At 37.0% G+C, this 72089-nt stretch overlaps 2 protein-coding genes, 1 long non-coding RNA gene and 1 pseudogene across 20 annotated transcripts; 3 read left to right on the forward strand and 1 right to left on the reverse strand.

Moving 5' to 3' along the window:
• The first annotated feature begins 25301 nt into the window (after positions 1–25301).
• Positions 25302–37895, forward strand: EMB175 (Pentatricopeptide repeat (PPR) superfamily protein). Of its 18 annotated transcripts, XR_015907468.1 has the most exons (10): positions 25302–25730; positions 27273–27387; positions 27582–27676; positions 29575–32354; positions 33232–33626; positions 35086–35419; positions 35524–35639; positions 35732–35782; positions 35855–35891; positions 36457–37031. XR_015907468.1 is itself a non-coding variant. In XM_088509307.1 (4 exons), the coding sequence occupies exon 4, from the start codon at positions 29654–29656 to the stop codon at positions 32318–32320; it is 2667 nt and encodes an 888-aa protein (XP_088365433.1). In that variant the 5' UTR covers positions 25302–25730; positions 27273–27387; positions 27582–27676; positions 29572–29653; the 3' UTR covers positions 32321–32504. The 18 variants fall into 18 exon arrangements, 4 of the variants coding, with proteins under 4 accessions (XP_088365433.1, XP_088365432.1, XP_088365431.1 ...); XR_015907463.1 differs by having other exon boundaries at positions 27582–32354; positions 33232–34576; XR_015907462.1 differs by having other exon boundaries at positions 27582–32354.
• A 12741-nt stretch (positions 37896–50636) lies between these two features.
• LOC107634285 (mitogen-activated protein kinase kinase kinase 18 pseudogene) lies at positions 50637–51959 on the forward strand (annotated as a pseudogene).
• A 1578-nt stretch (positions 51960–53537) lies between these two features.
• On the forward strand, positions 53538–55200 carry LOC148569932 (uncharacterized). The gene is made up of 4 exons (XR_015907132.1): positions 53538–53655; positions 54328–54374; positions 54700–54874; positions 54951–55200. It is a non-coding gene; the product is annotated as an uncharacterized LOC148569932 (long non-coding RNA).
• A 1137-nt stretch (positions 55201–56337) lies between these two features.
• Positions 56338–57039, reverse strand: LOC110269584 (uncharacterized). The gene has a single exon (XM_021117533.2). It carries the CDS (start codon positions 57037–57039, stop codon positions 56338–56340), a length of 702 nt encoding a protein of 233 aa, XP_020973192.2.
• Between the last annotated feature and the right edge of the window lie 15050 nt (positions 57040–72089).

The raw sequence follows: 72089 nt of genomic DNA on the forward strand, positions 1-72089 counted from the left end.
ACAGTTATCCACCCTAAAAGATGAAACTATTCCAACGGTGGTTATTAGATCGCCACTATAAATACACTGACACCCCTCAGGTATCTCTAAGTTTCAATACTCTCTAAATCTGCTTAGCCCCTTACTGACTTAGGCATCGGAATGCTTTTGCAGATACCACCCCACATTCTTTCATACATACAACTCGAACAGCGACTCCCAGACGTGACCAAGTTGGAGACCACCATCCAGCAGTACTTGGGCCAATCCTTCAAGCCTAAACTACCAATTTCAAGTTACCCACGTAACAACTATCTATTTCTAATTTTTATTATTTTTACTACTATTATTATTCTTATCATCATTACCATTATTATTACATAAAAAAATACAGACTCAGTCAACCAGTCAACTTTTTTTTATACATTTAACTTGACTAAAAGTTACTTTTTCAAGAAATTAATAATTGTCACAAGATATTTTAGTTCTCGAAAAAGCTTATTTTGTATTCAATAATTAATATGAAATACGAATATTTTTTAACACAGATTTCATTATAGCCTCTTTAATTTCTTAAGCTTAACATTCCTAATTTAAAATAAAATATGTTGTTACCAATTTATTTCAAATATTTATATTCATTCTTAAAATTTTATTAGAAAAAAAACACATTATCCAAATACATGCCTAATACAACATTAATTTTTTCAAAAACTTTGAATCAATTATTTTCTTCTATAAACATGCACAAGAAAATAATAGTAATCATTAATGTTGCTTTCGGCTATATCAAAAACTCTACACATAGATAACAGTATAAATTTCTTTTTTTTTTTGGTCGATACACTATAAATTTCAATCTTACCAACTTTATTCCACTTCTCCCTTAACCCACTATCAAGTTCTATAAGCACAATCCATATACAGAGTTGTATAAAGGAGCGCACTCCCAATGACAAAAAAATAAAATAAAAAACCGAGCCCACTTTACGGGATTTGCACGGTAGCTCTTTCTCCCCCAAGCCGTGGCTCCATCAAGCAAGCCCGACAAGCTGTAGAGACTCTGACAAGCCTGTCCCCCAGTAAGAAGCACCGTGCCACTTGTCACTTAGTTCTTGAATCTGTACCTATGTCCACCAGGCTACTTTGTCTTTTACTAATATGGATACAAATTAAAATATATATTAATACCTTTCGGTAAATAATTTACTTTTATTTAATTTATTTTAATTTTAATTATAAGCTCACTCATTTTTAAATTAATTATATTTTATTTAACAGTAATTATAAACTCACTTATTATTTTTTTCATAATTATATAATATCTATTAATATTATTTTTTAATAAATACTTGTAGTATATAATAGTATAATAGATATAAACTAATTAATAAATTATTAAAATTCAAAAATAATACTTATTTTAATATAAAAATAAAATAAAAATATTTATGATAGAGTAAAATTAACAAAATACTTATTGTTTCTGTTCCATATTGTTTAGAATAGCTAGATATTTTTAAAATATTAGTAAAAATATGTATTTTAAATTTTTAATTCTAATTTTTGTACTATATTTTGTTTTTTATTTATATAGGACCGGATTAACCGGTTCAACCAGTAACTCACCGGTTGAACTAATAATCCAGTGACCCAGTAATCTGACCAGTTCGATCACCGATTCAGTTCTAACAACTATGCCTCTAAGAACTAGCTTTCACTTTTTTCACAATAGACCGTTCCATTATCATTATTCATTGGTTAAAGTGATAAACAAAAACATGACATATATGGCATTGATTCCCTCATGTTCATTCCCACCGCTGGCCATTAAATGAAACAGGAATCATATTAATATTATTTATTTAATTACCATTGTTCTCTCGGCCTAGGATTTGATATTCACCAATTTTTGCACAAGAGTTTTTAATTTGAATATGGAACTAGAGGAAGTGTTGAACTCGCGTATGGAGAAAAGAGGTGCTTCACCTTGTTGTGGGATCAGAGGAAGTAGAATTCGGATCCTGCGAGTTGTGTTCCTCAGAATGTAAAAAAAAAATTACCCAGAACAAATAAAACGGAGGTCCGAATTCCATGTTTCAGATTTTAAATTCCAACCGCTGTAAATCGGACCATGCGATTTGTGAAGCAAAATTTCATGACCTAAGAACTCGCATGGTCCAAGTTGTGTACTCTGAGTTTTTTTAATTTTTTAACACGAGTTCGATTTGTGTACTCCCACAATTTTAAAAAACACAAAAAATTATTATGTTAAAATATATCACTTATTTTACTTTCATATCAAAATTTTTTTGCCTTTGCACAAGGTCGCATAGAATTTAATCAATTATATTTATTCCTCACGAACTTGCCTACTGTTCAAGTGTTTCATGGCTACAACAGGCGACAATGGATGATATAATATTAGTAAGATAAATATATCTGAGTTCTGCTAAGTAGATAATAAAAAATTTTAACAATATAAATAATAGGATAAAAATTTGGTTCAATAAAAGTTAAAAAAAAAAAACACTATTCAAATTATCTAAACTAAAAATTCTATTAAGTTATTTTAAAATTTTAACCATCTTCTATACTTTAATTTACTAAATCAACTTCTTTAAAATTTTTGTCGCTACTCATTTATCAACCATCTCTCTTCATTGGCGTCAGGGACGGACTTAGAGGTGGCGGAGTAATGGCCTCGGCCCCACCCCCAAAATTTTAGAAACTATATTTATACATGAGAAATGTATTTTAAAAAATAAAAAATATTATATAATTTAGTATTTTTTATATGAATTATTTTTCATTATATGATAGATCTATGTTTTAATTGTTTAATTCACTAATATTTTTCACTTAACTAATTTAATATCATACCCTCAAGTCTTTGTAACTTTTAAATTAGTTTTTTATATAATAACCTCTATATTTATTTTAAAAAAATTATTTATTTATTTTATATTAATATATTTAAAATTTATATTATTATATTTATAATAACTTACGTAGTTATATTTTGGTAATCACATTATGTATTTTAGATATTCTTTTCTTATAAAAAATACTTATTTTTATTCTAAATTTACGTTGTTAAAAGAAAAGCTTTTATAAAAATATCTTATATCTTGTATTCTATAAAGGTATTGTGTCTTTCAAATAATTAATAATTTATCATTTATTTTCAAATTTTTAAAAATTTTTGAAAGAATTAATTTTAATTAATAAGATATGTGATAATTTTTAACTAAACACACTATAAATTATTGGTACTTTATAATTTTATAATGTACTATTGATATTGTTATATTTCTTTTATATAATTATCATATTAAAAATAAAATTATGAAAAAAATTTATAATTATATATATATTGATAAATATTTTGAAAAACTAACTCTAATAATTATATATTAATTATTTTTATGAAATAAAAAAATTTATCTAAAATTCGGCCATCCATATTAAACTTTCTGGATCCGTCCATGATTGGCGTCATTCTCTTTCTCACCGGACATCATCGTTGCCTCTTGAATTCATCAAGCCGTCGCTGCTTCATCAACCACCCTATTCCCTCACTGGAAATAATCATCTGACTACCTAGTGAAATGACCATCCAACATTTGTTAATTGTATATACTTAAACTGAATCGAACAAAATAACCATCTACTTAAAAATAAAAATAATCATTCGTATATCTAGTGAATTGAACATCTAGCATATTTTAATTATATATAACTAAACTCAATCCAATCAAAATAACTATCCATATAAAAATTAAAATAATCATCCATATACCTACTAAAATGACCATCCTAAACAGGTCATTGAATTAATATTATGCTGTCCGAGAATGGCATGGGGAAGTCTAGCCTTAATAGCTTTCTGAAACTCCATTTTATTTTTGTCCTTCAATCCTTCATCAATTTGATCCAAAGAGAAGAGAGAGAAAAATTTGCTCGGAATGGTCAGGGGTGGGTGCGGCGGTATCGGCATGGTCTCCGGGACCTAGAGGACAGCGGCGAGTTTTGGAGTGAAATGAAGGTTGAAAGATTATAGTGAAATTGGAAGTAACCGTATATTTAAATGCTAATTCTAAATTTTTAAATTTAAAATTTTAAAATTAAATAATTAATTAAAAATCTAATTTTTTAATTTTTAATTTTTCTTCCTTTTTAAATTTATATTATTCACATTGCTCATCATATCATGGGCAAGAATCTCTTTCATTTCACCATAGATTTCTTCAATAGATTAAGGACTCGTTTGGAAACTCTAAAAGTAATTTTTTTTTATTTTTAACTTATGAAAATTAGTAGTATTAATGTTTGATGCAATTTTTAAAATCAAATTGCAACTTTTTAAAAAGCTATTTAGAAGCTTATAGAGAAGTTAAAAAAAATGACTTCTCTTATAATACTTCTACTTTTCATCACATTTCTATAAAATAAGCATTTTTAGAGTTAAAAATTCAAACATAAAATAACTTATTTATAAATTACTTTTAACAGAATCATTTATTATTTAAGTTATTTTATTAAAAGGAGTTTAATTAAGTTGGTTACCAAACTGCGCCTAAATAGAATGCCGCAAAGTTGCATTGACATTCTAATATATGTACAGTGTAATTGGTTTCCAATAAACAACACCGTGTACTTTATTTTTAAATGTTCTTACTATTTCTTTTAATTAGCTTATTTTTATTGTCTCCTGAATAGTGATTTAGCTCACACTGCATCAAACAATAGGAAAAGTTATTTCCACGAACTAGTATAAATAAAAGATATTCTAATAAAGATACTGTTCATACCCTGACCCAACGAATAAGGTTCAGGATCCAAATAAAAAGGCCCAACCCAAAGGGTTGGCCTCACCTTTCACTAGATTAGCCGTTACGAAGTCGGAACTAGTCACGACTTACTCTAAAGAAGTCGGAAACGAGGATTAACTGGCAGATAAGCACTCATTTGAATGAGTAACTGCCCCTAGAATCTCTCTAACCACTTCACGAGCCATATCTTAACTTCCCTAAGATAAAGGGACGGTTAACACCCTAGAAAAGTGGCACGACTCCAACGGTGGTTATTGGCTTACCACTATAAATACACTAACACCCCTCAGGTATCTCTAAGTCCCAATACTCTCTAGACCTGCTAACCCCTTTGCTGACTTAGGCATCGGAGTGTCTTTGCAGGTACCACCCCCCATTCACTCACACTCGCAAGTCGGACGGAGGCCCCCAAGGCGCAGACCCTGACACAGGCTTCCTCCCTCAGACGATTGGGCCAACCAGTGCCATCCAGCCCATTAATCTCCGGTTATCCACCGTAACATTGGCGCCGTTGCCGGGGACCCGAGAGATCAACCAGTGATGGCGGACAGATCCCCTGAGGAGGGTCATGTGGAAACAGATTCTGAACAAGAGAATCTGGACACCAGAAATAGTGACGCGGACCTAACCCTCCATGAGGAAACCAACGATCAACACAAAGAAGGAACCTCCGGAGTCAAAACCCCGAAGGTGAATTCCTTAGAAGGCCGTGAGTCAGAGAAGGACGGACAGTTCCATTCAACTGAGCTTATGGGATTAGTCCATATCCACCAAAGTCGTTTGGAACAACTAGAACAGGAACGGGAGCGACAAAGGGAGATAGAAAAGCACCTAAGAGAGGAGACGGATAGACGAAAAGAGTTAGAGGAAAAACTCTTAAAGCTAGAATCCTCCCTCAAAGGTCGGAACTCCCGTGATAGTAGAGAAGAGTCCCCCCTAGGAGGGGAAGATCCTTTTAGCGAGGACATAATGAGGGCAAAAGTTCCGAGAAACTTTAGAAGTCCCGATATGGACCTCTACGACGGAACCACTGATCCAAAGCATCATCTGAGCAACTTTAAAAGTCAGATGTATCTGGCTGACGCTTCTGATGCTACGCGATGCAAAGCTTTTCCGACAACCTTGTCAAAAGCAGCGATGAAGTGGTTCGACAGCCTCCCCCCGAGGTCGGTTACCAGCTTTGAAGACCTCTCAAGGAAATTCTTGATGAGGTTCTCTATCCAGAAAGACAAAGTCAAACATGCACCAAGCCTCCTGGGAATAAAACAGGAGGTCGGAGAATCCTTACGAGCCTATATGAAAAGGTTCAACAAAGCATGTTTAGAGATTCAAGACCTGCCCACCGAGGCAGTCATAATGGGATTAGTCAATGGGCTCAGAGAAGGTCCCTTCTCACAGTCCATATCCAAAAGACATCCCATCTCTCTAAGTAATGTACAGGAAAGAGTCGAAAAGTACATCAACATGGAGGAAAATGCTAAGTTAAGAGACCTGAGTTGGCGACCTGGGCACCCTCCCTCAACAAAAGAGAGGGAGAGGGAAACCAAGAAGAAGGAAGAACTCGGTCTCGATAGACCAAGAAAATATCACTCTTATACTCCTCTGAAAGTTTCTATAGTGGATGTATACAGAGAGATTTGTAACACCGAAAGGCTGCCACCCCCCAGACCCATTAAAAATAAAAAAGGGGGGAGCCGCAGCGACTACTGTGAGTACCATAAAATATATGGTCACTTCACAAATGACTGTTACGACCTCAAAAATGTGATAGAAAAGCTGGCTAGAGAAGGTCGGCTTGACAGATATCTCATAGAAAGGTCGGACAGTCACGGCAAGAGAAAGCGAGACGATATGGATAGAAGAGACCCACCACCGCAGACTCCGGAGAGACATGTCCATATGATATCAGGGGAATTCGCGGGAGGGGGACTCACCAAATCTTCTCACAAAAGGCATCTCAAGAGAGTATACCAGGTCGGAGGAGAGTCATCCGATCTCCCTACTATTTCATTCACAAAAGAAGATGGGCAAGGAATAATCCCTGGACACGATGATCCAGTGGTAATAACTATGATCCTAGCAAATGCCCATCTCCACAGAACCCTAGTAGACCAAGGAAGCTCAGCGGACATCCTTTTTAAGCCCGCTTTTGATAAACTAGGGTTGAATGAGAAAGAGTTGAGAGCTTACCTCGACACCTTATACAGACTAGGCGACACGCCAATAAAGCCACTGGGATTTTTGCCCCTCCACACCACTTTTGGAAAAGGGAAAAAATCAAAAACTCTAAGTATAGACTTCATAGTCATCGATGTAGGGTCAGCGTATAATGCTTTAATTGGCAGAACTACCCTTAATCGACTCGGAGCGGTGGTATCCACTACTCACCTTTGTATGAAATTCCCGACTTCAGCGGGGATAGCAACGGTAAAGGGTGATAAAAAATTGGCAAGAAAATGCTACAATGAAAGCTTAAACCTGAGAGGAAAAAGCCGAGAAGTCTACACAGTAGAGCTCGGAGGCGCAAGGGCTAGAGAGGAGCTGCGTCCACAACCGGGAGGAAAAACCGAGGAGATACAGGTCGGCGAAGAGGAGGGAAAAAATACTCACATAGGGGCCAACCTAGGGGAAACCCTAAAACAAGGGTTGACTAAGCTCCTAAGAGATAACTCCGATCTCTTCGCCTGGAAGGCCTCCGACATGCCTGGGATAGACCCCGAGCTCATGTCCCATAAGCTCTCGGTTTACCCGGGGTCACGACCTGTCCAACAAAGAAGACGCAAGCTCGGCCCAGAGCGAGCCCTAATAGTAGAGGAGCAAGTACAAGCGCTCCTAGAAGCCGGTTTCATTAGAGAAGTCAAGTACCCAACATGGCTAGCCAATGTAGTGCTAGTCAAAAAACAAAATGGCAAATGGAGAATGTGTGTCGACTACACCGACCTAAATAAGGCATGTCCCAAGGACCCTTATCCACTGCCAAGTATTGACACCCTAGTGGACTCCAGCTCGGGATATCAATACTTGTCGTTCATGGACGCCTACTCGGGGTATAACCAAATCCCGATGTATGAGCCAGACCAGGAAAAAACATCATTCATCACGCCCAGAGCTAATTTTCGCTACGTGGTCATGCCATTCGGATTGAAAAATGCAGGGGCCACATATCAGAGGTTGATGAATAAGGTGTTTGCCTCTCACCTAGGGAGCTTAATGGAAGTATACGTCGACGATATGCTGGTAAAGACCAAGAAAGAATTCGACCTCTTGTCTGACCTTTCGCAAGTCTTTGCCACCATAAGGTTGCACGGGATGAGACTAAATCCTGCAAAGTGCGCCTTCGCAGTGGAGGCAGGAAAATTTCTAGGATTCATGCTAACACAAAGAGGGATCGAAGCCAATCCCGACAAGTGTAGAGCTATCTTGGAGATGAAAAGCCCGACTTGTTTGAGAGAGGTCCAACAACTGAATGGCCGGCTAGCAGCTCTCTCCAGATTTTTGGCAGGATCAGCACTAAGATCCCTTCCACTGTTCTCCCTACTGAGAAAGGGACACCAGTTTGAATGGACTCCTGAATGTGAGGAGGCGTTCCAGGAGTTCAAAAAGTTTTTGAGCCAACCTCCTATTTTGACCCGACCTATAGCCGGAGAAGACCTCGTCCTATACTTATCTGTAGCAGACAAGGCCATCTCATCGGCCCTGATAAGAGAAGACGAGGCCGGTCAGCACCCAGTATACTTCATCAGTAAAGTTCTACAAGGCCCTGAGCCAAGGTACCACAAACTAGAGAAGTTTGCCTACTCCTTAGTAGTAGCCTCACGAAGGCTACGGCCTTACTTTTAAGCTCACACAATAAGAGTCCGCACGAACCAACCCATGAAGCAAATCCTCCAAAAGACGGATGTTGCAGGAAGAATGGTTCAATGGGCAATAGAGCTCTCCGAGTTCGACTTGAAGTATGAAACTCGGACGGCGATTAAAGCCCAGTGCCTCACCGACTTCATTGCAGAATACGCAGGAGATCAAGAGGATAAACCAACTACATGGGAACTCTATGTAGATGGATCCTCCAACAAAACAGGAAGCGGTGCAGGCATAATATTGGTAGATGGAAGGGGAACCCAGATAGAGGTTTCCCTCAAATTCGAATTCTCAGCTTCAAATAATCAGGCAGAGTATGAAGCCTTGATTGCAGGATTGAAGCTGGCAGAAGAAGTCGGTGCTACGAAGGTGATGATATACAGCGACTCTCAAGTGGTGACCTCCCAAATAAGTGGAGAATATCAGGCAAAAGACCCAAACATGAAGAGGTACTTGGAAAAAACTCTGGAACACCTTGGTCGTTTTGCAGAAACCGAAGTCAAACACATAATTCGTGATCTAAATAGCAGGGCAGACGCCCTATCCAAGTTAGCCAGTACCAAGCCAGGAAGGAATAACAGAAGCTTGATCCAAGAAACTCTCCAGGAACCTTCATTGTTAAAAACAGAAGACAAACAAGAAGTCTTCGAAGTGGTCGGACTAAACCTCGGATGGATGAACCCCTTAGTCGAATTTCTGAAATTCGACATCCTCCCCAAGGAGGAGAAAGAGGCAAAGAAAATCCGAAGGGAAGCCCAACACTATACCTTGGTGAAAAATACTCTCTATAGAAGGGGGATTTCAACACCATTGTTAAAGTGCGTACCGACCTCAAGAACCACTGAGGTATTAGAGGAAGTGCATAGTGGGATCTGTGGAAACCATCTCGGAGCCAGGTCATTAGCCAGGAAAGTGCTCCGAGCTGGATTCTACTGGCCAGCCTTGCAGAAAGATGCCACAGAATTTGTGAAAAAGTGCCAACCATGTCAGATGCATGCAAATTTCCACGTAGCTTCCCCAGAGGAGCTCATTAGTATCACTTCTCCATGGCCCTTTGCAAAATGGGGGATGGATTTGTTATGTCCTTTTCCTCAGGCACCAGGACAAGTCAGGTACCTAATCATGGGAATAGATTATTTCACAAAATGGATAGAAGCAGAACCGCTGGCCACCATCACTGCACAAAGAAGTCGAAGGTTCCTCTACAAAAATATCATCACAAGGTATGGGATACCCTATTCCATCACTACAGATAATGAGACCCAGTTCACTGACTCTACCTTTAGAAGCCTGGTAGCCAGTATGAAAATCAAACACCAGTTCACCTCGGTAGAACACCCGCAAGCCAATGGGCAAGCCGAGGCAGCCAACAAAGTCATACTGGCAGGGCTGAAGAAAAGATTACAAGACGCAAAGGGAGCTTGGGCTGAAGAGCTCCCACAAGTGCTATGGGCTTACAGAACAACCCCCCAATCTGCCACCGGAGAAACACCCTTCCGACTAGTTTACGGCGTAGAATCCATGATCCCAATAGAGGTCAATGAGCAAAGCCCAAGAGTGACTCTCCACGACAAGATTGGAAACATACAGGGGCACAAGGAAGAGCTCGACCTGCTCTCCGAAGTCCGAGAAGAAGCCCAGATAAGAGAAGCAGCGTTGAAGCAAAGGATGACTACAAGATACAACAAAAAAGTCATTCGAAGGAGTTTCACCCCGGACGACTTGATCTTAATTAGAAACGACATTGGAGTCAACAAATCAGGAGAAGGAAAGCTCGCTGCAAACTGGAAAGGACCATACAAAATCAATGAGGTCTTAGGAAAAGGCTATTATAAAGTGACCGACTTGGAGGGCACCGAGTTACCAAGGTCGTGGCATGCTTGTAACATGAAAAGGTACTATAGCTGAAAGCGAACTCTACTCCCTGATGTACTCTTTTCCCAACTTCATGATTTTTTCCCAAAACCAAAGGGTTTTTTCTGGAGAAGGGTTTTTAACGAGGCATCATAGTAGAAACTAAGGGAAATAGATTGTCAAAAACCCTTAGTAGCAATAAGGTACCTCCCCAATTAATAAAAGATATTTTTCATATATATCTCTTGCAAATTCCCTTTTCGTTTTTTCTTTCGACGAAACGCACCGACTTAAGCTCGACAAAACGTGAAAATCCCATGAACCGACCTAGATGGTCGTCAGGATAAAACGACGAGGTACAAATCGGTGTAAAGAGGTTATAGAAGTTGATCATGATAAACTCAGAAACATCCCGACCCATAAGTCGGAATGGGAAACCGAGTAAACAAAAATGAATCACGAAAGTAGCCTAAGTCACAAAAACTCAGTGAAACAAAATTGAGTACTAGGAATAACCAAAGAGAGATAGGAAAAAACCTAAGAAAAGATTAAAAGGCTGTCCTAAAGGTCCTTAAAATAAAAAGGTTCAGAAAGGCAGACAAAGCCAAAGAAAAGGTTTTCCCAGAAAAATCAAAGGGAAACTCGCAATCAGGAAAGCATGCACGCATAAGGTAACTTAAACCCTTATCCAAAAAAGGGGTACTTATTTCTTAACTTAAAACCCTTATTAAAAAAGGGCACTATAAAGTGTTTTGTTTACGGCCTTAAAAGGCCAAAAAATTGTTCAAACACTACCAAAAATAAATAAAGAGTTTAAAAAAGAGGGGACCCACAGGCCGGGCCCCCATATAGCCAACAAAATTATTTTTCAGGAAGGAGAGTAGACGGATCACCATCACCAGAGCCAGGAGGAACACCACCAGGACCGGGGAGAGAGGCATCCATAGGAGACGTAGAGGAAGTCGGAGGAACTGTGGAGGAACTCGGGGCATCCTTAGGGCGAGGAGGAGACTCTATAATCCTTTGCCCCCGAGTCTTCAAATCTGACTCGGAAATAATCTCAGGGACAGGGGATCCACAATGGCACCATCGATGAAAACCTTATCAGGATCTAAAGGAGAGAGGTCCAAGTCAGGAGCAATGACTCCAACCTGCTCCTTAAAGATCCTCCAAGCCTCCTCAGCGCCATCAGCAATAGAATCCTCCAACTCGGCGTATGCCTTCCGAGAATTCAGCAGATCATTTTTCACAGACACAAGATCATTAAACAAACTTTGATAGCTATTCTGTGCTGTCTTCCTCAAACCGACCTCCATGTTGCATTGGACTTGCAACTTCCTCTCCCTCTCCCGGAGGTTATCTCTCTCCTCCCTCAGCTTGGCGACTTCCTCCTTCAACTTCCCCTCATGCTCCTGATATATGAGAAGCCTTCCTTCCAGCTCTTCGACCCTCGAGGTCATCCCTAAAGAGCTGAGAGGAGCCTTCTCAAAAATATCTAAGAGTTTGCCACAAACTCCCGCCGCCTTGAGGCTCTCCTCAACCAAAGTGGTAAGGTGGCGCCGAACAGAAGCATCGTCCATGCTTATACGAGCATGGGGATAGATGTTCTTTCGGACGAATGCAAGAGCATCCACCTTCACCTCACCAGAAGAGCCAGACTCTAAAGTCTTGCGCTTCTTAATCTCTGGCTCAGGAGAAGGTCGAGCAGGGGGGGCGGCTGAGAGAAAATTGAAGAAGAAATCACAATGGGCTGAGAAGGAGTCCCAACGTTCCGAGGAAGAGGAGGAGGAGAGATAACCGCCCTGGCGCCACCAGTCCTGGCGCGAGACCTTGCTTTAGCCTCCTGGACCCTTTGGTAAGACTCTTGAGCGTTTGCCTTGGCCATCTCTGAAAGGACAATAACAGATAGATCAGACAAGTCGGAAAAGTCAGTCAGACAAGTCGGAAATCTAATAAACAAATAAAAGCTACCTAGCTGTGCCTGGACAAAGGTCGTAGACCCCTGGAGAAACTTTTTCGTGTCCAAGTATGGGGCCCTCCCCCATACTTCTCGGAGGAACCCCACAATGGCAGCTTCTATCTCATCCAGGTCATCCAGACCATATTTCTCGCAGGGGGAGGCCTCCAGCCAGTATAAAGGAAATCGGGGAGAAGAATTATCATCCAGAAAAAAGGGATGATGACCCTCTACGGCTTGAACTTTGAAAAAATAATTTTTAAAGTCATGGAAGGAATCGTCAAAAAGGGTAAAAACTCTCCGACCCTGTATGGCTCGGAAAGACACCCATTGTTGTTTATTGTTTAGCCCACTGAAGGGTTTGGTCATATGGAAGAGATAGAAAAAAATCTTCAAAGAAGTCGGAAACTCCAAAGCCTGGCTAATAAATTGATAAATTTTCAAAAAACCCCAAGAGTTGGGGTGAAGTTGGGTAGGGGCAACTCAGCAGTGATGCAAAACAGATATCTCAAAGTTTGAAAAAGGAAGGAAAACACCCAAACGGGTGATCATGCACTCATACATAAAGAAAAAAATGAGGGGCCGCCTCATTGACTCTCCCAAAGCAAACCCGGTCTTCAGGACCCGGGACTACCAATTCATACTTCGGCTCGTCATCCTCAGAAGTACAAATTCTGTGGTGAGTGCGAAGGTTGGTGATAAACTCAGTATCGACCGAGGGTTCCTCCCCTAGGACCGTGACATCAACCCATTAAGAAAGGATATCTACGGAAGCCATTTCTTTTTCTTAAAAAGGTAGCAAAAAACCTACAAGGGAAAAAGAAAAGGAAAATAAAAAACACGGTCTCTAAAGGAGGAAGTATGGAACTGAAGTTTACAAACCAACCTATCTACAAAATAAAGGCATGCAAATAGAAAAGCACGTTACAAAAAGAACCAACCTTTATCCGAAAATGAGGGTTGAAGGAAACGAAAAGCCTTCGAAGATGCAACAATGCAGCACGAACGAATGAAGGGGAAATTTGAAAAATCGCAGAAACGAAACAATGAAAGAGAGGGAAAGTATTTATAAGTACGTTAGGGGCAAGATGGTAAAAACGGGGCAGTCATTAATGAAAATGCACCGTTACCAAGACCATCAATCCCTACGCACATCCCTAACGGACACGACGCTTGATTAGACGTAACTGTCAGAACCAAAAGGTCACAAAAAGTCACGTCGGTTTCGGAACATCACGTCAGTTCCCCAACAAGTCGACTACAACCCCGAGTAGTATACTCGAACCCAAATCTTAAAGAGAAATTGGGCTCGAGTAGGGACACTGTTCATACCCTGACCCAACGAATAAGGCCCAGGATCCAAATAAAAAGGCCCAACCCAAAGGGTTGGCCTCACCTTTCACTAGATTAGCCGCTACGAAGTCGGAACTAGTCACGACTTACTCTAAAGAAGTCGGAAACGAGGATTAACTGGCAGATAAGCACTCATTTGAATGAGTAATTGCCCCTAGAATCTCTCTAACCACTTCACGAGCCATATCTTAACTTCCCTAAGATAAAGGGACGGTTAACACCCTAGAAAAGTGGCACGACTCCAACGGTGGTTATTGGCTTACCACTATAAATACACTAACACCCCTCAGGTATCTCTAAGTCCCAATACTCTCTAGACCTGCTAACCCCTTTGCTGACTTAGGCATCAGAGTGTCTTTGCAGGTACCATCCCTCATTCACTCACACTCGCAAGTCGGACGGAGGCCCCCAAGGCGCAGACCCTGACACAGGCTTCCTCCCTCAGACGATTGGGCCAACCAGCGCCATCCAGCCCATTAATCTCCGGTTACCCACCGTAACAGATACTATGATCTTCTTCTTCTTTTTGCATAACTATCATCAAGTAAGGTTGCTTTGTAACACCACCAAATTCTCCTTGGCCTAATTTATTTTGGAATGATTTTGTCATTTTTCTAATTTCTGAAAACCTATAACGTTATAGTGCCAAAGGACCATATCCTTTCAAGAAATCCTCCTCATCATTGTGATTGAAAAAGGTTCTTATTTTCTTGAAGACCTTTTTCCATTATTACAAATCCAATACTTGTCGTCACTGCTAATGCCCCTGCACAAATGCAAATAACGTAACATATATGATGAAGTTAGGGTTAGTACAGTCAAATTATTCTTATCAAAATACCTGCTATCTAAGGAATTGGTGATATTGAGCTTCAGTCTTGTTGGAAACATAGGAACCTCTCTAGATAAGTTGTTAGGTATTGAATCCTTCAAATTATTTCCACTTAAATTTGCAAGAATATTCGCTTGTTGGCACACAATGAAAGTCCAATCTTGGCATCTCCATCACATGTATGGAGCCTGAGAAGCCTGATTTCTGGTTGTCAATATGGGGAAGGAAGTGAATATATCCGGTTGAAGTTGTTGTGGAGGCTGAGGTAGCGCAAGCTGTATAGACCTTGAAGGGCAGTATTCCGGTGAGTGACTGTCCACTGAGTCGGATAGCGGTGACGCCGCCGTTGCCGGTGTAAGTGATGATGAACAAGACAAGGACGACAAGTTTAGAAGCCATTCATTAATGGCATCAAGGAATCTAATTATATAAGTTGGCATCAAGGAATATACAATGTAATTGGTATCCAATAAACAATAACATAACATCGCTTTGAAACTGCGACATTCTGTATACACGAATAAGTTATCCATGGTAAGCACCTCTACCAATAAATCAGATTCTATGAACGTCTCATTTTCTTCTATCCTATCATGTATTCATTTCTATGGAGTATGGAATCTTTCTATCAAAAACATTCATTATGTGTTTTAGATAGTAAAAGAATAATTAGCAGTATCACTTCATACAAGTGTTATATTGTGGAGTATAGAGGTATAACATTAACTTGCGTGGAAACTCATTGATAGTTGAGAGTCGTTAAATAATTTAACAGATTTAACTAAATTGTTATCTAACGGTTTTTAACTATCAACTTCATATGAAGTTAATAGCATCCGAATTTTTACCATGATTAAAAACAAATCCGTGGAAAAAGGGAATAATGAAAAAAAATCAATAACATAAGGCCAAGATTCGATTATTATTATCTCACTTTTTTTTTCTTTTTAAAGAGCAAGGCCTACCGTACCATGCCTATAAATAAGAACCTATAGCTAATTATAATTCACAAGCTAAGCAATCTTCTCACATTAGAGAGATTGACAATATGAAAGAACCCTTCATGTCTCCTCAAAGGCTTCAAGTATTCGGTAGTATTCTTTTATAATTACTTGAATGCTGGCGGCCTTTCAAAGAGACTTGAAGATTATCTTCTTGTTATAATAAGTTCAATTTCAAAGACGTTCATTCACTTTGTTTAAGTGATGATCTTTTTTTGGATTAGTGTTGTGCTTTGAGTGAGGAACCCTATTAAGTAATGATGCAATCATTCATTCACACATTATTTCTCATCACTAAATAAATCAAACCCCTAAATTCAAACTCGAGTTGAGTTTTAGAACTAATATGGTATCAGAGCTTGTGCTATGCTACCATGGCTTCCTTACATTATTCACAAACTACATAAAGCATAAGACACACTCAAATTAATTAAGTTGAGTCAACAATTGAAAGTCATGATTTGCTGAATCATATCATAAGAAAAAAAGAATTTAAAAAAATTTATGTCACCAAGAAGAAGACTCAATCCTGAATTTCGAATTGCAATTGCTTGGTGCTTGCTACAATGCCTTTGCAACAAGAATGGTTCGATGTGAGTTTGCACATCAGATCTGGAGAAAGGTTAGAAACTTATCTTCCTTTGAAGGCTAAGCTTTTTTTAAAAAAATGGTTCATTAGTGGTTATATATTTGTTTTACTTACTAAAAATATTTCCAATTTTCTACACCTTTTATGGAAATGATTATATCCTTTCAATTACAAAGTAGTGTTGGAAAATCCTCTATCTCTTTCAATTATGTTTAGTTGAAGAGCCAAATTGTACGATAAAAAAAAAGTAGAATAATAATACTAAGAGCTTCTAAAGTACCAATAAAGACAACAGACACCTTGAAATACTTCAACTGTATTTCCAATAAGTAAGTACAAATGAGAGTCAATAAATAATAGATTAATGAAAAAGATATACAAAGCTATGGTTAAAGAAGCAACCTGAAATATTCAGGTTGCAAAGAATGAATCACATGCATGGGGAAATATCCACAGATAAATTCAGTAGACCAATCTTGGTTACATATTTCTCAACCTGCAAAACAAAATTTCCACATCGGATGGATTAACAGCTTTTTATGCTTTATTTCGTTCATGTTCAAAAAAACAAGTTATTACAACTGGGATTTTTAGTGTAGTTGAAGAAGATGAAAATTTAATTAATTTTCATCAGATTTTTACTAGTTTAACTTTTTTGAAAAAGGCTAAAATCGATTTTCATCAGATTAAAGATTGCGTTTGGTTCAAATATTAGTTTTCATTTTCAAAAATATTATTTTTAGGAATACAATATTCCTGATTACTTATATATAGTATTTCTATGTTTGGTTTATAAAAGCTAATACTTAAAAATTTTGTGTAATATTTTTAGAAATGAATAATTTTTTGTTTGGTTGGATCTAAGTTTTTTGGTCATATTATATAATATGTCGAAATTATCTTTACTTATTTAAATTAAAAAGTTAATGACTAAACTTAATAAATACATAAAAAAAATTACATATATATATATATTTTAAGATAAATTCAATATAATTATTTTTAGATAAAAATATTTATTTTTATTTCTAAAAATACCTCCAATATTAAATTTTTTTAATTTTCTTAAAAAATTAAATATAAAACTAATCGAATATTATTATTTTTTTACATTAAAATTTATCTTAAATTTAGAAAAAAGTACCTCTAATAATAAATTTATTATAATATTCCTAATAACAAATATATTTAATTAAAATTATTATTGAATTTAATTTTTTTAAATTTACTAAAATACTTTTAATATCAAATATCTTTAATTCAAATTAACATTATCACAATTAAAATTAAACCTAATTATGTAATATATCAAAATCTCTTTAATCATTCAAATTAAAAATTAATAATTACACTTAATAAACACGTAAAAAAATTTACATATGAATATATTTTTACTTAAAAAGTTAATATTATTATTTTTGCACAAAAAAAATATTTTTATTTTTAAAATATTCTTAATATAAAATATTTTCAACCAAAATTATTATTGATTCTAATTTTTTAAAAAATTAAATACAAATCTAATCAAATATTATTACTTTTTCACATTTTGAATAAAAGATTCTTAATAACAAATATGTTTAATTAAAATTATTATTGATTTTAATTCTTTTAAATTTATTAAAATACCTCTCATATTAAATATCTAAATTAACATTATCATAATTAAAGTTAGTATAAAATACTTATCTAAAATTTAAAAAATTTCATGATTCATAATTGGTCTCATAATCCATAGTTGAACTCATATAAAACAAATCTTAACAATTGTAACCACATGCATTAAAAAGCTTTATTATTATCCAAATCAAAATTACAAAGAAATCTCAAAAGTCAAAAATTACTAGCACTAATAACAAACATACATACACAACTCTTGTACAAGAACGCATACAAACACATCAATAAAATGAAATCAATATTACGATAGATAACCTCACATATAGAAAAATAAACACAATTATCGAACGTGATCACTTCTCTTCTATTGGTTCCACATTTTTTGTACAAGTTGATCCCTCCATCTACCCTAAGTATCGCTCGTTTCAATATGGTGGATCGTCCCACAATCTACTCCAAATATATTTTTGAAGGATTACCATGTGTTCATAACACGCAGCGGAAGAAAAGAAAGTAATCCTTAAAGATCTATTTTGTGCTTAAACTTTATTCCAATAATATATAGATCAAATTTAAATACCTTTAGACGCTTTAGTAAAAACTTTATTCTTCGATTGTACGAAGACTCTATGCGTATTCACACCGAGACCAATCTTTGTTGTCAACTCCTTGACCAATAGACATCTGATCTAAATTAAGAAACCTCTTGCAACTCTTTGCACACCATAAAATTCTTCTCCAAGAATTAGGCTCACATACATTTATGTGTGTAGAGGTAAAGGAATAAAACTATTGTTATTCTCTTCTGTGTCACATTCTTCTGCTCTTGGCATACATATATATGGTATGAGATTTGTTACTAATTTTAAATTTGAATCTAAATTCAAATTTAAATCATATCTCGAAATTCCAAATTTGAATCCTTCAAATTTTATGAATCATATGATAACAATTTAAAACATAATCGATTTGGATCTCATCCAAATTTATAATTCAAATTCAGAAATAGAATAACTAATTATTCTCAAATCTCATTTAATATTCTCAATTATCATACTATTATTATATTCTTGGTGCTAGCAAAGAATATAATAATATTCCATTTGAATTAATATAATTATTTATTTGATCAAATCAAAATAATAATTAAATAATTCTATAGCAAAGGTTAGAACACTCGTTAGTGTGTGACCCCATAGGTTCAATACTAAGCGGGTAGTAAATTAGTCATACTAAATTTACTAATCAAGGTTGGTGTCTAGCAACACTCCTCAACGACCTGATAGTATGAAATAATATATTTTTACTAAGAACCTCAGAAGAACAAAGTATAATTCATTCCATCTTTCCAGCTATTGGTTAACCTTTTGAGTATAGTTTAATTGTTAAACTCTAACTTGTTACCATTATTAGAATGAACTGTGAATGACTTAAAAAACTCATTTCTTCATTTATTCAATCCCCTTGGCTAAGATTTTATTCATCTCAGTCATTATAATCATAGAGCTCAAACTCTTTACCGAGAGTTGACGGATTCTTTATTGACTAATCATTAATTCTACAATTATTTAAATCATACCAAATATCTATTCAACTAGAACCCTAGGGTATTAGGTGTCCGGAATCAAAGTATAATAAATATATTGTTAATTACTATGACAGTCGCAGGTCAAAGGAAACTCTATTACTATGTTCATCTTGAGAATATCCTATTGACAAATATACGGAAATTATAACCATTAGGAATTCTCAAAGTGAGTCAGTTCAATGGTCATATCTCTATATGCACCATCTATATATATAATTTAATAAATGAGATCTATTAATCTTCATCCAATGAAGACCATTATATATATTGATCTTTTCGGATTATTAATGTCCTTTTTAATAATCCTATGACCAAGAACAATTTAGATTAAATTATAAAAGATTTATCTCTCAATATTATGGTCACTATCACAATTAGGGGTGTGCATGGGCCGGGTGAAACCGGGTTTGATGTGACCGAGACCCGGCCCGAAATATATACCGGGCCTATTTGTTAGACCCGAACCCGACCCTAGACCCGATGAAACCTATACACTTTCGGGCCACGATTATACCGGGTAAAAACCGGGTGAAAACCGGGCCGTTAACATTATATTACCTTGATACCTTCTTGTAAGTTAGCATGTAAAAACATCCAAATTTCCAAGACTCCAACCATTATTTAACATGGTAAAATTTACTTAGAAAAATATAATAAGAAGTAACTCTTCTCTAAAATTAAAGTATAACCATAATCAATAATAATATTGCCTAATAACACCAAATATTTAAATCGATACAAATAACATAAAATTATGCATTAGTCTAAAGTCTTATGCATTTTAAACATAAAACATTAACTTATAGTCTTATATATAATGACTAATAACACAAAATATTAAAGTTTACAATACTTAAATTTCACATAATAATAGCCATCATCCATCACTAATAACACAAAATATTAATTGTGTATGATGACCGGGCCACCGGGCCGATTTCGGGTGACCCGAGCTATGGCCCGGACCCGACCCGAAACAATGACCGGGTCTACTTTTGAGACCCATACCCGGCCCTAGACCCGATGAAATCACATCAAATTAGCCCCTAAAGTGCTCGGGACCGGGCCGGGTCTTCGGGCCGGACCGGGCCATGCACACCCCTAATCACAATGATAAATCTCTAAATTTAATCAAGGACCTTATTATATTAACATTTTAATATAATAATAACAAATTATTTGACACATGATTGATTGGATTGTGGTCATACTTCCTTATTCCCAACAATTTTGATTTAGGGTTAAGTACTTTTTTCGTCCCTAACGTCTTGGGTCAAAATCAAAATCGTCTCCAACTTTTTTTTTTCTTATTAAAATCATCCTCAACGTTACAAAACGTTATAAAATCATCATTTTGTCCATAAACAATATTTTTTAGACAATTTTGTCCTTAAACAAAAATAAAAAAATCCTTCCTACCCTCACCACTAATCTCTGCATCATCATCACTATTACTACGCATCTCTTTCTCCCTTTCTTTATCGCCATCACCACTGCCACCATAACCATCACCATTTCCACCATAATCAGCACATCTTTCTCTTTATTACTAGTTCATCATTCTAAATCACTACCACCCGCCCACTACCCCCAACCCTTTTCTTTCCACCTGAACCCTTTTCTTTGTGCAACAATTTATCAACAGCAATAATTACAAAATAAATTCACAGAAATTTTAAATTAAACAACAATTCAATAATTATCAACTGCAATTTCATATCCAAAATCAGCCACAAAAAAAAAAGATGATGCTTATGTTCTTCACAAATTAAAAAAAAATAATAAAAAAAGAAAGAACGAAAATAGAAACAGAGAACTTGAAAAAAAGGTGGTTTTACTGCTGTCCGTTACCGTCGCGGTGGAGGGAAAGAGGAGGGGAAAGAGCAGCTACTACCGCTGGTGCTGGCGCATTTATGGCTAAGGATAGGAACAGATCGAGAGAGGGAGAAGAGCATATCCCCTCACCACCAGAAGCTCGATGACGGTGATGGAGCTCGACGCCAACAGAGCAGCTCCCACCTCAGTCACGACGTAATGGTGGCGGCCGCACTATTTCCCCACCGTCATCTCCTTCTTCTTTATTTCCTTTCCTTTCTTCTCCTTTTTTGTTTCTCTCTTCTCTCGTTCTCTCTCTCATCTCCTCGTCTTGTCTCTCTCTATAGTTACAATGCGACGGTGGCAGCCGCCCTCTTTCTCGTGCATCACCTCCCTCTTCTTCTTTTTCTTTTCTTTTTTCTCTCTCTTTTGTTTCTTTTTTTCGATTTGATTTTTTTGTTTTAGGTGCAGTGGAAAGGGATGGGAATAATGGGTGGGTAGAAAATGGGATAATCAGTGATAATAGGAAAATAGTATTTATGTCATTTAAAAAATTATTATGTTCAAAAAGATGATTTTAAAACGTTCAGTAACGTTAATGATTATTTTAATAAAAAAAAAGTTCGAGAACAATTTTGATTTTGACCCAAGATGTTAGGGACGAAAAAAGTACTTAACCCTTTGACTATATCTCATCAATAAGATCACAAACATCACACTATTTCTTTATTTCAGTAGATGTATCACTAATAACTACACTCTACGCTAGAAGAATATAATTCAATACAAATTATTTGCAAAAGAAGAAGACAGGAAGTCAAGAAAAGCAAGATGTTCACAATGAATCAAAAATTTGAAGTCAATAGATGTTCACAATCTGTATTTCATGCAGGATGATGAGCATTATCAAGAGAAATACTACCTAATAGCTTGTGGCTTCCGGTTCATTATGCTGGCCGTTACCAGGATATAAGATAGAATTCAAACAATTTTTGTTCAAATAAAGCTGTTCCAAACTGAAAATTTAGAATAATAAGAGACTTAAAGTCTACTCAGAAGTAGAGGTAGTGATTAGTGAAAAGAATACAGAAATCACAAAGAAGGTAAATACTTGTTGCCAGTAACACAGATACCACCTATGGCTTTAACAACATTTCACTTTAATCATACGATTTCACTCTGGTGCTAAGCACCTACAATAAGTAGTTAACTGAAATATTAAGTGGTTAGATAAATAAATGGTTACTAAAGTCAAATGTGGCTAAAATGGTATCAGTCCCCCCTAGAGTTAAGAATGTATTATAGAATTGAAAACATTTTGCCATAACCAACCATCTTGGCACACATCATCACGTCTCTGTACGACTGTACCCTAATCAATTCATACATAAGAGTTTCTTTAATTTATCTATGTATCTATCTATTTTTTTTTATTTTACCAAAAATAGGAGACTCGAACCTGCAACTTCTTAATTGAGTACGAAGAGACTATGCCATTTGAGTTATAATTCATTGGCTATGTATCTATCTATTTTATCTATATAAAAATTGATATGTATATTTTTTTTTGGTGGGTACTCCCATGAAGATATTATAATTATCTTCATGTGATGATTTTTCTTTTTGTCCCTTAGATGATAGATTGTAGGGTTAGATTTTGATATGTTATAAAAGTGTTGTTTTTATTTAAAGTGTGGCCAAATCAATAAATCACACTTTTATACAAAGCATTTTCATAAAAAGATGTTTTTTGCATCTTCATTTGAGTAACTCCCTTTTTTTTATAATAAAAAAATAACATCTCATTTAATATTGTATTCCCACATTAACTTTTTCTTCAGCTTGTAATTTTTATAGATTTTTTAATTTTATTTCTATTATCTCTTTCTATCTAATAACTTTCATTAACATTATCTCTTAATTAATATATATAAAAACTCATACATATATTTTCTTATAATTAGAAAATGACATCTCATGTTAATATTCTATTGCCACATTTTGCTCATCGCGAAGTCCCACCGGTCACCGTCAGCCCCCCAGCCGTCGCCAATCTTCTCCTCCTCACCGTCTTTGTGCTCGTCGCAAAGCCCCACCAGCCACTGTCAGCGCCCCAGCCGTTGCCATTCTTTTCCTCCTCACCGTCACTGTGCTCGTCGCGAAGCCCCACCAGCCACCGTTAGCGCCCCAGCCGCCGCCACTCTTCTCTTCTTCACCGTCTCTGTGCTCGTCGTGAAGCCTGCCTCTGTCTTCGTCGTCAAAAACGCCTATGTCCTAGCCATCTCTCTCTGTCTCTCCATGTGTCGAGCACACCCCTGCCGCCGTGGCCTCATTGCCGTCTTTCTCTGCCGCCGTGAGTTATTCAATCTTCAGTAATTCAGTTAATTTTTTTTATTTTGTTATAATGATTCTAAATTGCTGTATTTTACTATTTTGGATTCTGAATTTTGGCTGTTGAACAGAAAAGATTCTAGATTTCTGGTTGATATAATTGTAAAAAACACAATAGATTCTGGATTTCTGGATTTTATTTTGCTGTATGTAATTTGTATTGTTGTTGGATTACCATGGCTAGGTTTTATTCTGAATTTTGGATTCTGGTTTATTTTTGCTGTATGTAATTTGGATTCTGGTTTATTTCAAGGTTCTGAAAACTAGTTCAAACCAGTTGAACCGCTACAAAAAAGGATCAGACAAATGCTAAAACCACCAATTTCAAAAATCATAAGCGAATTGTCGAACCGGTCGGTCGAACCAAACCGTGACCCGACCGATTTTTTGAGTAAGGAACCAAACGTCGTCGTTTCATTGTGCTGCACACTAAGGGTGTGTTTGGATTTGCGTTGGAGAAGAGAGAAGCTCGTTTGAGTTTCTTGAAAGCTTCATCTTTATGTTTGGCAATATTTTTATGCTATAAATGCAGAAGTGATTTTTGCCTTCAACCCAGGGTTACCAAAAGCTAAAAATTCTAGCTTTTGCGTTCACCTTTTCACGTTGGATTGAACTTTAGGTTCTATGTACCAATTATGTCCTTCACTATTCATATGTTTATTTTTTTTTATAGTACTTTTTCTAATACTCTCTTATGTATATTATTATTTTTTATAAAACTTCTGTTTTTTTATATGAGTTCTTTTATTGTTATTGTTATTTTTTTCTGTATGGAATATTTTTTTTACTTTGTATTATAATTCTATTAATCCTATTAGAGTACTAAAAAATATTGAGAGTACTAAAAAAAATATTAAAATTTATTTAAATATTTAAAATAAAATTATAAGATAACATAAAATAATTATTTAAATTCATGTCCTTTTTTGTAATTTTTTATCTAAAAGTGATTTTGAATAATGTAATCCAAACAATATTTAGTTTACTATAATCCATTTTGAATAAAAATTACCAAACATAAACCACGATTAATACTAACTCACTTTTGATCAAAATCAATTCTACAAAATCAATTTTATACAAACCTCAGTTTGCAAACCGTAATCCAAACACACACTAAATAGCCCAAACCAAACTCCATTGTCCAGATCGCGCCTCTGCCTCAATGCCTCTCTCACACGGGTTCCTCTCATCGAGCTTCTGGTCATCCGTCCAGCCACCGCCTGCTATCGCCGCCGTCGGAACTTCGAACAACCACCGCCTGCTCTTTCACTTTCCCTCCATCGCGTAGCAGCCATTGCAACCTTCCTTCCCTTCCATCGCGCAGCCACACTTTCGCTGGCGCTAGTTTTGTTCTACCGCAGCCACTGTCCTGTTCAAAGCCCGTTCGAAGGTGCGCCTTGTCTTTGTGTCTCCCTCTTGCGTGCTCCAATGTTCTAAAAACCGGACAGATTCAAACATGAATCGATGGAAAAACGGTTTGATCCTCCTCTTAAAACCGCTATCCTCCAAACCGTTAATAAACCGCTAAACCAAACAATAACCGACCGGTTGGACCAGATCGAAAATCGACCGATTCTTAAGAAACGCCGTCGTTTTCATTGTTTCCCACCCCAACTCCCCCACGCAAGTCCATCACCCGGATAACATCGCCCCCCTCCCACCCCCAAAACACCAAACACTCAAGCCCTAAGGTTCCAAACCTAAAACCCAGCTTCGTCAACGGAACCACCGCCGCCGTCCGTGGTTGTCGGCGTCTTCGCAGCCTCCTCCTTCCCCTGTCCCAAATCCATACGGCCAGACCTTCTCTTTGTCTGCTCAGACGCGCTTCCGCCGCCGTTTGTTTGCCGTTCACGTTCGCCTCTAAGTTCAGCCGTCGTCTTCCTTCGCGTTCTTCGCCGTTCACGTTCGCTCGGCGTTCACCGTTCGCGTTCACTCGCCGTTCACCGTTCGAGTTAGCATTCGCGTTCGTCTGGAAGCCACGTTGCTCTGCTTCAAACTCTGCGACCAACCCGCGCGCTCCACGTAGCCGTCGAACTGCTCTCTTTTGTCGCCGCCGTGAGTTCCCTAAACCCGCCACCAATACTCTACTTCAAACTCTGCAACTTCTGATTTCTATTACAATAAGTAACTATTTGATTTGGTAGTGGTTTGGTTATTTTTCCCATAGATTATACAATTGTTATGTTCTCTTCTCTATCAGATTGATATTAAGTTTTGAATTCTCTTATTTCGTTTTAATTTTACCGCACTCAACATGTTTGATGAAATGCTTTAACCATATTTCTGGTTGGTTTTATAATTTCTAGCTTTTAGAAACTTAGTAAGTTGATTGCATGTGAAATTAAGAATAATTGGGTCTTAGTAATTAGGAAAGTTTAGGTGCACAAATAGCATCTTTGCAGAAAACATATTAGCATGATGATTCCACTTGCATTAGTGTTCTTTTGGTAAATTTTAACTGTTATTGTGAACTTGTTAATTTGCTAATTGTTCTTGTGTTGTTGTTCTGTTGTTCTTCTGTTATCTTTAATTTTTTTGTTTTTGTTGTGATTTTCTGTTCTTGGTTTAAGCTGTGATTGAAGGTTCTTAGTTTGGGTATTCTTCACTTTCCTGTAAGCTTAGCTTTTAATTCTTTGAGCATACACGTATCAAATCATTGTTTTCAGCTATGGTGATTTTTAGATTTTTTTTTGGTTGCTTTGTTTTAAATGTTCCTATTGCTGTTGTGTTTTTGCTGTGATTTAAATGTTCTTTTGATTCTTTTTTTTCCGAATGCCCAGTCAGTGCTCGGTTGATTGGTTTTGCTTACTAATTGTATTTGATGATAAATTTTAAATTGATAACTCTATTACTGCTTTACTGTCTGTTTTTGTAGTTAAACTTTATTAAAGTTTCTTGAATTTGCACTGCCTATGTTACTGATTCACTGTTCCTTCATTGCTTTTTTTTGTTGTTAATCATTGTGAAGAGCTTTGTTAAAATTGGGTTGAAAACTGTTAATCTTTCTTCATTTTTCACTGTTCTAACTTCTGTTCTTAGTAAAAGATTTACAATTGGTGATCTTTTGATTTATTATATGCTTTATGTTTTCATTGTTCTATTCTTATGAAGGAAAAAAAATTGCAATTAGTGATTGTATGATTCATGTTTTGATTGTTCTGTTATATAAAAAAATTCTGTTTTCATTGTTTGGTTGCACTGTCCCTGTTCTTGATCTCCGCCGACTTGCTACCTCTCCTCCGTGTTGGATTCTTTTTGTTTCAGGCTTTGTTGGATTCTTTTTGTTTCAGGCTCTGTTGTGTGTTTGTTGTGCAAAACTATTATTTTTTGTTTTACTTTTTGACTCGGCTACATTAAGACAATATTCTCTATCTTTAACCTGTGCATTGTAATTCAATCCAGCTATTTTTAATGAAAGTATAATTATGTTAATTGTCAACAAATTTGCAGCAAGTTTTTGCATATTTTGATGATTAATTACATTTAGTTGGTGATATTTTATGTAGGGTTTTAAATGTGAAAGATATTTAGGATGTTTATTTATAATTTATTTATTATTTTATTATGGAATGGTTTTTCCGGTTGAACCACGGTTAGACCGGTTGGACTAGTAAACCAGTGAACCAGTGACTAGAGCCGTAGAGCGGTTTGATGACTGGTCCGGTTTTCAGAACCTTGGCGTGGTCTGTTGAAGTCTTCTTCTAGCTTCTAGGTAATTTTTTCTTTAACTATAATTGAATAATTTTTCGATTCTGTGAAGTTCTGTGAGCTGTGAACTGTGATTTGTGATTTTTGATTTTTCTGTGAACTGTGAATTGAAGTTACTGAACTGAACTGTGAACTTTGTTGAATAATTTTTTATTTTTCACTTTCCACCCCGGATCTGTTCTGCCAACTGCATCACAGAGCACTAGTTGCAGAACTCTGCCGTCGCTGTGCCGAGGAAGACGACCTTGAACTTCCGCCGTCTTGTCGCCATCCGTCCTCCTCTGCGATCGAAGGTCTCTGACTCAGCTCACTTGTTCTTCATTTTTTTTTTAATTTTTTGTGCTTTGTTCAGAAATCATCGAATGATTATTGAATATTTTGTGTTTTTATTGAATGATTATTGATTAGCTCTTTGCTGCTGTTTTGTGTCTTTTTTGGGTTGTGATGTGTTGCTGCCTGCTGGTGATGAATTTGTTTCTGTTTACTATTTTGTGAATTTTTTTGATAGTGATGTGCTGCTGCTACTGTTGATGTGCTGCTTTGTGTTTACTATTTTGTGGTTTTTTTTGGGGAGTGATGTGCTGCTGCTGCTGAGGTGCTGTTTTGTTTTTTACTGTTTTGTGATTTAATTATGCTTAAATTGTGAGTTTGTGACTCTCTTGAACTCTTAATGATTCATTGGTTTATGATTTAATTATGCTTAGATTGAGTTTTTGCAAATTTTGATGATTGATGGCAAACTTTCATGTTGGCCTTTTATTTTTAGATATTTCTTGTGTTTTTAATTTTTGTTGAACAATTATTTGATTATTGATTAGCTCTGATTTTGCTGTGCTACGGTTTTGTGTTGTGATTTTATTTTGTTTTACTGATTATTGATTATTGATTAAATGTTTGTGCATATAACCTCTGTCTTGTGAGTGCTTTAACTTTTATGTTTGTGCACTACATTGGCAGAGAAACTATATGATTTGTCAGCTACCCTTCTCAAGAGCCTGATGAATATTTTGTTCAGAAACCACTTTGAATGATTATTGATTAGCTCTGCTCACTGTTGTTGTGCTCGTTCTTCTCTACTCTGAATTTTACTGTATTGTTGTGCCTTTTGTGCTCATTGTTTTTAATTCAATGAAGTAATAGATGAATTGAATTAAACTCAATTAACTAGTTAAGTATATGATCGAATATTTGTTATTGGTTTGGTTAATTAAATGATTTTTGTTTTGTTTTTTGTGACTATCTTAATGAGTTCAATAGTAATATAATGACTAATGAATGATAAATTGTTAATAATTATGAAATCAAATGTTATATTAGATTTTGGTTGATGTACTACTTTATATTTAGAAGATATTTTAAAATTTATATTAGACTATAATTATGTTTTAGATTATTTATTTACAATTTATTTATTATTTTATATAAAACGGTTTTTTCAGTTAGACCACAGTTGAACCGGTTGGACCACTGAACTAATGAACCAATGACTAGAGCGGTTTGATGATCAGTTCGATTTTCAAAACCTTGTTTTATTTTGAGTTGGATATGCTTGTAATTCAATCCTCAAATACAATTGATGGAGACAATAAAACACTTAATGATGTTCATGATTTTTTATTAGTATCTGTGTTTAGTTGAAAATTTGTTTGTTTAATGTTTCTTTTGGTGGTAGAACATTTTGTGTTGGTTGTTCATGTCCGTTATTGATTTTCTTTAATTATAAACTTTGATGGTTGAAGTTGTTTATAACCTTTCAATGTTAAATTATGAATAATTTATTGTGTGAAATAGTGAAATTTTGAATTTTATTACCTTAGAAATTATTGAATTTAAATATTTGAAATTATATATTGAATTTTTTTATAATTTTATTCTAAATTTAATCAAACCAGTTCAACCCCGATAAGACTCCGGTTAGACCATTGCACCATTGAATATTTTATAATTATAAACTTTCAGTGTTTTGATTGATACTTGATAAGTTGATAGCAACGAAGAGCATGAATGTATGATAAATACGTATCTGCCTCTTCTGTTACATCCCATTTTAATAAGGATTTAATTTTGAGGCGGTAAATGATTTTTCAATCATGCTACATGTACACTAAAATTGGCTACTAAAATCAATTACTAATATATTTGTATATATGTGTGTGTGTGTGAGAGAGACTAAAAAGCTGGGATTTAGTAGGCTGCTGCAGGTACAAGAGAGGCCACATAGGAATGTGAAGCCTACTAATAATGATAGTGATAATCATTATTATCGACAGATGGCATCCCTCCTTCTCCGATCCACTTCTTTCTTCTTCTCCCCTCTCCCTCAGTCAAACCCCATCAACCTCAAAACCCCTTCTCAATTTTCCTCCTTTCTTCACTCACACTCACACTCACACACTCAATACAAACTCTCCATCAAACTCAACCACCATCATGCCCTCCTGCCCCCTCTCCTCCAATCAACCCTTTCCCACGACCACCAATACCCCCTCCTCCTCGACGCCCTCTCCGCCTCCCTCCGCTTCTCCCCACACCTCGCCTCCGCTGTCCACGCCGCCCTCCTCAAGCTCCAAGAACACCACACCCCACACCTCTTCACTGCCCTCCTCCTCGCCTACCTCAAGCTCAACCTCCTCCCCGCCGCCCACCGCCTCTTCCTCTCCCTCCCTTCTCCTCCAAATGTCGTCGTCTATTCGGCCCTCATCTCCGCCTTCTCCAAGTCCAACAACCACCACCATCGCCACCATGCCCTCCTCTTCTTCCTTCACATGGTACATTCCGATGTTCTCCCTAATGACTACGCCTTTGTCGCCGTCTTAACTGCTTGCATTCAAACCCAAAATCTCCAATTCGGCCAGCAATTACATGCCGCGATTGTGAAAACCGGTTACTTGGACTCTGCTTTTGTTGCAAATGCGCTTATGGGGTTGTACGGTAAGTGTGGCGGGCGTTACAGTTTGGTTCTCAAGCTGTTCGATGACATGCTTCAAAGGGACATTGCGTCGTGGAACACTGTTATATCTGTTGCCGTGAAGGAATTCATGTATGATGACGCTCTTTCGTTGTTCCGTGAGATGCAAGCAACGGATGATTTGAGAGTGGACGATTTTACCCTCTCCACGCTTTTGGCTGCTTGTTCTAGAAGTGCTTCGGTGGTGGAAGGTTTCCAAGTTCACACGCACGCTATTAAGGTTGGGTGGGGAAACAATTTGAGCGTTGGCAATGCGCTTATTGGGTTCTACACCAAGTGGGGGACGATTGATGATGTGGTGGATTTGTTTGAGGAGATGAATGAGAGGGATGTGATAACTTGGACCGAAATGGTAGCGGCGTACATGGAGTTTGGGTTTGTAGATTTGGCAATGGAGGTGTTTGATGAGATGCCGGAGAGAAACGTGGTGTCTTATAATGCTTTATTGTCTGGGTTTTGTAAGAATGGGGAAGGTTTAAAGGCTTTGGATTTGTTTTCAAAGATGGTGGAGGAGGGAATGGAATTAACGGATTTCAGTTTGACTAGTGCAGTTAATGCTTGCAGCTTGCTTGGTGACTATTGGGTTAGTAGGCAGGTTCATGGGTTTGCTCTCAAATTTGCTTTCGGATCGAATGCATGTGTTGAAGCGGCTTTGCTTGATATGTACACGAGGTCTGGGAGGATGGGAGATGCCAGGAAGATGTTCTGTAGGTGGGAGTTGGAGGAATTCATCTCTGTGGTTTGTACATCCATGATATGCGGCTATGCTCGAAATGGGCAGCTGGACGAGGCGATTTCTCTTATCCAACAGAGTCAATCAGAAGGGAAGATGATCATGGATGAAGTTGCGGCCACTTCGATGCTTGGTATTTGTGGGACTATTGGATGTCATGATATGGGTAAGCAAATTCACTGCCATGCTGTTAAGTTTGGTTATGAATCTAATATCGGAGTTGGGAATGCAGTTGTTAGTATGTATTTTAAGTGTGGGAATGTGGATGATGCAATTGGGATGTTTAATGGTATGCCTTCAACCGACATTGTTTCATGGAATACTTTGATTTCCGGACATCTTCTACAGAGACAGGGTGATAAAGCATTGGAAGTATGGTCAGATATGCAGAAGAAAGGCATAAAGCCTGACCAAGTCACATTTGTTTTGGTCATTTCTGCTTACAGGCTAACTAGCTTGAATTTGGTTGATGATTGTCATCGTTTGTTTAATTTGTTGCGAAACGAATATCAAGTTGAGCCTACTTGCGAACACTATTCTTCCTTCATCAGTGTTTTGGGTCAGTGGGGTCTTCTGGAAGAAGCAGAGGAAACCATCAAGACAATGCCTTTTGAGCCTTCAGCTTCTGTTTGGCGTGCTTTGCTTGACAGTTGCAGACTACACAAGAACACAATCATTGGAAACCGGGCTGCCAAGCATATTCTTGCCATGGAACCTAAGGATCCATCAACCTACATACTCATTTCAAATTTGTATTCTGCTTCTGCAAGATGGCACTTGTCTGAAATGGTAAGAAAGGATATGAAAGAAAAGGGATTTCACAAACATCCGGCACAAAGTTGGATCATTTGTCAGAATAAGATACATTCATTCTATGCAAGAGATAGATCCCATCCCCAAGAGAAAGACATATATAGCGGATTGGAGATTCTAATCTTGGAGTGCCTAAAAGCTGGGTATGAACCTGATACAAGTTTTGTTCTGCATGAAGTAGAGGAATATCAAAAGAAAGATTTTCTGTTCTGTCATAGTGCAAAGCTGGCAGCTACTTATGGAATTCTGATGAGCAAACCAGGGAAGCCAATTCGGATTGTGAAGAATATCCTTCTCTGTGGGGACTGCCATACATTCCTAAAATATGTATCCGTTGTCACTAAGAGGGATATTTTTCTTAGAGATTCTTCAGGATTTCATTGTTTCTCCAATGGCCAGTGCTCTTGTAAAGACTATTGGTGAAACAATACATGATCCATGTATACTGAAAAGTTTTGTAAGTTTAGAGATATATATTATTTATATTATAAAAATGTAGTTCAGATGTTATTTGCAGAGACATCCTAAATACCTGGCATTTATTGATGTATTACATCTAAGAGATAATAACTGGATATAGTTCATACAAAATGTGACATTGTTGAAACTGTTGTCTATTCCAATTTCTAGATTATTTGCACCAATCCAATTTTACAAACACTAACATCTACTCACAAGTTGTTGAGTGTCTAAAGTCCTCCATAGGTTCAAATAATACTTTTTTAAACTTTATTGTGTTTTATGTTCCAGTTCATGTGAGTAAGTTTTATAAAGTAATTAGATTAATTTGATGAATGAAGTTGTATGGAAGAGTGGAATGATGTAAATGATATTCATTATATGATGATGGATAAATTATACAAATAGATAATTGATCAATGTTGGAGGAGCCAACCACAACTTTCATGGCTAAGATGATAGTTGTTTTGACTTCATCAAATGTGCACTAGGACTTTTTTCACTGACTTCCAATGTCAATTGGTTAAATAAGTTTTTTTTTTTTTTTTTCAATTATTTGATTTTCTTGGGTTTTCTGATATTATATATACACCTTTCTAATATGTATCAATATCAGCCTATTTGTAGAAATGACCATGGCCTCATTCTTTTTCTTAGAATATCTCTGTTTAGGGGGTTAAAATTAGGTTTGAAATTTTCATGAGTTCCACATATAATCTTACACATCAAGCTCATCAATGAAATTTTGCACTCATTTTTACTCCTCAAAACAAAAATACTCTTATTACTAATAAAAAAATATGTACAGCCTCAGATTGATGCTACATAGCTTAAATTTCTATATATGTTTCTAATACTGCTGGCTGATTTTGCAGATAGATTCAGCTGCAAATATCCTGAAAAGGTTGAAGACATTTGGAACTTGAGAGGAATATTAAACACTTCATGGCATAGGGTGAAAGTTCAAGCCGGTCACTCAAACTTATAAAATAAAATTTAAAAGAAAAAATCTTGTCACTATGCAGCCTTGCTTTTTTTTTTTTTTGCCTTACATTCATTATAGTGACTGATTTTAGTATAGACGTAGCATGATTGAAAGATCATTTACTGCCTCAAAATTAAATCCTTCTTAAAATGGGATGTAACGGCAGATACGTATTTATCATACATTCATGCTCTTCGATGCTATCAACTTATCAAGTATCAATCAAAACACTGAACTTTTCATCCAGAAGCTTCAATTCTTCTTATCCGCATTATTACACTCCAGGTACGCCATCTTATAATCATGAGACACTTTTCTGTGGAGATTTTTTTATGTTCCGTTTTTGAAGTTTCTTCGACCCTGTCACCAAATTGAAAATTTTGTTATGTGAAAGTTCTCTGTGTTTGAAATTCAATCATTCATCTTATTATTTTCTTTCTTATACAATATGTGAAACACTTGGATTTCAATTTTATATATTTGCTTGAAGAGGCTACTGAAACTTTTTCAGTTTCATCATTGTAACGCGGGTTTAATCTATTTCCTCTCATATTGTATGCATGTTTGTTTATTCTGTTTGGTTAATTGTTTCTGGAACCCTAGAATTGCACACTCTTAATTTATCAGTGTTCTAGCAATACAGTGGAATTCGTTGAACTCTTATAGATATAGAATGGAATTGAACTTCTAGATTATGACTTCTCTCACTCACTTATTGCAGCAGATAAATTTTTCTATGCAGAAACTATAGTATTTGGATTATTTATTGCAGTATTATTCTCTCTTCTGTGATTTGGAAGTTGTAGAAGTAGTTAGGTGATATGTTAAGATAGAATATTACATTTTCACAGACTTTGCTGCATTACTTAGTTGTGGAAAAGGAAAGTTATGGGTGTGTTTGTTGCTGATTCTCAAAAAATTGCTTTGACAACTTGATTTCAGAAACTGGAAATAATTTTAATTAGAAGCTACTCTATTTAGTTTTTCCAGAAAAGGTTAATTGATTTTTTTCTTTAAAATTATGTCAAAAATGATTTTTTCAGTGTGTATATATTACTGAATTTTTGTCAGAAAAAGCTAAAACAAACGCATCCTATGTACATCCTTCATAATCCAGCTAACTTTCTTTATTAGTCAAATGAAGATCCTTATCTAGCCTGTGCAGCACCTGAGGTTTGTCATGGTGGTGCCCTTTCTCACGATTCCATCTACTATTGTTTGTGCTGCCTCATATTGTAATTGTTGCACTTAAAATTACTGTTAAGTTTCTATAAATTTTAGCTACGGATACCTTGAACATGTGTAAAACTCTTTGATTTGTATTGTTTCATTGGGAAATCTGTTGACTAGGAATTTTAACTTACTTAATCATATATGCTTTAGCTGTTGTTAAAAGCAATATTTTTGGAATATCGTCTCTTGTGAACTCTTATATGGAATGTAAGTTTCAACTGTGAGTTGATGCTAATTTTAAGTTCATATTTATTTTAGAATGGTTATTTTAGGTATCTGGGAACTGAATCAGTCCTTTTTTCCCTTTGTTTCCAGTTAAGCTAACTTGGGATAACTTGTTTATCAATCAGTCATTTTTTCCCTTTGTTTCCATTTTCTTATGAACACCCAAATATTTAACATGATATGATTTCACTTGTTATAGACCATAGACCACTGTGACTCCTTTTTAAATATTTATAACTCTTCCTAATTATTGTGTCCTGTCATATGGATTTGGATGTTTTATTAGCATTCATACGCTAGGATTTGGATTTTATCCTTGGGCGCTCAAACACCACAAAGTGCAATGTGACAGAAAGAGACAGTACGCTGGGCAAGTCTCTCATCAACTCCATATGGCCTAAGACTACAAATTCTCTCAAAGCCTCACTTCAGTTCCACTCCTTTCTTCTCTTTCCCCTTTCCTTCATCCAATCCTTTCTAATTCCTCCTTTAGACAATCTCAAACTGACCCCTTATCCTCACACTTCAAAAGAGAGAGAGAAGAAATGCCTGGACTCACCGCACCTTCAGATTATTCTAAAGAGCCTCCTCGTCACCCTTGTCTAAAAATTAACTCCAAGGCAAGCCTTATAGTTATCCTAATTATTCCCAGGTCTCATGTGGTTTCATAAATATTTCATTTAAGTTTTGGAGATTATCAGCTTTCATTTTTTCCTTTTGACAGGAACCTTTCAATGTGGAGCCACCACGCTCTGCACTGACATGCTCGTACGCTACTCCTTCAAATTTGTTTTACAAGAGGAACCATGGCCCAATTCCCATCGTTGAAGATATTGAAAGGTTCCTTTTTTTTTCTCGACCTTTTTTCGGCTTAACTATAAATGGAAAAAATAAAATTAACTTTGTCTATGACCTACTTGGCTGAGGAGCAGGTACTCCGTTTTGGTGGAAAAGCCCAAACAGCTTTTCATGAAAGATATCAGGTTAGTGCACTGATTGATTCTATGGATTTGTCAAATAGGAATTGGTTACTGACCTGGTTATTTTGGTGGCAGGATATTGCCCAAGTATAATGTCACTACCACTTTACAGGTTGGTCTCAAATTAACAAGGAACATGATTTATTTCCGTTTTTCTTTTCGAAGGTATTTTTGTTTTTGGTATACATACTGCAAATGAATTTGAATGTCATTCTAATTCTCTATACTAATCTGTTATAACATGTATGCTAATCTATGTTAATAAGTCTCATTTTGAGATTCTTCATCAATCTCAACTCAAGGGAGATGTGAGTTGGTGGAATACATGTTCACTGCAAGGAATTGTGAGACCTCCCATGGGATGATCATATCCACCTCCCATGAGATGATCATATCCAAACTCTTCCTCAGTGGAATACATGTTCACTGTAAGGAATTGTGAGACCTCCCATGGGATGATCATATCCACCTCCCATGAGATGATCATATCCAAACTCTTCCTCAACTTCACTCAACTCTTAGAATGAAGCTTGGTTCAAATATGAAATGGGAATCACATAACGCTTTTGATTATCTCCGACATACACTGCAAGATAACCCTTTGGGACTTGTACGGATTTTGAAATTGCTTGCTTAGCTGAGAATGATGCCTTTCCCCATTTTTCTTGCGTATGTAGGGAATGGAAAGAGCAAGGGAAAGCTCTAGTGCTTAAGAAGAAGGTGTTCAAGTATTGATCTTCAGATTGCCAGGGAGTTGTGTTGTGTTGTTTCTGAAGGCAAGAGAAATGATTGTTGAAGGGGGATAAAAGATGGGGTCATGCATATGAAATCACGTGATGCTGTTTTAGAGTCTCAAACAATGGCCAATAATAGATCATAGCCTCCTACATGTTAAGGTGTAACAGCCAACTAGTATATATATGTGAGATGAATTATTATGAAGTTGAAAGCTATAGATAAATGGACTTAGAGGCGTCTATGCAAACTAAGTCTAATGTTGCATCATGTTTCCCATAGTTTGAGAAGTTCCACATTATGTTGCCCTTGAAAGGTGAAGTTTATATAAATACTTTGTTTAACAAAACCATAGATAAGGTCCTGAATCTTGATCATCATTTATTGACTTCATTATCAGCACCTAAGACACGTGAGATGTTACCAACTAATGGAAGAGATATACAGTACATTGCAAGAGCAAGAACTAGGTTTTACTTGTGCATTAATAAAGATTTCTATCAATACCTTGTGATTTCTTTGGATCCCTTGTACATATTACGGTAGACCCCCATCTTATCAAATATTATTTCTCAAGGAAGCCCTTAGTAACTATATGCAGTATATGTACTCAAACAACAAGGAAGAATTCAGTTATGACAATCCAAATGGAGGTCTCACAATTCCATGCAGTGAGGATGCATTTCTAAACTTCAGTTCTCAATTTTCCCTTGGAGCTCAATTTTTGTAAGAACCATTCACTTGCTTATAATTTTGTTAGACTGATGATCTATATTCACTTGTTCAGTATATCATTTGAACAAGTTAAATTCATTAAAGAATTGAGATATAACAATAGCAACAAGTGTTTTAAGTTGCAACAGTATCATGCCATAAGTTCATAATTACTTTCTCATTTAGAAAAAAACTTCTACAATTCCATAGGATTGAAAGCAAAATGGAAAGTTTCCACAAGACAAAGGATGAAGTGCCTTCTGTACAAATATCTCAACTAATTTATCTACATACTAATAGCATGATCTACATCTCATTCAAGCGAGAATCGATGCTTAAAAACTCATCCTTACTGCACAGAATTGTGAGACCACCCATTGGATGATCGTATCCATATTCTTCTTCAACTTGACTCAACAATTCTCGAAGTAAAGGTTGGTTCAAGTATGATATCGGAATCTCGAACCGCCTCATGTTGTCTCCAACATAGACTGCAAGGTAGCCTTATGGTACTTCAAGCCCCTTGAAAATTGTTTTTGCATGCGGAAACCCACATTGTATTGATTTTCAAAGAATTTGTATGAGAAATAAGTATTTGAGTTAGGATACTTGATCCATATTAGGTTGAAAAATATAGGTAAAAAAATTATAAAAATATTCATCAAAATATAACATGAACAAATTAAAATAAGAAGCTGCAAATATCAGTAATAAATAGCTAAAATTTAATATTATATTTCTATTTCAATGTAATTTTATGAGTGAAAAAAATAGATAAAAAAATGAAGGGCAAATGATCAGAATATATTACCAATAGTCTCCAAATCAGTCAAAGAAGCCATGAAGTTATCTCGGAAATAAAAAACACCAAAAACTAAAAATGGGCCTTGTGTAGCTCAACAAAGTAAATTTCCTTCGGGCTTTGGTCAGTTGAACCCAATTTACTTTTATTACACGAATGAAGACCTGTCCAAAACAAAACAAAAGATAATAACCCAAGAAATAAACGTTTGAAAAATTAGGAATTCCTAATAACGTAATTTGAGAAAGAGGAGAGCACCCCAGAAGATAATGTGAATGATAAGAAAAGAGAGGAACGTCGAACGTGGTCAATACAAAGAAGACATATAGTCAAAGACGAATAACGGCGTAGTTTATTCATATTTAGGGTTTTTTTTTTTATTTATTTATTTATTTTTTGTCATAACACACACCTACCACTCACACTTTTAAACTACAACCGAGTTATTGCTCACAAAAATAAAAATAAAAATAAATTATGTGTAATATATATTCTTCTAAAAAATTTAATTACAAATTTACAATCTTTATTTTTCTCCTAACCTCCTTCTTCACTAAAACGTATTTCTCGTGCTTTCAATTCACAAGTGTTCCATCTACGTTGTTAGATTGGGTTCACTTATATTCTTCTTCCCATAACAACCCGAAAGTGCCATTTTTGAGTTTTTTTTTTTTTTTTTTTTTTTTTTTTTTTTCATACGACGGAGAGAACTGAAGAAGTGATCCAAGCCTCTTTTAAGTTTTAATCACTTTGCAAACCACGCCATTCAGATTCATTAAACATTTTTCTAATTATAAAGCGTTCCAATGCTACCAACAAACTAATCAACTTTGAAGAGTGGTTCAATTATTGGGCATCGATGCACATATTAGAGAATTTTAATTATTTAATTTGTTTATGCATGTTTTACAAAATTTTAAGTGGACTCAATTATTTAAGAATTACCATTATAATTTGTCACTTTAACTAAAGCATCAACAGCTAACTATAAATCTATCTCTCACCTCTTCACGGAAAAGAGATAAGCCGAAAATTGGTAATACTAGAAAGATAAAAAAAAAAATCAGAATTTATCTTATTAGTATTCATTAATTATTACTAACATTAATAATAAATGTTAAATAAGACAAGTTATGGCTAATTATGACTGATTTTTTATGGTTATCATACATTTCTAATCCGAAAAATAACATTTAACAATTAAGCAGGGAGACATCGATATTAGTCGAATCTTGTCCTTAGTGAAGGGATACGGCTAGAATTTGAAATTCAAAAAATAAATTTTATTTAAAGCTATTTTTTTTTTAATTATTTGTGAGCTTTTTTACTAGAGATGATAAATCAGAGAATACAATATTTTAAATAAAATTAATTTACCTAATATTTCTTTTATGTTTCTTGATGCGCAAATAAGCAACTAACTTTGCCTCCTGCTCCTAACTTCCACTCTAACCCCCATCTCCGATTTGCTAATATTGCTACTTTAGAAGTTAGTTACATAATCTATATAGCCATTATTAAAAAAAAAATTGGGCCTTCCTCTAACTTCTGTTACACACCACCGCATAACCGAACTCCCTTTTAATAATATGAGGTGCTTAATTAATTAAGTGATTATATTATAATAATAAATAATTAACTGGTAGCATTTAGCATATCAATATTTAATAGATTCATGTCTCTCTCCTGTAGATTTATGTGGCTGAGATCACGTTTATTTCACGCCTAAGATATTGGAGACTTATATATGTTTCAAAGGCATGAATGTAAGCTAGCTAATGCACGCAATGATAAGTTAAGAGTGTTAATCAATGTCAAAGAAACACCCATCTTCCAATCATTTTGGTTTGTGCTATTTTAATTTGAAAATAACCCTTTTTCTCACCACGATTGATTAGTAACTAATAAATTATTAGATTCGCATTCCTTTCCAATATAATCATCTAATGTGGCTTATGATATATTATTTATTCATCCTTATGTTTGTGTCATGTCTAATATATTGCCAATATGCCATCGATACTTCTTTATCTTTCTTTCTTCTTCTTTTAATTGCAACGGAGCTTCTATTAGAATTTAGATTTAGAAGTGTGCATGGACTAATCATATTCGGTACTTTTAACTAACCCGAAATAATTTATGTCTACCTTAATTTTCTAAGGTTACTCTAAAACCTTAAATAAATTGATCAACTTTCAGGAAAAAAGAATTAAAATGACTATTTATTTTAGTATCAACATAATAATTAAAATATATACAAAAAGCAGTTCACTAGGGCTACCAAGCGTTCTGCTAGAATTTTGAGATGTCCCACCAAAATTTGTCTTTTTTTTTTCAAATTTAAATTTGTTTAGATTAATAAACCATAATTGTTGCTCTGTGTCCACCACACCAACAATCAGCAAGGCTAGGAGAGAGGAGAATCATCATCACAATGAGCCAAATAGTGATGGTGAAAAAGAGGAAGTCGTGTTTCTTGGAGAGGAAGACATTTAAAATGGTGTCTATGCATGCACGAAAAGTTTAAGAGGCTGGCTATTTGCGGATAGATCTTTTTCTGTTGGAATAATAGAGAATACGATGAAGATAAATATGGAGCAACCTGGAGGGATCTCGGGTGAGTGCGATTGGATATAATTATTTTCAATTCTTTTTCGAACAAGAATCTGAAATGCTCTGTATTGAGAGGAGCTCGCCATGGCTTTTCAAAGGCTTCATTCTGCACGTAAGGAAATGGAGGGAAGAGGATGAGACTAGAGGGAATGTGATTTCGACATTCTCGGTTTGGCTACAATTTCGGAGAAGCCAGAGAGTTTCAAAACGAAGGAGGTAGGGCGAAAAGTGGGTGGAAGCATATGAGAGATACTCGATATCGGTTTCTTCGATGTTAAGGGCAAAAGGAACCAGAATTCTCAAGGCAAGGGTAGAATTATGTAGAGATCGAATATTGAGGGACATCTTTACAATTGTAGGACCGAAACAGAATTTCATGGAGATTGGCCTTCGGTATGAAAGGGTTGGAAAGTTTTGTGTCTATTGTGTAAAGATAGGCCATGAATTAAAAAGATGTAATAACTTCATTGAAGATTCAGCCCAGAATTGTGTAAAAGAAAATAAAATTGGAGAGTGGACAAGGACAGACCAAGTGGGGAGAAGAATAAAAGATAAGGAAGAACCAGGATTTGCTACCTTAACCATAGCTGGGACAAGCTTCCTTCAACAAAAGAAGAAGCCTACTCCTGATTGGTTGTTGGAGGATTTTTCTAAATTAAAAGTGGCTGATATGAAGGACAAAGAGAATCAGGCAACTGAAAAGGCACCCGGGATCTTGGCTGATAATATAAGAGGAAGGGAGATTGATGGATTGATGTCAGTAGCCAACATGGGAGAAGCAATAATCTTGCAAGACATCACATACCAACAAAATATGGAGAACTTAGCTTTGGACTCTTATTCTAAATTCCCCAAAACGAATAAGAATCTGGAACTGAAGAAGTTAGCAAGACATAAGGATCAGAGCCGAAACCAGAATCTTGGAGGGAAAAGAAAGATAGATGGAAACGAGAATGAAGACAGCTTGAAAAGAATCTGTTCGAGAATCAACATGCAAAAAGGATGATTAGGTGGAGGGTGCCAGCCGTCAAGTGGCACCCAAGGAGATATGAGGCTAATATCATGGAACTGTCAAGGTTTGAAAAGACCCCTGATAGTCCATAATCTCAAAGGGATTGTTAAATCCCACTCTCCCGAACTTGGTTTCATTTGTGAAAATAAGAACCAAGTTCGACAAGTGGAACGAAAGCTGAATCTAATTTGATTTTATAATCATCATATTGTGGAGCCGGATGGAACAGTAGGTGGGATAGCTTTTGGATGGAAATATGGGCTGAATGTGCAAATTACCAAATCAGATCGGTATTTCATTACTGCCAAAATTCTTGATGTGACTATTAATGAGAGTTGGGGGGTGGTAGGTGTGTATTTCGGCACCAATGAACAGACACGCTTTTATCAATTTGTGGAGCTACATCCTATTATTCAACAGTTTGAGGGTAAGGTTATTATCTTGAGTGATCTTAATGCTATTTTGTCTCCGTTAGAAAAAGAAGGTGGCTGTGATAAAGCTCCTTCTACCATTTTCGCATTTAGTGATTTTATTGATGATAATTTCCTCTTAGATTTGGATATGGTTGGGAGGCCATTTACATGGTCAAATAGACATAGAGAAAATGAATTAATTCAGGAGAGATTGGACAGGATATTAGCGGGGTAACTAGCAGCAGCAATATTCTAACTCTGTGGTTATCAGACTTTCTAAACTAGGCTCGGATCATACCCCTTATTACTTGACACCAATCTGAATTCAAAAAGGTCGAAGAGACACTTTAAATTCCAAGAAAGATGGTGCACAGTAGAGGAAATAAGGCGAACAGTGGAAAAGGTTTTGAGAGAGGAGATTGATGGCTCACACATATTCACCTTATCTCAAAAAATTAAAAGATGCAGGCACAGAATTATTCAATGGCAGCAAGAGAGCAACTACAACTCTAAAAAAGAAATTGACCAGCTCACTATTCGCATTGATGATCTTTCGGCAGTAGGGACTCTAGGGGCACCGAATTAACAGAGCTCGAAAGGAAGCTATAAATTGCTTATCAGGATGAGGAGCTTTATTGAAAAGCAAAATCAAGAGGCAAATGGATTAAGGAGGGTGATCAAAACACTAAGTTCTTTCATCAGAAGTTTAGATCGAGAATCAGAAGAAATAAGATATGAAAGCTAATTGATGACAAGTGAGAAGAAGCTATCTCCAACGCTGCCATTGCTGCGACTGCTGAAAGATACTTTAAAGGTATATTCTCATTAGAGTGTCATGATGATCCAGCCCCCCATTCTTTGATGATTTTTATCCTAGATTATCAACTACTATGAACCGAAAGCTCAGAAGGCTCGTTACTATGGAGGAAGTGAAATGAGCAACATTCAGCATATACCCTCAGAGTGCCCCAGGTGATAATGGGATAATAGCAAAATTCTTTCAGGCTTATTAGGACATTGTGAATGGTGATGTTTTTCGGGCAGTATGGAGCTTCTTTGCGAGTGGTCGAATCCTCAAAAGCTTTAACCACACGCATATTTGCCTCATTCCAAAAATATCGGATGCAGTCAATATGGCTCAGGTGAGACCTATTAGCCTCTCAACGGTTGTTTATAAAATTATATCTAAGGTGATGGTGCACAAATTTCAAGGTTTAATAAATAAGCTTGTTAGTTTAAATCAGAATGTATTTATCAAAGGTCGTATAATATCTGATAACATTCTGATAGCTCATAAGTATATGCATTACATAAAATCCAGGAAGCAGGGGCTAGAATACGAAATGGATATCAAACTAGATATGAGCAAGATTTATGATAGAGTAGAATGACACTTTTTGTGGTTTATATTGGACAAATTGGGTTTTGATGATATTGTGATTAATTGGATTCGTGAATTGGTAACTGATGTTTCGTATTCTGTTGTTGTGGAAGGTCAACCTTATGGTTTCTTTAAATCAAATAAAGGTATCCGACAAGGTGATCCTCTATCCCCGTATCTTTTCTTATTTTATGCAAAAGGTCTTCCCTTCTTGCTACACAAAGCAGAACAAAGCAATGCAATTCAAGGTATCCAGCTGAATAGACGATGCCCAAGAGTAAACCACCTTCTATTTGCGGATGATTCTCCTATTTTATAAGTCATCTAGTAATAGTTGAGATAGATTTCTAAAGTTGTTGGAGCACTACGAGAGCTTTAGTGGACAATGGGTTAACCTTAACAAATCCGTTGTTTTCTTTAGTAATAATACTCCACAATCACTATGAACTCAACTGGCAAAGACTCTAAATATTGGCCATGTTGGTGTGTAGGACAAGTATATTAGTCTACCATCCATTGTGAATAGATCGAAGAAGGCGACATTTAGTTTAATCAAGAAAAAATTTCGATAGAAGATGATGGGGTGGAAAAGGAGACCTCTTTCATCAGGTGGATGACATGTTTTACTTAAAGCAGTTCGTGAGGCAATCCCAATATATACTTTGTCATGCTTCAAATTCTTCGACACTTTGATTTTAGAAATTCATAGCAGGCTGTCACAATTCTAGTGGGGAAAAAAGGGGTTTAAAGAGGAGAATGGTTTGGATAAGCTGGAATACAATGATTCAGCTATAGAAGGAAGGTCGTTTAGGAATCAGATACCTAAAAGCTCAGAACCTAGCTCTATTAGAAAAATAATTCTAGAGAATAATCATTCAACCTAAGTCCTTACTAGCAAGAATTCTCAAAGGAAAGTATTTCAGATATTCTGATGCAATGAGAGCAGAAATAGGAACATTACCTTCATAGGGCTGGCGAAGTCTTCTAGAGGGTAGAAATATTGTTGAAAAAGGCCTGAATTGGCAAGTCGGCTTGGGCTTCTCCATAAGAGTTTTTGACGATCCCTGGCTATCTCCCCCATACCCTTTCACCATTCCCCGAAGTTCAACCCTCCACGCAGTAGCTACAACGATCATTTGGGTAAAAAAACCTGTTAAATGAAGAAAAGCAGTGGAATCAGCAACTAGTTCGAAGCCTTTTTCCTAAAACAATTAGCAATAGAACTTTTTCAATTAAAATTGAGGAAGAGGAGGATCAAATTCAATGGGCACTAAACAAGAATAAGTTTTATACTACAGCCTCAGGTTACCTAGTTGCATATAATTTTCTCCATGAACCCATTGAGTTTTGCCCCCCACTCATGCGTCAAACGGAACTTTGGAACTCTATTTGGAAGCTTGGAATTCTGCACAAAATTAAATATTTTTTTTATGGAAGTGTCTCCATGAGTAGCTCCCTGTACTCTACATTCTCCATCGGCGGTTTCCTTCCACACCGGAAATCTTCTCAAATTGCCAAGAAGAAGATGAAATAGTGGTACACTGTCTATTTAATTATATGCAAAATGATAGAAGAAATCTGGAATCAAAACCACTATTATCATACCTGCCAAGAGCTGTTGGAGGTAGCAACAAGTTTTATGAATGGTGGTTGGGAATTCTTAATGTAGTCAAGTGGTGCGTGGAATTACACTTCGCACAACTGAACCAACAAGTGCATTGGGTCATCCAAGTAATACCTAAGTGAGTCAGAATTGATCCCACGAGGATTGTTGGCTTGAATCAAGTTATGGTTATCTTGTAGATCTTAGTCAGGCGGATAGAAAAGTTGTTTGTTTGTTTAAAGCGCATAAAAGTAAAATAAAAATAACGTTACTCAGTTGATGGTGAATGCAAATGATAAGAAGATGGTTAAAGCTTCAGAGATGCTTTGTTCTTCTGGATTAATTCGGTCTCACTGTCTATGCCAACTGTGAATGATTTCTTCTATGACAGATTGTATATGATCAACGTCTTTCTTGAGAGGTCGCCGATCTTCCTCCAGGATGAACACCAGGGTTAGTGCGCATCTAGTCTGATTGAGGGTGAAGCTCCTGCAGTCCATTCCCCCCTTGATGATCCTGCTCAAAATGCCACAGACAAGGTCAAATCTTCCGGCTCAGAGAATACTACTCCTTTGGCTCTAGCCTTTACCATAAAGACCCTAATCTCCCCATACCTTGGCTGAACTGGTGTCTCGAGAAGTTCCCAACGAAGTCGTGGATTAGCCATCTAAGAAATGTATAATCAAGCTAGTGGTTCATTGATATCCGATGAAAGACGCTCGCTGAATCCATGTAGAATAGAGATAACCTTGTGTCGGTTCAACTCATTCATAAGGTTGAAGAACGAAGATACATCTTAGAATAGAGAATCAAACACGAATTGAGATAGAACAGTAATACTTTTATTAATCCATAAAACTCAGCAGAGCTCCTCCCTTTAACCTAGGAGGTTTAGAGACTCATACTGATAGAAAATACAATGAAAAATAAAAGTGGGCAATGATTGGTCAAAGATCCTAAAACCAGTGTGATCTTCTCCTTTAAATACTAATCTAATAACTAGGAATTACAGAAATAAGATAGGCTTAGGCTTGTAGTGCAAAAATCTACTTCTGGGACCCACTTAGTGAGTGTTTGGGCTGAGCTTGAGTGGTCTCCATGTGCTAGTAGGGCTCTAGAGCGTTGAACGCTGGTTAGGGGCACCTTTTTGGGCGTTGGACACTGGTCACTCTTTTGTGGGCGCTGGACGCCAGAATAGGGTAGATGGCTGGCGTTTAACGCCAGTTTTGGGCCTTCAATTCTGAAGTAAAGTATGGACTATTATACATTGCTGAAAATCCCTGAATGTTAGCTTTCCATAGCCATTGAGAACGCTCCATTTAAACTTCTGTAACTCCAAAATAGCTCTTTCGAGTACAAGGAGGTCAGATCCTGACAGTATCTGCAGTGTTTTCTCTGCCTCTGAATCAGACTTTTGTTTCAGCTCCTCAATTTCAGCCAGAAAATACTTGAAATTGCATAAAAATACACAAAATCATAGTAGAATCCAAAAATGTGAATTTTGCACTAAAACCTATGAAAATATAATAAAACTCAAATAAAAGATGCTAAAAACTATATGAAAATGATGCCAAAAAGCGTATAAAATATCCGCTCATCATCAAGGCAGAGACAAATTCAATCCATCTAAGTCTCCATCTTGTAATTCTTCTCTAGAATATATGGATAAATCGCAATTCTTGGGTCCTTGAAAGTGATCGAGGAGCTCCAGTAGAGATCCTTTCTTCTTCGGTCAAGCTACTCCAAGAACTTGAAAGGCTGTAACAATTCTCAGCCACACACTCTTCGTTCTTTCTTTCTCAATTGAATATTTCATCTTTTTACATTTCTTATTAATGTAACCTTGGATGCACTACCCTATTTCTTCTTTTGTAGTCTCCACCAATAAACATCATTCTTTTATTTGCATCAATAAAATTTAATATCTTTTAAAAAATATATAATAATAAAAATTTTGTAATGTTAATTATTGATACTATGTATGATCATACTAAAAAAAAGACTATCATATTTGATGATTAATTGCCTTGTATTAAGTGGACCAATAAAAATTTATCAAACGAGCGAATACTTTTATACTCATTCTGGCTATTTAAATTTAATCATTGTCCGTGAAACATTGCGCTATGTGATCATCAGAGACTGAGTCAGGATAAGTTTTAGAGAAAGACTAAAAATTGATTTCACAATAAAAAGAGATTAAAATAAAAAATTTAAAAGGGCTAAAATAAAAATTTATATATAATTTATAAAAAAAATTAAAGTTTAGGAGGGATTATTGTCCTCCTTGAATTGTGTAAGGCTCTATCATTGCTCAACATCCCAAAATATTGTTAGCCCTCGTCACCTATTAAAAAATTAAATTAATAATTCTCTATAATTGTCCTCCTTGAATTGTGTAAGGCTCTATCATTGCTCAACATCCCAAAATATTGTTGGCCCTCGTCACCTATTAAAAAATTAAATTAATAATTCTCTATAATTGGTTGCAAAACGATAATCGACTGACGTGTCAAGTGTGTATGTTAGATAAAAATGATTTTTTAAAATAAGGACGGATAAGTCCCTAACTATGTCCTAAAATAGGATTAATAAATCTCTCTAAAATTATTTGACTACTATATTCTTGATTTAGCTACTGGATCTATTATACTTTATGCATACTCCTGCAGAATTTAGAATTCAAATTAATTCACTAATTTATGTTCATGAAATACATCAAATAGACTAAATAGAAACATTAACAAAAGTTAATTTCAATTCCTTACTTTATACTTTATCACTATATACATATCCACTACCAAGCCCACCGATTGAAGAATCTATCAATTTACATGCATAAAGAAATAGATCACAATTCATAACATGTATAAACTTACAAAGCAGATTCAAAATACAAAACCACTGCCCCATAAAATATTATACAGTAAATATTATGACTTGTAAAATTATCAGTATGTTCACATTATTTGTATAAAGTTATGTATGCATAAGCTATGGCCATAGTCAAATTAAGTATACCAAAGCTAGTTCCTCAATGATTATAGATTTGTTTCCGTCCTTTTCAAAATGCTTATAGGAAAACCGTGCATGTTGCTCCCACCTATCAAGTGCTTCAAGTTGATGAACACTGAGTGTAGCTGTACGAAACTCATCAAAATCCATCCTTCTATATTGCAATGCATTAAGCTGCAACCCAAATTCATTTTAATCAGTGAGCACTATTGGTGTAAATGCTATTTATATAATGTATGGAAGCATTGGTATAGTTAAATCATAGAGAACTTACTGATCCAAAAAAGTCAAAAATGCGTGACTCCATAGCATTTGTTGCGTTTTTCATCGAGGCCTGACCATGTCAAATTTGTGAGATGGCAAACACCATCATCTTAACCAAGTATATAAAAAGAATTTGAAACAAAACTCCTCCTTTAAATAAAGCAGTTCGTCTACAGTTAATGTCTTAGAGACTTAGACAGTACGTATATTGGTGTCCATCAAAATAATATTCTACTTAGTTATTGAGAAGCTTAATATATAGTGGGATCATTTAAAAGTAGAAAGAACAATAAATAACAAAGAAAAGAAGTACCTAAAAATGCAATGCTTCAGCTACCTTTAATATTGGCAGCCGGTGTCCTGTCTGGTGCATCTGGCAGCCGTTTTTCATTACATTCAAGTTCAGAGTCAGTCATGAGTAGCATGAAAGAAAAAGGATGCCACTTAGCTATTGCACAATATCTTTAAGTGTGCTTTCTTCTTTTATCAATTTTGAAAGCCCAGCCTCATTCTTAGCCAGAGCTGATTTAGCTTTTTCAATTTATTCCATCTAAAACTTGACACCATCTCTGAAGAAGGGCAAAGTGTGCAAGGTTAGGGCTAGGACTTTCTGCAGGTCGAAAATACACATTCTCTATCTTCTCTGTCAGTTACTGCTTCCATCACCAGTGAATTTCTCCTACTTTTTCACTGGTGATATGTCTAGGTATTTTGAGCCACAAATTGATTTGTGTATACTCCACATCTGCCTCAATCACAGAGGAAAAGAGAGAAAGAGAGGGATAGAAGAAATTAAGTAATGATCTTATTTTTAAAATATGCATTTAAACGTTACACAACTAACCTCAAATGAATCACTCTGCAGAATGCCTCTTGATAGGTAAATGGACACGGTTCTACGAATCCAATAGCGGCGGTGGCATCCATCACCGCCGTCGCCTCATTTCTCTTCTTTTTTCTGTCGATCTAACATCCTTCTCTGTGATAGTCGCTGTCGTCGCCACCCTCTTCTCTTTCTTTCGTCGTTCTTTGTTTCTTCACCGTTGTTTTCTTCTTCTCTTCTCTGCGACGTCGAAAGAGGAAGTCTTTCCCTTGTTGGTGCCAACTACTCCTCCTTTCAAAACTTGCAGCGCTCTCTCTTATCTTCTCTTCTTATTAATAATAAAAATGCAACTGCAAGTCCTGGAATAAAATCATTTCCAATTTGAATTTGAATCAAAATCCCGCCTAATTACTTCTTTATTTGAGAAGCGTCCAACTTTAAGAGCAAATACTTGTCAATCACACACAGTTTTACGTGTCGGGCATAGAACGCTCCACTTATCGCTCATAGACCACTCTACTACTCTCCTATTTTATATTAATAGATGTGGCAAATTTTATCTCGCACATATTTCAATATCTAATCGACACCATAATTAACTAGACGAAATTTTTTAAGAATCATTTTAAACATTAACCAATAGTTTCACGTTTCATTGCTACGAGGGGCTATGACCCTTCACCCTTTTCTTGTTTCAATTAGGAGAGATATCCATTTCTCATGCCAAATATTTCATCCCCATACCCCAATAATCGATACCACACTTTTGGAATCCATTCAATATTTCACCAATCACACTAGGACGGAAAAATAATGTTATGAACCCTCAAAGATATTGATAAAGTAGTCCATCAAAACAGTGGACCGATCCATGAAATACCGGTCTTCTCAAAAACATTAAAAGAACTTAGAAGGAGGCAAAACAAAATAATGAATTTTTCTCTTTCTAGTTTTGACTTCTAAACCTAAGTTGACTTTTACTATTTCATCACCCTATAGGACTTGTAATTTGTCAAGTTTGTGTGTTCACACATATGCACAGTCAAATTAAAAAAATTCAACCCCTTTATAGGATCTAGCATAATAACGTGAACAAAATTGATACTAATGTTCAACCAATTTCGGTGGTTCAACACTTAAACTCACCAAATCAACTTGCCCCCTAAGACCCCCATATTATAATTTTCCTAAGTCTTAGTTAGCTATGATACAAAACAAAGGATATACTATACTCTTTGAATGGCATCTCAACTATTTGTATCTTGCACTCAGCACACTCTTAAGCTTCAATCATAAAATAAGCAACCCTTTTTTGCCACGTGTCAAGCACAAAACTATTGCCGACGGAAAAACCTGAACCATCCAAATTTGGACACGTTTTCTAGACAGACTTGAGTTGAGGAATTGTCAACTCTTAAGAGAGGGAGAGAGGGAAAGAGAGAAATGGATAGAGAGTTAGCGCCAACCAAATTAAGTAGCCAACCAATAAAGAGAACCTTTTTCAAAAACCAAAGTCTCACATCGGAATTACACACATGTATATATAAATAACAAACTATAGGACTCTGCATTATTCACCATAATATTCTTAGTCCTTTTCTTATATTCTTCATTCCAAATTTCTTGCCAAATATGGAGTGGAGTAGAGGACACACTATAGGCCATGGATCCTCAGGCACCGTATCTATAGCCACCCGCCGTGACGGCTGCCGTGTATTCGCCGTGAAATCATCGGAGCTATGCAATTCAGAATCTTTACAAAGAGAACAGAGGATTTTATCTTCTCTATGCTCTCCTTATGTGGTTAATTTCAAAGGGAGTGACATAACCATGGAGAACAACAAGCTCTACTACAATCTCTTCATGGAGTACATGCCATTCGGAACCCTTTCCTCGGAAATTAACCGGCACGGCGGCCGGCTCGATGAGGCAAAAATTAAGACCTACACAAGGCAAATTGTGCAGGGGCTAGAGTATATACACTCTAAAGGGTTGGTACATTGTGACATAAAATGTTCCAACATCTTAATTGGCACCGAAGGCGCCAAGATTGGTGACTTGGGATGCGCCAAGAGTGTCGTCGATCCGCGAATCAGCGGCACTCCGATGTTGATGGCGCCGGAAGCGGTTCGGGGAGAGGATCAAGGGTGTGCTAGTGATATTTGGTCACTTGGGTGCACCATAATTGAAATGGCTAAAGGTGAAGCAGCGTGGCCTAATTTGTTGGACCCATTTTGTGTTCTTTATCACATTGCATATTCCGGTGAAGTTCCTGAGATTCCATGGTTTCTATCTGAAGAAGGTAAGGATTTCTTGGGGAAGTGTCTAAGGTGGAATCCAGAAGAGAGGTGTACCGCTACTCAACTTCTTAATCATCCTTTTCTCGGAGAATTCAATTCCAAGGTGGAATCAAATTCAACATCGCCAACAAGTATTCTTGAGCATGGGTTTTGGAGCTGTGTGGAAGAAGGTTCTCACACAACAAGAACAACAAGCCTTGGGGATTTGCCACCTGACAGGGTTAGAATGTTGGGTTTGTGTTCAGAGGAATCATGTTGGGCATCATGGAATGATGATGATGATGATGGGAACTGGATCACAATTAGAAGGAATGAGTGTGACTCATGGGGTGAAGGGGTTTTTGGTAATTTTGGGTCAGAGACAGCTTCTAGTAGTAATGGTGGTTTGGATCTGAAGGAGTTGGTGGAAAGCAATGTGAGTGGTAGAAATTGTAGTAAACAATAATAATATCATTTGTAGCGATGGTAGTGTTGTAGTTAGAAATGTAAATTCTGTTAGATTTGTTATGAATGAATGATTTTTTTTTCAATGTGTTTCATACTTAATTTGTGTTTGTTTTTATGGACATAATACAATATGACATTAAAATAGAGATAATAGAATAAAAACACTAAAAATTATTTTTTTATATATTATGTTTAGATGCAATGTACAAAATACTAATATAATGTCCTGTATTATATTTGGATATATATAGATAAAATTAAAATATTATGTACGACTAAAATAGTCATATGATTCTAAATTTTTTTGCCTCGTATAACTAATTTAACAGAGAAGGAGAATATGTAAAAGTACAAGAGATTACAAGAAGAATTGGTTTGTGAATCAACAAGTTAAAAATGATACTGAAATAACAAAATTAAGAATAAACAAAATAACATAACTAGAAGAGTGAATTAAACTTCCATTGAGTAAACCTGCAGTATCTCATAAAAAAGAGGATAAACATCAAGAAAGAAGGAATTATTAAGTCAAGTAAGAAATTCTCTACAAAAAGAAAAGAGTACTTGAGAAAAAAGAGAGAAAAAAGAAGAACAGAAATAGAAAATTGAAAGGGCAGGGAGAAAAGAGCACCTTTCTATCAACGATGTTGTATAAAAGAAGCTCAAATTAGAGAAAATAAGAAGGGATAATAGTGGAATAACAAAAAATATCTATGGACAAAAAAAAACTCATAAAAAAAATCTGTGGCTATCTTTTCAAATTTTTTGTCTATTATTGTCTTTCGTTTCAAAATAGATACAAAAATAAAAAAAATTGTCCTGAAAATATAATGGATCAATTTAGATCATTTGTAGTTTTTATATATTAATAGTTTTATTTAAATAAGAGTAAATTCTAAGAGAAGTAATTTTCTTAAAACTTATTTTCATATTTATTTAAAAAAAATTATCCTCCACAAATGACTCTACGTTATAATCAATTCGTACTTGATCAACTCTACAAATGAATTTAGAAACAATCCAACACGGATTTTGGACATAAAGTTTGATAGATGATGTTCTGGCCTTATTCAACCATAGACCAAACAACATTTGTTGGTAGCCCTTTAAAAATGGAACACTTTTTTACCTCTCCGGTGAAGAAGAAAAAGAAATTGAATTGGGATTTAAAAAGGAATGGGGAATGGCAGGTCCCAGTTGGTTGCCTTGGTTTTAATCCCTTTCCTAAGTGCCCAAAATTTGTTCTCTATTATTTGCTTTAGTTGTTGATTCCTATGGTCTATGGACAATGAAGCATAGGGAACCAAGGTGGCCACCATTTAGAGCAATGTGTTTCTCTGTCTTTTGTTGTTGCCATTTGCTTTGTCTTTTTCTTCTTACCCTCTTTTTTAAACCTATTTTGATAGATTAAGTGATTTCCATCTCTTGGCAACAAAATCATACGATCTACAAACGATAAAATATCTCACAGATTTTATATATACAGGTAACATTTTTTACAATTGCAGGCGTTTCAAACATTTAATGTAAAATAGAAAATGCAACAACTACAATGTTAGGTGTATGTGTGCATGTGGATCCATAAAAGAGCAAGACAAGTTGTGAGAAGCAGTGGACTTGGCAGGGTTTTGGTAAACCGCCACCATCTTATATGAAAATTTCAGAGGCTAGAAAACCAAAGTCAATCCAACCATAATTCACATTTTGAATCTTCTAGAGCTTCAATTCAAGAGAACTCTGATCTGGTCAACAAGGTATTCAACTTCATTCCCTTGCACTGTTGTAATGATATGATGTCCGATTTTCGAAGCATCTTTGTATACTACTGGCCATAATAAAAATAATTATTTTTCCAACTGTTATAATGCTTCGTTATTTCTTGTACTTATTAATTAGCTTCTATTTATAGAAAGGTTGCAATACTATACAAAAACGTGAAAAAAGTGCATGGAATGAGATGAAAGTATGTTTGACCATTGATATTGTTAAAAAATGTGAAGTAGTTCATTTATCAATAATTATTCTTTTCGTGTAATACTATTATTATTTTTTCACCATCCGATACATGTTTCTTTTAAGTATATCTTATAGAAAGAGTTTCAAGTGTACCGGAAATACCACTGTTTCAATTGTTTTAATCGTTGATCTGAATTATAAAAAATATATATAATATATATTAATTAAAATCAACGATTAAAACAACTGGCACACCAGTATTCCCGGTACACTTAAAATTTTTCCTATCTTATATTCTATATAGGCATGATTGTGGTTGATCCTTCTCAATCGCAAGTGTTAACTGCTAATTCATAATCCATAATACTTATTATTACATGAACTTCTAATTTTTTTGGTGACTATATGAACTTCTAATTTAATAATCTGTATTTAATTATACAATTTTAATTTAATTTTTTGATTGACAGTATTCCTGAAACGGATGGATGTTGACAAAGAAATGGAATCAATCAACGTAAGCTCCAAATACACTTGTGGTCAATTTGCAAGTATAATTATAGGATTCGAATGATATATATTGGAATATATGTTAAGATTATTATTAATAGATAGAGATAAGTAATTTTTTTCGTCTCTGACATTTTTTTGTTATTAAAATCATTTTCAACCTTTACAAACACTTTAAAATCATCCTCCCCTTCATCAACGAAATTTTTCGAACACATTTATCCTTGAGGTTATTACCGGTAGTTAAACCATTTAATGATTAAAAAAATTAAGTATTTTTTTATTAATTGGGGTTTAATTAAAAAGCTCACCCCCAAACCAAAATCATAAAGCGTGTGCTAGGGTTCCAGTGCAGCTATGGCTTCGAAGAGCTCAAGGTCATCTCGGACCAGAGGATCTGCATAGAAGAGGGGGCTTTTTTGTGGGCATAGTGAGAGGTCGGTGCTGCGAATTTCGGGAACGAAAGATAACCCAGGTCGACGATTTTGGGGCTGCGTCTACTATGAGGTGCGTTTATGTATTTTTGTTCTCAGCTGATGTTAACGCTTTGTTTCTGGACACTGACTATGGTGGGATCCTGTAGGTTAAAAAAGAGTGTCAGTTTTTTCATTGGGCAGACCCAGAAACTGAAACTGAAAATTCGCAGGTTGCAAGGTTGAAGAGGAAAGTTGTAGTCCTGAGAGCAAACGTGAAGGCATCTGAGTGGAAGTTGAAGGTTGTTGCAGTGTTGGACATGGTTGGGTGGGTTAGTTGTTTATTTTTCTGGCTGCAAGTTTTGTTGAATCACAAGTAGGGTTTACCTTATTTGTTGCCTTTGAAAATGGGTTGATGAAAGTAGGGTAGAAAATAGGGCAATTTTAGTTAGGATGTACTTAGGCTTTGAAATCTACTTTATGTAATTAAAATCTACTACTGTGGCTGGATAGAATTTGTGTTAATAAAATTGATTTTTGTAGGTTAGTCTATGTGTATGTAAGTGATGGTGTGTGTCTGTAATTTCATAAGAAATTGGTAATGAAACTGGATCTGGTTGCCTAAAATTATGATTGAAGAATTGTGTCAACATAAATGGTAAACTATGACCTGATTTAATAATGCATAATATGCAGTATGCAATACTTGCTCAACATCAGAATGAAACCAGAAGCAGATACATTAAAACATAACTATGTGACCTGATTCATTAACAAGCATATGTGTCATTGTTTTCTTAGATGACAGTTGGACCAAGAACAAACCAAGAGTAACTTTGTTTACTTTTACACAACATTAAGCATAAACAGTATGTAATAAGTTGCAACCAAAATGAAATCTCACAAATATAGAGTATAATCAACTTAGCTCTACATTAAGAAGCTAACAACTTAATTAGGAGCTAAAAATTCTTAAAGTTTTTTCCAAGCTCTTGGAGGCAGTTTTGCCATCAGCCTCAACTTTCTTGGAAAAACATGTAGTGCAATGTTGACTGAAGGAGACTTTGTTCATAACTAGTTGGCTTGAGCTGGATGTACCCTTCTCCTTGGCAACTGGTGGTGGTTGTGTTGAGCTTCTGATGGGCTTCATCTTGGACCTTTACTGGGGAGTAGCTGCTGATGTTGTGTTGGGCCTAGATGCATGTGTTGTGGGCTTGGGGATGGGTTGGGATGACTTGGACCTGATTATGGGTATTGTGCTGGTGGCTAGTTGGGGCTGTGATGATGATTTTCTTGCGGATTGGACCTCTTCCTCCCTCTGGTAGCAGATTGCACAGCAGGTTGTGAAATTGATCTCTTCCTTTTTCCATTAGTTTTCTTCACAGCAGATTGTTTAGGTGGTTGGGCCTGCAATACAACAAGAATGATGCAAATTACATGTAGCAAAAACATTTCAATAAAACCCTAATATACATATGGTGAAATCAACTTACAGGGAGGGGGTGGGTTGCTGCATCTTCCTCTCTTGTGACCTGATACACCACAGTTTGAGCACCTCTAGATCTGCCCCCTCCTAGACAAGTGAGTCTGGCTTCTAGCCTCTGATTCATCAGGTCCTCTCTTCCTCTTCTTTACTGGTCTATGACTAGGCTTCCGATAGGGTGGTGGCATGACATCATCAAAGTTAGTGTGCTCCCACAGATCTGGACCATTGAGAGGGTTGATTATCGAATCATAGCACTTGACATAGGCCTCTCTCTTGTAGCAGTTATCCACATATGAATCCATATCAAGACCCTTGAAGTTGATGCAGCTGATGGCATGTGTGCATGGAATTCCACTTAGCTGCCATTTCCTACAAGAACACTCACGAAGAGATAAATCAACAGCATATTTGCTCAACCCATTTACAACCTCATATGTCTGTGCAGCAGACCAGTAAGGCCTCCACTTACCGGCTGACCTACCTCTTCTCTCTATCTTCTTCCTAATTCGAGGTAAAATTATTCCATTGAACTTTTGAATTCTTTTTCTATTAACAGCACATCTACTCATCAAGTACACCCTAATTTCTTCTAGCATAGTAATAATGGACTTTTTCCTAGACTCTAATATTGCACCATTAAAGCTTTCACATATATTGTTTACAAGAGTATTGTATTTGGAATGGAAGTTAAACTTGGACCTGCTCCAAAATCTAGGAGGAATAGAATTGAGATGCCTGTGAGCATCCACATTGACCGTTCGGACCACTGCCATGTCTCTCTCCCAATCCTTCCAGTGTGTAGCCTTTGCACACCTCCACATCAATTGCTTCAAGTGCAGTCTCGAAAACTTTTTTCTAAAGTTGCTATAGAGATGGCGTACGCAAAATCTGTGATCTACACCTGGGATTATTTCATCAAAAGCGGGCAGTAAACCCTAACAAAGGAGGTAAAATTGTTCATGCATAAGTATGTTATTAGTTAGAATTAATTGAGTCAAAGAATTCAATTTAACACAATTATTGTTTATCTTCTGCTGATCAGACATGAAGGTTGCTCTGTCAATTGTCTCATACCCGAAATCATGAATTAGCAGCTTCAGAAATCAGGTCCAGGTATCTTTCGTCTCTGACTCTATAACGGCAAGGCGATAGAGAGCATTTGATCATTAGTGTAACACCCTACCACACAAAGCTTTACGCTTAAGTTGTAAAACAGAGGTGATGTGGTATTACGACCTCTAAAATAAAATAAGTATATATAATAGCAGAAGAGTTATAATATACTAGGAGCCTTGAAGGATAGGGGAAATAAAAATCGTGAGATAAAAGCGCAACGCTCAAGGAACGAGTTAACTTGCATGCTAAGAAAACCGTAACTGTCAAACATAAGATAACAGAAGTAGGAATAGAGTGCCAAAGATACAAAATAACAAGCTCCCAACTCAGCCTGTGAAGTCAAGACTGGCCGGAAAATATTTACACATATATACATACATATCCAAAACCCAAAAGTACATACACACAATCCTGCCTCTCCATAAACCTCTAAGAGGATCAAAAAGGACAAGTTATAAGGAGAGAAAGCTAAGTACATATATATACATCACTGTACAACAAAACTATACAACAACACTATCCAGTAACCCCTCCGCTTTAAGAGTCCAGACGCCTAACGAGATGGCTCCCGACCTGCATCTGAAAAACAACAACATAGTATGGAATGAGAACCGGAGGTTCTCAGTATGGTAAAGGTGCCACACACATAATATATAAGGTCCTGGGAATGCCAGAGGCAATCCTAGAACGCCGACACTCAGATTGTAGAGCTTAAAGTATTAAACAGAAGCCATAAAAGGTGGTTTCCTAAAAATATTTAATCCTAACTTAACTTAACCTTAAATCTAAGTCCTATACTGCCATTCCTCCATACCTCCAATTCCATCATGCATTTTCACAGACAAAGAAACAAATAAAGGCAAACACAAGAAAGTTACAACTACTGCAGGTAACAAATACACATTTAGCATGGCAAATACAGATAGACACACCCAATTAGAGCACAAGCAAGTAATTCAAGTAATATGCATATGATGCATGCCTGTCCTATGGCTGATGAGGCTCATCTGTCGGTTATCCAGCCAACCCGACAAGTCTGAATTGTCCTTAGACTGTCCCCCGACGTGCATCCCCAAGAGTCTATGCATAGATTTTTCTCAAATAATCAATATTGCTCAATGGGGGTAACATTCTCGGGAATTTATATAGTGCCCGGTCACACTTACGTCGTAGGGTCAATAGAGTATCGAGTTTTCAACCTGGTACACGTGGTGGCAAGCCACGACACTTAATCCAGGGAATCTCGTATCTCAGATTATTCAAATTCATAAGCCATATAAATAATTCAATTATAATTCCTCAACATCCACATCATTCTCAATTGCATCTCATTCATCATCATACATTAAACATATTCAATCCTTATCCTTCATTATCACACCTCCCATTCCGTCCATCAATAGTTTCAATTCAAAACATAATTCATTCTTTTCTAAGAATCAAACTTCAAACTTAAAACATACTCACTTTCTTAATAACTCAAAATCAAACCATATAACATTTAAATCTAAATCTCTTTTAAATAATCATCTAAACAAAATCTCTAATTTTTTATAAAATTTCGGCAGCATCTCCTCTAAAACTCGGACTTTGCCACCCTTTTCGGGTCCAAACCTGCTTTCTTTTCAATTCAACATACCCTTCCTCATCATCATAACAATCACCACAATAAATCTACTTCAGATTAACAATTATATTCATACAATATTCAAATCCAACAACCAAAATTCAACTAAGGATCATAGTTCACTAACCCTAGCCTTCTAACACATAATATCTCAAATCAATAATTCACCAAATCATTAGCACTAAACCAACCATGTTCATCAACAATAACATTCACCATCCAAGATTAATAACTAATTATCCAATAAACTTCAACCAAATATATTCATCAACAAATTACTAAACATTAAACATACACCTGCATTCCAACTTATCCTATGGCCGTTTAGCCTAAGTTTTCACAGAACATTATATATTAAATGCAAGAAACCTAAACCATACCTTAGCCGATTTCCACGTAACAACCAAAGCTATTTATTCAAAACCAAGACAGCCCCTCAAAACTCAACTAATCCGCTTCCTCCAAGTTCCAGTATTCACAATTTCAAGCTCCAATTATTTATTTTCAACCTAATACACATTCATAATACACATATACCCAATTTAATACTCAAAGCTCAAATTTAATGAAATTAAAATAGAATTATCGTATCCTCACCTTACCCAAGCTTCACATAAGCAAGAGTGAACGTTTCTCTCAAGCTAATTGGATCCTAAAACATCAGAAATCAAAGAAATTCAATATTCCCACTTAAAATTCGAAAATTGGGGGAAGATGAAGCTGAGAGTGATTAAACAAGTTACCTATGAAATTGTTCCAATAGAAATGTAGAGCTCGACGCGGTGAACGCGTGGCCGCAAACGGTGCGGCGATTGGAGCTCGGACGGAGAAGTTACGGGGATCGGAAATTTACGTTGGGGTTATGGGATATTTCTCGTTTCTCTTCTCCCTGGAAGCTGAAAGCTTCGTTGCTGCAGTAATGAGGGAGAAGACAAAGCTGGGTTCATTTAATAGGGCTGGTTCGGTTGAACCGACAGCCCGGTTCGGGTCCGGTTCAACCGGTTCGGTCCTTTCGGTCCATTCTTGGACCGTTTTCTTCGAAATTAGTGTCAAAATTCTCGTTTCGATGAGCTCTACCCTATTTTGATATAATATTCGCATTTCTAATCTTCCTTATTAAAAAATAATTTATTAACTAATTATCTACTAATTTAACCGGGGTTTACAATTAGGGTCCCAACCTATAGCAGTTAACAGCTGTCCCCTTGAGGTGTCTTGAGAAAGCAGCCATCTAGCTCAATGAACTTCCTACAATGCACAAAGCTTTTTTTGTAAGCCTCTAGGCATACATAAACTCTTTGAAATATGCAGAAGTTGTTCAAGGATGAGTGTTGCTGCTCAATCTCAAAATCAGGGGACCTCTGTACCTTGAGCGTCACTGATGATCCTGGATTAGCACGTAGCAACTCCGAGCAGTAATCAGCAATCCTCTTGTACTGCTTCTTGTACTCTCCTTGTATATCATCTAACGCAGCTTGTCTTGACCTAGCTGCCATTGAGGTTGTAACTGTCAGATTCCATTTCCTTTGTGCCTTGTTCACCAATTCTTTTATCTTAACCTTTGGATTATGTTCCACCTTCTTCTTAAAAGCTCTACTCAACCACGAAGTATGCATTATCCCAATCCTATGCGACTGGCTACAGGTATGCTTAAGGTTCATGGACCGAAGCTGCCAAATTGCTTCCTCACTCATCTTAGCAGTTGACAAATGAATTTTTGCCGGTATAGAAATTATCAAATGATCAATCGTAGTATAGTCTAAACCGGCGCAAAATCCTTCATCAAACAAATCTACAATCTATATCCGAGAGTACTAGTCTCCCGAGTCGTTCTCCCTTGGAATTGCCAAAGTGTGCATCTTATTGATTTAGTAAGCCTTGTTGGGATTCTTTGAAGGTTTTAGCAAAGTAATGAGGAACAAACAATCAATTATCAAAAGACTTGGCTTAGGGTTGGCACTAGAAATTCTATCCCTATAGTCCATTCAATGTTGACAACAATTAGGCCTGGCTTCATTTAGTTATCCCCTAGGTATAGAGGGAGGTCAAATGAAAGCAATCAACTTGAGTCACAAGTCCTAGCTTCACCTTATGGGAATCTAGCTTTAGTGCACTCCAAGCCAACTAGCAATCCCTAATTCCAAATCAACTATTGATACAACTATTCAACTTCTTCCAAGGACCAAACCCTATGCCAAGTGTGAAAATTCTACTCCATAGCTAGTGTTGTCATTTTATCAAACATGTGATGAGCAAGAAGGAAAGTCATAGTAAAATGAGATGAAAAGTCGAATTGAAAGTATTGCAACACAAAGATCTAACAACAAGTCTCAAAGAGTAGCAATGAAAATCAAATTCTCAAAATAGAGACGAAATCCAAAATTACAAAGTTGAATTCTAGATCTATGAGGATTGATCAATTGCATCTACTACTTGAAATTGGAGAAGAAAATCTATGACATGAACAATGTGGAGTGAGAATTATAATGGATCTCACCAAAAAGTCATTGAAAATTCAGAAATTAGATGAGGATGAACCCTAGTGAAAAGCTTGGAATCTCCCTATTCTTCTCCCCAAAGTGTAACTAACTCTCCTCTCCCCAAAAAATATCTAGATCTCAAAAATGAACTAAAAGTGTCCTTAACCCTTGCTCCTTTGGTCTTCTTAAGCTTTTCCCGCCAAGGTGTTTCCCCAAAAGTGGGATCCTTAACTGCCTCCACGCCTAAGTCACGTGACTTCTTAAAAAATCATATTCGCAAATGCCACGCACGCGCAAGGTACGCGCACGCGCCGTTGAGACGTCTTGTAATGTGCGCGGAGGCGTGATGTACGCGTGCGCACCCATGAAGATCCTGGCTTAGCCGCTTCTCAAGCCGGCTCTTGGCTTTGGCTTCACGTTGCCCTATCCGCGCGGGCACGCCAAGTGCGCGCACGCGCCCATGCGGAAATTTCCAAAGCTTAATCCTCATGCTTCCTTCCTTTGTACCCGTCTTCCTTCTCTCTTTCGGTCCATTCCTACTCTATATCCTGAAACCACTTAACACAAAAGTCACGACATCGAATGGCATCAAGAGAAGATTAGAAATGTATCTATTTTAGTGCGAAATAAGCATGTTTTCATTCATGAGGCGAAACTAGGAAAGGAATGCAAAATCTTGTATTTTCATATAGAAAGTGTGTGGAATCATTGATAAAACCCCTGAAATCAGCACAAGATAAACCCTCAAATTGGGGTTTGTCAACCTCCCCACACTTAGATTCTAGCATGTCCTCATGCTTAGAGAAATGCAAAGAAACACAGAAGACCGAGGGATTGCAAAAGTATAAGACTCATGAAGTGCAACCTACTTATATGCATGCAACTATGACTAGTGCCACTATCCACTTGGTTGGGAGCAAATTAGCCTTCTTAGGACATATGCGAGCACATGGGATACGATGGTGGTCAAAGCATAGGACTTGCCACTTTCTAAGCATCAAATGCAATATGCGCAACCTTGCATGAGGAATGCTCGCGAGAGCCGGGAATCAAAGGATTGAGCATCGAACCCTCGTCGGAAGTGTTTGCACTCTAATCACTCGGTGTTTGGGGTTTATTCTCTCAATTCTCCCCTAATCATGCTTTCCAAGATTTGTTTTTCATCTAACAATCAACAATTATTCAATGCATGCATACAATTATCATGAGGTCTTTTCCTAGGTCGTAATGGGGTTAGGGTCAAGGTAGGGTCATATATGGCTAGTGGACTTAGGATTTGAATCTTTGATTAACTTAAACTTTTCCCACCTAACCTATATAATGACCTATACAATTAAGTACTAACCTAACTACCCATTCCTCACTTTTCCACATACTTATGCATTTTCTTTTCGTTTCACAATACTTATGCATTGATTCCTCTTGAGCTTCACTTTGGGGCATTTTGTCCCCTTTTTATTATTTTTCCTCTTTTTTTTTTCTTTTCTTTCTTTTTCTATTTTTTTTTCTTTTCTTTTCCATATTGTTTTCTTTTTCTTTTGTTCTTTTGTTTTTCTCATTTTTTTTTCTATATACAAGAGCGTCAATGCATAAGGTTTTACATTTGATCAATACATGAGTATGTACCCAATTCCCAATATTTTCAATAATAATACAAAATACCCTTTTATTCACCCAATGTCCCAAGGTTCCCACACTTGAATGATACTCACACACACTAGCCTAAGCTAATCAAAGATCCAAATAAGGACTTTTATTGTTTTCCGCTTTAAGGCTTGTAATGTGCTAAATTAAGAACAAAGTGGGTTAATCGTAGGCTCAAATTTGGCTAACAAAGGAAGATAGAAGGTAAGGCCATTTGGGTGAGTGAGCTAATGAATTGATGGCCTCAATCATATAAATGCATGAATACACCAAATAATGGACATAAAGAATCAAACAAATCAAAGATCACAATCATAGAAAGAGAATAATGCACACAAGAAGGAAGAATAAGTGGTTATAAGATGTAACCACACCATTAGGCTCAAATCTCACAAGCTTGTGTTCTTAACTTCAAACCCATATTCCAAAATATAATTCTTCATGCAACTTTGGCATCAAAGCATTTAAAATTTGCAATGCCATGGTTGCCCCAAAGTGTTGGTTTCCTAAGAGAGGATTTCATTGTTCCAACCAAGCAGACTTATCATGCGAATGGTGCTAACTAAAACCTAATCATGCAACCTATCCTAATTTATTCAGATTTATTCAGATGTTACCTACGGAGATCGGTCGGCCGACCTCCCCACACTTAAAACTTAGCACGGTCCTCCGTGCTAGAGGTTAGGCGCACTCGTCCGAGTGCGCCACATCTCCAATGCCATTGCTATCTCCGCTTGAAGTTGCGGTGGAGGTGGAGATATCGGGTTCCTCCATAGGTGGGGTGATTATGCTTAGAAGCCTCTTCACATGAGCATAGCGGCGTTGGTTACGCCTCTCATAGCGGTCTAATTTGTTGTGAAGGTCCTTAAGGCGTTGGGCGGCCGATTTTTGTGATGTAGATGAAGTGGTAGCGTGGCCAGTTGGTGTGGGCAGTTCAATGTCCTTGGTGACTTCCGGAGGCTTGAGGCATCTCTTGGTCGGAATGATATCACCATCGACCGGTATTGAGGTTCGCCTATCTTTAGCCTCCCGGTTGACGCCGGCTTTCGCAACTAATGCCGTCACTAAAGCGGGGAATGGTAGATTTCCCTTGGCATGAATGCGCCCCATGGATTGGCGGATGGCATGCGGAACGTCGATCGGTTTCTCGGTCAAGATGCACCATATCAATAAGGCAAGCTCGGCGGTGATGGATGACCCATGTGTGCTTGGGAGCACGTAGTGAGCTAGAATTTGGGCCCATGCCGTGGCTTCTTGAGTGAGGTGGCGGACATCTAAACCCTTGGGTCTTCGCTTTATGGTCCCCCGAATCCAATATGCGTCGGGTAAAGCAATGACGCGGAGGATCGCGCTCCAATCGAATGCGCGGTCAACGCATGTAGTCAAGACTTCTTGGTAGGCGTCATATGCATCCGTTGACGGTGCAATCCCAAGGACTTCTCGGATGGTTTCCACTGTGACCGACACTTGTTTTCGGCGCACAAATATTGATGTGAGATGAGGTGAGTGGAAGTTGGAGTAGAATTCCACCACCCATGAGAGATTGGCCTCCGTTGGTTGCCTCAAGAGGAACCTCCAATGCCTCCGGTCAATGTGTGGCATCACAATCGGACTGAGGTGAGCCGGTAAGACTAGGAGGGGTTCCGGATGGTAATTCCTTTCAATCATTCTTGAGTAAACAAGTTCGCAGTAACGGTTGGGAAACTTGTTTGAATCCTTAGGAGGGTTGTCCTTCTCTAGAACGTCAACGGGGCCCTTGGTCTTCTTCAGGAGGGGCCTGGCCGTTAGTTCTTGGCGCACTTTATTGGAAGCTGGCTTCTTGGTGCCTTTCCCCTTGTTCTTTTTGATGACCATCCTGTGGAAGCAAGAAAGGGGAAAATATCAAAACCCAAAGAAGTGGAGGTACATGAGCTCTATGTAATGAAAAGTTATGCCATAGAATATGGGTATCTTTGTTACATGACAGCTGCAACATGTAACTAGGATAATGTGTGAAGAGCAAGGCAAATTATTTTCATGTGGTGCAAGGGTAGTTTAAGCATGCAAGGAAGAGGCATGAGAAGCACACACCCTTAGGGACCATAAATGGAAGGCAAGCTAAGAAAATGGTAAAGAATGGTTTGTGGAAAGTGGGGATGCACTCAAAAGTGATTGGTTGAGAGGCAAGGTAGTCACAATGAGTCCAAAATTCAAGTGTGCCTTTCATCGAACACTTGGCATGCATCCTTGAAGTAGTATGTGATTATGTGAAAATGAGAGCAATGTAACATTCCACAATCCATTATTAATGATTATAGTGCATATTGATTGCAAGAAAATTAAGCAACACCATTCATCTATTCATGTAAGTGAGTTTGAGACCTAAATGCCCATGAAGAATTGGGTTGAAAGAGAGGAGAGAGCAAAGACATCCCAAGGAAGTAACTAGAGAAAGAAGGAAGAGAGAAGAAAAAGAAGAAAGAAGCTACCTAAAAGATGGTGCAACTAAATGAATAAGAACTACAAGAGATTAATGGACTAAGAGGGAGCCTAGTATAATACCTTGTGAGATGGAGAAGGATATGGAAGAAGAAGAGAAGTGGAATGAGAATGAAGGGATGAGTGTGCCCCTTTTTTTTTTTTAAAGAAGGCGTCGATCACCGGCGCGTGCGCGCGCGGTGCGCGCTCGCGCAGGGAGTGAGGTGGACTAGGGCGCGTGCGCGCACATTTCGCGTGCGCGTCCATGCGCTCGGGCTGGCGGCACAGGAGAGGCACAGGGGTGGCATAACTCTCTGGACGAAGTACCAGAGATTGCTTCCGCGCTTTTTGGCGCGCGCGCGCACAGTGCGCGCACGCGTCCTCGTGGTTGTGCCCCAGGCATGAGAAGGGCCTGGAGGGGGCTCAACTCTCTGTGAAGTGGCCCAGAGAGGAGTGCAGAATAAAAGGGCGCGTGCGCGGCTGCGACGCGCGCGCGCATTTCGTGCTCGCCTTGTATGGACGCGTGCGCGCCAGGTGCGCGCACGCGGCAAAGGTGCTGGGCCGGTGGCTTAGTGTAAGCTTGAGAGTGGCTTAACTCTCTGTAGGATGTACTAGGAGGGCAGCAAGGCAATCGGCGCGGACGCGCACAGTGCGCTTGCGCGTCGATTGGCAGATTTTGCCCATGTGCGCGGACGCGCCATGTGCGCGCATGCGCAGAGGGGTGGTTTTTTCTAAATTTGCAAGTTTTTACACCACTTTTGACATTTCAAAAACCCCCCCTCCCCCATACAGCCACTTAAGCACTATAGCAGGGCATTTTACTTGGTAAACTATCAATGAAGTCAACAAATGAAGGGGAGTTTTCATTAAAATCTAGCTAACAAACATGAAGTCAAGTGTCTATGTACAAATCTCAAAGGAAGATCTTACCATGGTAGGGTGTCTCCCACCTAGCACTTTTGTTTAACGTCCTTAAGTTGGACTTTCAGTAGCTTATAGTGTTTATTCAAGAGTTGCATCCCTCAAGAGGAACACTTCAACTTCCTTGGCGTTCTTTCTTTGCTCACCATGATACAATTTGAGACGGTGCCCGTTTACCTTGAAGATGTTCGGGCTCGATGGGTGGCGCAAGTGGTAGACTCCATAAGGTTCTACTTTCTCCACTTGGTAGGGCCCATCCCACCTTGATCTAAGCTTTCCGGGTAGTAATCTCAACCTTGAATTGTAGAGAAGGACTAGGTCACCGGGTCCGAATTCTCTTCTCCTAATGTTCTTGTCATGGATGGCTTTCAACTTTTCCTTATAAAGTCTAGAGTTGTCGTAAGCTTCCAATCTCAAATATTCTAATTCTGCCAATTGAAGCTTTCTCTCTACTCCGGCCCCACCCAAGCTCATATTACACTCCTTTACGGCCCAATAAGCTTTGTGTTCAATCTCCACCGGTAAGTGACATGCTTTACCATATACAAGCCGGAAGGGGCTCATGCCAATGGGTGTCTTGTAAGCCGTTCGATAGGCGCACAGTGCATCGGAGAGTTTAATGCTCCAATCTTTCCTATTCGGCTTTACAATCCTTTCTAACACATGTTTGATTTCCCGGTTAGAGACTTCGGCTTGGCCGTTTGTCTGAGGGTGGTAAGCCGTGGCGACTTTGTGGATGATGCCATATTTTCTCATGAGGCCGTCTATTCTTTTGTTGCAAAAGTGGGATCCTTGGTCACTTATGATTGCTCTTGGGGCGCCAAAGCGACAAATGATATTGTTCCTCACAAAAGAATACACAACATTAGCGTCATCCATTCGGGTGGGGATTGCCTCCACCCATTTTGACACATAATCGACGGCTAACAAGATGTAAAGAAAGCCATTGGAATTTGGAAATGGTCCCATGAAGTCGATTCCCCATACGTCAAAGATTTCGCAAAAAAGCATATTTTGTTGGGGAATTTCGTCCTTCTTGGAAATATCTCCAAACCTAATACATTGGGGACAAGATTTGCAATAGAGAGAAGCATCTTTGAGGAGAGTTGGCCACCAAAATCCGCAATCAAGGATTTTTCTTGCCGTTCTTTGGGGCCCGTAGTGACCACCTCCTTCGGAAGCATGGCAAGCGTCCAAGATTGCTTGGAATTCGGTTTGAGGTATGCACTGTCGCATTATTTGGTCCGCTCCACACCTCCATAAATAGGGATCATCCCAAATATAGTATTTGGATTCGCTTTTCAGCTTATCCTTTTTGTTTTTGTCGAGATTGGGAGGGAAAGTGCGTGAAACCAAATAGTTTTGTATAGGTCATTAAATAGGTTAGGTGGGAAAGTCTATGCTAATCGAAGATTCAATTCCTAGTCCACTTGACCATAAATGATCCTACCTTGACCCTAACCCCATTACAACCTAAATAAAAGACCTCATGATGAATGTATGCATGCATCGAATAAGTGTTGGTTGTTAGAAGAAAATCAAATTTTGGAAAACATGATTAGAAGAGAATTGAGTGAATTAACCCTTAAACACTTGAGTGAATAGAGCGGATACACATCCGGTGAGGGTTCAAAAGTTCAATCACATGTGTTCACCCATATTATCTATATTCTTGCAAGTTTGAACTCCTTTTTGACAATTCAATACAATTGTGGTTTGGACTTAGTCCTTATTGCCTAGCTCTTGTGCTTACACATGCTCTCTTGGGAATTGATTTGTTTGAACTAAGCATTTCCAATTGCTTTAGATAATTGCATTTAGGTAGGACTCATATAGTTTAGTTGCATTCAATAAATGTCATAACCCTTAGTTCCTTCTTATTTTAGCATGAGGACATGCTAAGGCTTAAGTGTGGGGAGGTTGACAAACCCCAATTTGACGGTTTGTTTTGTATTGAATTTAGAGTATTTTGATAACCTTTTGTCACATTTAGCCGAGGAATTGACATGATTTTGTTATCTCTCCCATATTTGTGCTTAAGTGTAAAAACATGCTTCTTAAGCCTTATTTTGATGAATTCTAGTTCTTCTTTGATTCCATAAGATGCCTTGAGGTGTTTGCTAGTAATTCCAGGATTGAAATAGGCTAGGCATGAATCAAAGGAAGCAAGGAAGAAAGCATGCAAGTGGAGAGAAGCACAAAAAAGTCAAAGAAGCAAAGTCAGCCGTGCACGCGTACGCGCACAAGGCGCTCGCGCGCACATTGCGAAACAGGCCAAGGACGCGCACGCGTACCATGCACGCACGCGCCGATGATAGCACATGACCTCATTAATGCAACACGTGCCTGGCGATTTGAGAGGGTTTCTGAACCCATTTTTGGCGCCAAATTGCTGAAGGAAAGGAATAAAAGGATGAAGGATTAAGGGGAAGGCATAGGGAGAATGAATCATCATTCCCAACCATTAATTACTTTTAGTTTTAGTTTAGTTTTGAGAGTTAGTTTCTAGAGAGAGAAGCTCTCACTTCTCTCTAGAATTAGGATTAGGTTTAGTTCAATAATCTTAGATCTAGGTTTTAATTCATGCTTTCATCTCCTTCTATCTCTCAATTCTTTGTTGCTACATTCATCTTCTTCTATTCTTTTATTGTAATTTCCTTTATGTTGTTCTTATATTTTGTTGTAGATCTAGTATTGTTCCTTCTACTTTCTTCCAATTTAATAAGAGGTAATTCATAATAATTGTTCTTCTTTGCTTCTCTATTGTTGATCTCTTGCCTTTGTAGTTGTAGATTCCTTTAATTCTTGCAATTAATAATGTTTACTTCTATTGCACTCTATGTGTTTGTTGAAATGCATCTTTTAGTTTTAGTGTAGATTTTGTTCCTCTTGGCCTAGGTAGAGTAATTAGTGACACTTGAGTTATCTAATTCCTTTGTTGATTGATAATTGGAGAGATTGCCAATTGGTTTGGAGTGCACTAAAGCTAGTCTTTCCTTGGGAGTTGGCTAGGACTTGTGGCTCAAGTCAATTCATCCACTTGACTTTCCTTTAATTAGTGAGGGTTAACTAAGTGGTAGCAATGAACAATTCTCATCACAATTGAGAAGGATAACTAGGATAGGACTTCTAGTTCTCACACCTTACCAAGAGCCTTTTATAGTTGTTAGTTTATTTTCATTGCCATTTACTTTTCATGCTTCTTATCCAAAACCCCAAAATAACTCATAACCAATAACAAGACACTTTATTGTAATTCCTAGGGAGAACGACCCGAGGTCCAATACTTCGGTTTATAAATTTTAGGGGTTTGTACTAGTGACAAACAACTTTTTGCATGAAAGGATTATTGTTGGTTTAGAGACTATACTTCAACGAGATTTCATTTGTGAAATTCTAAACCGTCAAAAATCCATTCGTCAAAATGGCGCCGTTGCCGGGGACTTGCAATGGTGTTATGTTATTGGTTATTGTACATATGTGAATAGTGTGAATATGTTTGCTTGTGTTAGCTCTTGCTAGTTTTAGGATTTAATTTTCTTGTTTCTTATTTGATTTTATTTTCATTTTCTTCTTGCTATCATGAATTCTCACCTTGGCTATGAGTTTGGTTATCTACATGTTGTAGGAAATGAGGACTATAATGAAGATGTGTATCAAGAATGGGATGACCAAAGGTGGGAGGAGCCATATGCATATGATCAATCTTCATGGCAACAACCTCCACCAATGCACTATGAAGAAGAGCCATTCTATGATGCATACCAATCCAATGGCTATGGTGAATCATCTTGTGACTTCCAAGCACCGCCACCATATGCCTATGAATCTCATCCTCAACATGACCCTCAACCATTCTCACATGCCTCTCATCACCAAGCACCACCCTATGATCCATATCCATCATATAACCAATCATCCATACCATATTTTTATGGCCATTATGAGCAAGAACCTCTAAAATCACCACAACCATATCAAGATCACTACCAAGAACCACCTCAATACACACAATCTCCACAACCTTACCAAAAAAAACCACCTTCCTATTATGAACTCTCTCTCCAAAACAACGAACCTTCCTACCCACCACAAGCCCCAATAGACGATTCTCTCACTTTGTTACTTCAAGGACAAGAGGCCATGAAACGGGATACACTTGAATTCGTGACCAATTTGACCAAGGTGGTGCACACTTTAGCCCACCAATGCTTGAACATTCAAGGTACTTCCGCGACCACATGGGAAAAGTCAAAAGAAAAGCAAAGCATGAAGGAGAGATCGGAGAATTCGGTGAAAAAGGAGAAGTCAAATTTTGTGTTGGAACAATTGGAGGAGCCTATGATCATTGAAGAAAAGGAAGAGGTGGTTGAAGATTTAGGAGATGTTGAAAGTCCAAGGGAATGTAGTCTCATGGAGCACTCTTCCAAGGAGCTTGATATTGAAGTTGAAGAAGGTGCACAATCTCCAAGACATATCATCGTTGGAGACTTGGAAGAGGTTTATCAAGAAATGGATTCAATCATAGATGAATTGATCTCTACAATGGAATCCTCTCCCATTGGACATGGAGTTGAAAGTATAAAAGAGTGTGCACAACCTCCCATACCCTTGGTGAGCAATGAGAAAGAGAGCTACCAAGAGGATACCATTAGCATGGTGTATATCGAAATTGAAGAATATGAAGAGGTTGACCAAGAAATGGATTTATTCATCAATGAGTTCCTATCCAAAATTGAATCACCTCCCATTAGGCAAGAAATCAAAGTTCTTGAAGACAACACCAAGCTATGTGATAAAAGGGAAAAGGTTGGAATCAAGGAAGCTCGCAAAGAGGTGGAAATACACAAAGAAGAGCACAAGGAAGTAGACTTTGCATGGTCTAAGTGTGGGGAAGCCTCTCTCCCCGAATTACCATCCAATACAACTTTCAAGTGGGTAAAATTCTTATCCATAAGCTTTACTTTCTCGCTTGAATATGGTTTGCTTGAAAATGATGGTCAACTTAGAACTCTTTGTGGAATTAAACGTAAAAACGAGTTGTGTAGTGGTTGGAAAATAGGTGTTAAGCTTATCAAGGCCAAGGCCTCAAGGTATAGGGATGATGTTGGGACAAGGATTGCCTTATATGGATCTAGGAGGAAGCATTGGTGGAGTAAAGAGAATTCTCTGTGTCAATCACCTTTATGTCAACCGCTCATCCGACAAAACCATGAAACTCAACTAACGGATGGGTGTGAAGACAAGATATGGGATCCCGGTTCGCTATGTGAAGACCAACTATGGGGACTCATATCTTGGGTAGAACTTTGCCCAAGCTTGATGAAAAGGGTTGGAAATTCTGTCAACCAATTGAGAAGCAAGGATCCTTGGAGATTCAAGGATGAGTACAAACATAAGCCACCATGACAATAAGCATCTCAAAATGTCCAACTTAAGGACTTAAACTAAAAGTGCTAGGTGGGAGACACCCCACCATGGTAAACTCTTTCCACTCTTTTAAATTTACTTAATAAGTGATTTGAGTTACCATTGTAGGTAGATGTTTCATACAAATTTGTTTGTACAACTTAATTGT

This window comes from Arachis ipaensis, chromosome B3, assembly GCF_059453495.1.
Source record: "Arachis ipaensis isolate K30076 ecotype BB chromosome B3, ASM5945349v1, whole genome shotgun sequence".
In the NCBI taxonomy this organism is placed as follows: domain Eukaryota; kingdom Viridiplantae; phylum Streptophyta; class Magnoliopsida; order Fabales; family Fabaceae; genus Arachis; species Arachis ipaensis.

Excerpts from the sequence above, each read along its gene's own strand:
- LOC110269584 (XM_021117533.2), bottom strand. The coding sequence starts at position 57,039 with ATGGCAGTGGTCCGAACGGTCAATGTGGATGCTCACAGGCATCTCAAT.
- EMB175 (XM_088509305.1), top strand. The coding sequence starts at position 29,531 with ATGTGTGTGTGTGTGAGAGAGACTAAAAAGCTGGGATTTAGTAGGCTG.